At 41.5% G+C, this 72089-nt stretch overlaps 1 protein-coding gene across 1 annotated transcript; it reads right to left on the reverse strand.

The window, feature by feature from the left end:
• Positions 1-6249: 6249 nt before the first annotated feature.
• il16 (interleukin 16) lies at positions 6250-38920 on the reverse strand. The gene is made up of 15 exons (XM_028586257.1): positions 38853-38920; positions 37784-37901; positions 35740-35872; positions 33974-34061; positions 32478-32701; positions 32145-32282; positions 28819-28968; positions 25166-25259; positions 21933-23077; positions 19345-19481; positions 18302-18467; positions 15296-15397; positions 12591-12816; positions 11041-11169; positions 6250-9406 (listed from the first exon to the last, which is right to left on the reverse strand). Exons 1-15 carry the CDS (start codon positions 38875-38877, stop codon positions 9240-9242), a joined length of 3042 nt encoding a protein of 1013 aa, XP_028442058.1. The 5' UTR covers positions 38878-38920; the 3' UTR covers positions 6250-9239.
• Positions 38921-72089: the final 33169 nt, after the last annotated feature.

The raw sequence follows: 72089 nt of genomic DNA on the forward strand, positions 1-72089 counted from the left end.
GTGGCAGAGGGGCCATAAGTGAGTGCAAAGAAGCCATGAGTGAGTGCAGAGGGACCTGGCATTGTGGCAGAGGGGCCATGAGTGAGTGAAGTAGAGGTTGGATTTGGCCTGTCAGTGACATATGCCGCAGAAAAGTCCTCTTCACAAAAAACTTCAGGTCTGTAGGGCCAGATGCCAGTGCATCTGAACCCTGATGTGATGTTCTCCGGTGTTACCGCCTGCGGCAACGCTTTAGCAACGATGCCAGGAAGATCATAGATGTTGGCGTTTCTCCCTGCCTGGGTTGGCCTTCATCCATTGATCCAAGTGGGTTTTGAAAGACTGAAAAGGGGACACAGTTTGTGTGTGCAGTGCGGAGGAAAGGTAAGCAGGACTATGCCCTGTTCTTTGCAATACGGATATATGTGAGGCGTGATTGTCCAATAACAGTAGCACTTTGGACTTAAGGGATGGTTTTGCATGGTTCGCGAAGTGACGAAGGTACTCCACAAACTCCTCCGTCTGCATCAACCCTGAGCCGTTTGCCACGCCAAGTGAAGCAGGTGGTCCCCCGTGGATGAAGTGTGCATGAACACTTAAACAAAAAAGGGTGGAATTGAATTTCCCAAGGCCTTAATGGCTACAGCAACAGTCACCAGCTTACCCCGCTCCCCTGATGTCAATGCCCCTATCTGCCGCTGTCCTTTGGGGCCGATGATCACCTCCTGTGCTTGGACTGTAGTTACGCCTGTTTCATCCATATTCCAAACCTCTCTTCCTGAGAAAGAATGGCGCTCATATACAGGCTGTAAGTTCTGAAAGAAATGCCCCACTGTGTGAATGTTAAAACTGGTGGCCCTTGCTACACTGGTGGACTGGGGTTTCCGGTTTGAAAGAGACCTATTCCTTTTTAGGAAACTGGTAAACCAGTACCTGCCTGCCATTTGGGACTTTTGCCACGACTCTGGGAACTTGCAATTGAAGTGAACTGCACATTGGAATGCAAGTTTCCTGACCTGAGAAAAAAACATAAAAAAACAGTAAATAGATTAATTGCTTTTGCATTTCTCGAATCTCTGTGACAGCGAGCCAGGACGTTCGATGCCTGTTGTGCAGCAGCAGAACATCTCCCAGCTGCCCGGAATTATCTCCCCTTCACTTTTCCGTAATCTTAACTTTTCGTTTTGGTGTTTAACCCACCTTTTGTCGGGTTAATTTAGCTAACCATATTTAGCTAACTAACCGTAAAGACAGCTAAACGCGAAGGGGGGAAATATTTGGCAGGGAGGAGATTTTTGGCACATACACCGGTAGCGCTACGGAGATGTAGCAACTGCTATGGATGGCCGCTGTTGTGACTCGGTGCTGAGTCTGATATAGTCTGTTTCCCGACGTTTAATTAAACTGCCGTTAGCGTTGTAAGCACTAGGCACTGGAGATAAGTTCTGGCCGGGGGTTGCTGTAATGAAAGTGGCTGGCTGATAGCTGACTGGGGGCAAACGGTAACTTGCTAGCTATATGTCCTGGGGCTGTTGTCAGCTGTCATCCCGACTGAGTCTCTCTGCGCCGGGGGAGTGAGGAAGTTATTTGTGGCTTAGCTCAGTCCTGTTAGCTGTGGTCGAAACAGTCATACTAACAATAACTGTATTAGCGTGTTGAACGATGTTGTAACCTCATAATGTTACCCACAAAGAATTAGCATCAACATTAGCACATTGTAGTAACGTTTAGCTGGTATTGATATTGAACTTTCAAAATAGATAAGGTCTCTGTTGTATTACTGTGATAAAAAGTGGGATGTAATTAATCACTGTATGGCAAAAAAAAGCAGTATTACGGTTACAAGTATTTTTTTTCTGTGACATTGTAGGATTTACAATTACTCCTGAACGTATCATCTTGGTGCCACTGTTCTGACGGAAGTTAGAGTAACTACACAGTGAAAGGTTATATGACGCCACTGACGGGCGACTAAAGGAAACATGCCGTGTCTGAAAATAAAATAACAGATTTCTCTGGGTTTGACATTTGGAGGAAACATTTGGGATAGTGTAAGAACACAACTCATAAAAATATATAACATAGGTATGGTTGTTTTTAGACATTTTAAAGCAGAAATGTTACATATTGTACCTTTAAATCATTCAAACTAACTTTTTATAACTGGGAAATAATATGAACCTGAATTTAAGGCCTACCTCTCTTGGGCTCAGCCCGTAGCACATTCCTGACGCTTTAATTTAATTAAGTAGTCTCTCAACTTCTCCTCATCCTCTGTTGAAAAAAAACGTCCTGTGGCTTGAATAACCCATGGTTGGCAATGGTGGGTTGCCACCATGCAGCTCCTGCATCTTTTTATTTATTTTTTGCTAACAAATCGTTGTAGGGTGACATGGCAGATGCCATAGAAACCCGCTGCACCCCTAACTGAATTTCCTCTCTTTCCACCTCACTGGCTGCCAGACAGAGCACCTCCCTAAAAATCCCCCTAGCTGTGCTTGTCCTGCGATTTCTCATTCTGTGGACAAAAGAAATGCAATACATAGTTGTTCACGCTGTACTTCAATACTTTCAAAATATTGGTTTTGAAACATTAATGCAAATAAAAGACTCTGAGTTAAAGTTAAGTTAGTCTAATTATTGGTGCGGCTTAGTTCTAACACCACGTCACAACTAGCCCCGCTGTGTTGCGTTTACCTCAGGACTGGCTAGCATTTGCTAAGCGATGGTCACATCTTTTAAAATGGTAAGATGTTTTAGCCAAGAGGACGGTGATCAAGGCAATATAAGATTAGATACACTGACTTTCACACACTCTTTAGAAATCGAAAAAATACTTCTGACCAAAAAAAAAATACTTACATGATGCCAAAACACAATTTCTTCTCTCTCTCTGAGACAGCGGAAGTCAACAGTATTCCAAGTTGGCGGGAACACGTCTAATGGCAATGTCCTTACATGCCCTGAAGCACATTCGGTTCTACCCTGTGCAACCATCTAAAAAACCTGTGTTACATTCAACCCCGCGTTAATTTGTGCCCCGCGCTCCCCTAGTGAGAGAGACTTAAGATTCACCGTATTTTCGTTTTTCAGTCAAATGGCCTTTTGAATGGGAGAGCTAGGGGCACTTCTATGATCTCATCAAAATCGCTATTTTTAAAACACTAAGAAGGCTCGACACAACATGAAACTTTGCTCAAAGTATCACCAGGGTCTCTACACATGAACTCAAGCATTGAGAACATTGTTTGTGTACACAGAGTTTACTAAAAAGAAAGGTTTTGAGCAACTCACGTTAGCAGTTGTTGTTTACGCTATCCACCATTTTCTCAGTCAAAAAGAGTCGATCTCCCAATGCAAATGAACGGACTCCATAGCAGGAAATGTCATTCTTATATGAGGCTCCTTTTTCAACTACAAGGTCAATATTGTTTTTTACTAACAATAAAACAATAAATTATCCGTGCATTTATATGGAACTAAGCTTTAGGAGCTTTCCATCTTTGCTCTGCCCCCTCGACTATTTTTGACTTGCGAGATGGACAGCGACCGGAAAAACAACAGCTACAGTGAGTTGTTCAAAACCTTTTTTTTTTTAGTAAACTCTGTGTACACATGTTGTCAATGCTCGAGTTCATGTGTAGAGCCCCTGGTGATACTTTGAGCAAAGTTTCATGTTGTGCCGAGCTTTCTTAGTGTTGTAAAAATAGCGATTTTCATGCTATCATAGAAGTAGCATGAAAGCACTTCTATAGCACTCCCATTCAAAAGGCCATTTGACCGAAAAACAAAAATACGGTGAATCTTAAAAGTGGCGTTTGCATCCTAATTATGCTTTTAAACGAAAGTTTGACTCAGGTACATTCACAAAAAGACCCTAGGTTTCATTTTGGTGAGAGTTACGCTTTAACAGGCGAGGCGCAGTTCTTGATCCTGTTCGAATGAATTACACTCAAATATTCGTCAATTTAAAAGATAATTTTAAAAGTGAATAAAATCTCAGTTATTTCCTAAAACTGTTGAAGTACGAGACTGTCGAAATTCATAATTAAAAAGACTACTCACTCACCCCAAAATCGCATAAGTGACGTCTAGCTGAAGCTACGATGTCTGGGAGTTTCTTACTAGGATCATGTAACGTTAACGTAACTCACACGGGCAGCAGACATCTTGCTCGTTCTTTCACTTCTTGGCCGATAAAACATTGCTGGATAAAACACGTAAGATAATGTTACATGTATTGTGGAACATAGCTAAGCTAGCTAGCGAGGAAACCGAGCATTAAGCAAGGTAATGTTTTATATATACTCAGCAAAAAAAAAACTGGGCCATGACGATGACTGGCTAATATGCCGATTTAAATTCCCTAAAGCTGTGCTCATGGACTGATGTCCTGAATTGGGTCCAGTAGAGAGGGCAACACGCCGGAACCATGCCATCCCGGTCCAAATACAGGTCCTCGCCACTCAGGGGGCAACCAGCTGTTTCCAGAGGGAAATGGCAGACAGCTAAGTGTTTTTTATATAAATATTATCTCTAATCTTCAACTTTATTGCTCAGGCTTGTTTGGATATAATATATAGTTCTGTTAAATCTTATCATATAGGTCTGGTATATCGAAGCTGTCCCAGAGTGCCAAAATTCCTGCCGTTTTGGACAGTATTATTACTATACCGGTAGGTAGTCTATAGATCAGGTTTCCCTACACTGCAAGAACAGGCCGAAGTTATAATTCAATTTGCAGCAATTCCGAGCGTCTGAGAATTTTTTTGTTTTTTCCCCGCCCGCCAGATGTCATGATTCAGTGTAACGAAAGAACAACTGCCAGGGTCATCAACATACTGATCAGCATTCATGAGTTGCTTTGCATTGACTATTTATGGTTAAAAATGGGCAGGGATAAGAGGCAGATTCACGTACGCACACTTGTGGGTAATCTGTGATTTATAAAGGGAACATTGCTTACAGGTGTGCGTACGCACATCTACATCTACACACAGTTTTATAAATTTGACCCCAGGCCTGTACTGTAACAGAAACATTTCTCATAACTATTTTCAAGCCACCTGCAAACTTGAAAGAAACATCACACAGACTGGCTCAGTTTTTATACAAGTATTTTTTTTTTTATTCTTACACCAGATGTAAGTTACTATCTGTTTTGTAAATTCATATATTTTAGGCTACCGTAATAGAAAACTTTTTTTTTTGTGGTTGCATACAAAGACATTCTATGGTATTATATTTGGGTCTTAATCCTGAGTGCACAATGGGACTTTGAGCACAAAAAGATTTTGTAGAGAATGTATTACCACACAAACTATTATATCTGTTCTGTGCTTGTTTAAAAATGTAAGTGAACAAAATGCACATTTTCCCTGCATCAAAGTCCTTGCTAACAGTTATGGTGGTGCATGTTTGTGGATAATATAAATATGACATTTATTAGGACGGACATTTATTACAAAACTGAATGTACTTGTACTTTTTTTCTATGCTCAAGATGTCCCATTGCAGGCTCAGAATTGAAACACAACACAACTCCATAACATTCCAGTTAAAATACAGACTGAGGTTGCAGGAGGGTCAAACTCAAAGCTAGCAAGTCAACAAAAGTGCTTAACACTGTTTGATCTTTTGATTCCTCTACATACAGTACCACTGCTGAGAAAAAAATAGATGTTTACTCTTATATATATACTTCTGTTCTTGGACACGTGACTGCATATTTAGTTTTTCATACCATACAGACTAAACACACAGGAGCATTACAAACCGACACCTATTGAACACCTGTACCTCAAACGTTTCACAATGTGGCTCAATCCAGTACAACGGCAGCACAGATGTATTACTGGGCTGTTTTATTGGGTTGCATTGTTCTGTACAGATGTTGCATTATTGTGACTAAGCTCCTTTAGGCCTTCCCTTCTCCTTCAGATTTGTTTAATTTTTATTTTTATTTTTGAGGCCTTTATTTGTATAGGACAGCTGAAGACATGAAAGGGGAGAGAGAGGGGAGTTGACATGCAGCAAAGGGTCAAAGTCAAACCCCGGACCACTGCTTTGAGGAATGGGCCTCTATATATGGGCACGCGCTCTACCAGGTGAGCTACCCCTGGCGCCCCTTTGTGCAAATGTCTGAACCGAGTCAGACTTAGGGCTGGGTATCGTTAAAAAATATTTTCAATACCGATACCAATTCCGTGACTTCGATACCGGTTCCTAAACAATACTTTTTTCAATACCAACATTATAAAATCTATTTTAACAAAAACAAATTACAACATTAGGTCCCAAATCTTTTTTCATTTTTTTCAACTCCTACTACGTGAGCCCAGTCTCTTTGCGTAAAGTAGAGTTTTGTAACGTTAGACAGCCAATCAGCAGCATTAGTAGATCCTGGTAGATGCATGCTGCATGCTTATTGGCTCACTCTCACTGATAAGACTTACTCCTTAGATTTTGAAATTGGGTATCGAATGACGAGGCATTTTTATCAATACTCGACACTAAGGAGGCAATTCGGTTTGTGCCTAAAAAAGTATTGAATTCAGTACCCAGCCCTAGTCAGACTGAGCCATTTTACAGACTTGGAGACTGATTAGTAAGGCAGCCGTTGTAGCGAGGGGAGAGAAAACTGACCACCTGACTCACATTAGCTAAAATCAGATTTTCATGATATGTCATGGGACTCACGTGGCCTGATTTGTTGCTTGCTATTTTCATACTGTGACGGATAGAGCGGATAAAACTGCTTGGTACACATTTTTCTGGCCTTTTAAATGAAAAGCCTCTTATTTAGCCAAAGTGTTGGCAAATATAAACTTTTAAGGAAATATTTTAGGAAACTTATGGAGCTCAGCGTAAATTTAGTCAGGGAGACTTCTATTTGTGGTCTCACCCCCTTTTACTGTCAGCGGGCGGTGGGTGTTACGGTGTAAACCACTTAGAGTCTGGCACTTATGTTCCAACCAATCACAGCTGACTACCGTGTTTTAAAGCTGTCTTCTCTCCTGCTTCTGTCAGTTGTTTTCAGACTCAGTGCGTCCCGCCTCCTCCCCTTTCTCCTCCCGGCCTTTGGACGGCGTTCTCGGTCTTCTCCTGGCTGTCGGCTCTAGTTCGTCTCCGGCTTCCCTTGCCGCCACCAGTGTCTGGTTTCCATTGGGGGATGTGTTTGGTTTTCCTAAACCAAAGAATTGGAGAGATACCCTTCCAATGGAGACTAATCTCCAAAACTACTATGTTCCATATACTATGTCTATGTACCTGGTTTCTTCTATTAAACGTTTGCATATCTGCAACGGAGTCTCTCCTGATTGAAATGTATTCACCACCTCATTCTAGACATAGTGAACAAAGAACAGCTTTCCAGTGAGGCCAAAAGAGGTGGCGGTTGTCATGCAGAAAAAGAAAACTTAATAGTTTGCCCAATTAGGCTATTTAAATTACAAATACACAACACACAAATTAATATTTCATGCTCTCAAATTAGTTAATTCATGTGCACAAATTAGATAGTGCGTGATTATTTTATATTGATGAGCATCCGTTATATTCAAGCCATTGGCTAATTAAGACTATCAGCTCCACACAGCTCTCTTTGTATTTCTCAGTATGGCTATGTTCAGAAGATAGTGTCATCTGGCAAATTTTGCGCGCAGAAGCTCGAGTGATGCATTTGACGTCACCGCTAAGAAAGACCGTTCAGCGTTGGAGACTAAGATGACATAAAAACTACAATTACCTCTTCTGAAGAGTCCATCAGGTTTTTTTAATCCTCCGTGTTCTCCTTGATTTGACGGGATTAATGCTACTCTGAAGCATCATGTGGACGCACAGACAGTTTTGTTGTCATTACTCATGGGGACGACAGAAACTACGCACTACAGCTTTAACAGAACATAGCATTAAACATATTAGCAGGGGAGGTCAGAGATTACATAGCCTTTAACAAAACTGCATTAAATCTAAGCAGATAAATTTCCCATGACCTGACAATCTAATCTGCCAATAATAAGACATGTAGCAGTGGGAAGTGAAGTTACAGTGTGTTGTGTGTACTCCAATCAGTTACTGACGAGCATCCAGAGTGCTAACAGCCTGGCTAGCAGCTGTGAATATATTACTTTACATTAATGTCTTTTTGGTCACCACATTCGTTACATTCCCTGTCCCCTCAACACTTTTTGTACTGTTGTGATGCTAGTACATTGGATGTTGTTTCAGTAATATTGGTCACATACACCACTGTGTAGCCTAATGCTGGCAGAATTAACAGGGGCGGTTCCATGCTGCCAGTCCGACATGCCGCCACTCCGACATGCTTCTATTCAGACATGCCGCTATTCCGACATATATCCAGCTAATTTAAATAGCTCACGTTGCAAATGTTCCACCAAAAAAACTTCCTTTACAAGACTATTTTGCAGAGCAACCGTCTCTGCTTACTCCACAACGCTGTGGAGACTAGTTTGCCTGTTGAACACCATTGTGTTATCTTTGATATCCCTTAATACGAGAGTACAAATTCAGTAATTTGAGGACAACATTTAGTCATTTCGACGCGCAATTTATTAATTTGAGAGCATGACTCATTTATTTGTGTGCATACATTCGTTTTAATTTTCCCCCATGACAGTGGCCGGGCTCTGTATTCAACAACTCTAGAAATCTAATTTCAATGTAAACAAAACAGCAGCACGCAGGATAACCCATAGACCTGAGACTTATTCACAGGAATTGGGACACATGGCGAGTTACCGGTATAAGTGGGTTATAGGTGAACTGACCATTTAATAAACTTCAATATCTAATCAGAAATGTGATATAAAAATACTAGAAATGTATTCAAGACCACCATGGCTGGCTGTTACCTGATTTCTATGAGACTGGTCATCTTTTTTTGAAGAAACAACTCGCACATCCAAAAATTCTTCTGTGCAGGTGCGTTGGAAAATAACATCAACTTGGAAATAAAGGAACAAATCCCGCACTCTGCTCGTGGTTTAGCATCACAGTTTATTTAGAAAATACTAATAAAATAGTCCCTCTGGACTATTTTATGTAAAGGAGCCGTGGGACTGAAACGCATTTTTTTTTAAATTGAGTGCAGGATTTGTTTCCATGTTTATGAGACTGGTAATAAAAGGCCAACATCTGTGTGCTGTTGTTTTTTCTCTTTTTTTTTCTCTTTTTCTTTGGCCTCTTCATTCATTCATCCGTAAGAGGCTCCAAACAGCTGTGTGTGTGTGTGTGTGTCATTCGGCCCCCCCCTGCCTCCTCCGGATCACCGCGGTGATGGCTCCTTCAGGTAAAGCCTTGATCATGTTCCAGGCCTCGAAGCGAGTCATTTCCTGCAGGCTGACTCCCTGGACCTGCAGCAGCTCGTCTCCACGCTGCAGACCAATCTGCTCTGCTGCTCCGCCTGAAACACACACACACACACACACACACACACACACACACACACACACGGGAAATGACAAAGACTCATTTTAAAACATTTTACTGAGCAAAAGAAATTTCAGACGAAATCACTTTGTCACTGTTAAAGTATTTGACATAAAGGGTGACCAATAGCATTTATTTTGGAAACAAAGTCAATGAAATATGGAGATGCAAGGTTTGTGGCCGACAATGACCAAGTGAAGATTTTTTAAGTGCTTTGTGGGCCTTATGTAAGTTATTTCGGGTTACAAAGAGTTTGAATAGTAAAATATTTAATATTTGCTACCCTACCTTTCACCGATACAATATATTCAATAATTAAAATAAATGTTTTAATGAGTAATTCTCATTCTACACCATTTCAGATCCAAACTGTTGTATAAATTGCAAATGTTTGTGTATTTCACCGGTGTTTCTGACCGTGAGTAGCCGCGACTTGGGTGTGTGACGCAACCCTACGTCACTAAGTGATGGCAGGTGTGTTGCTCAGGACCAAAGGAAGCGCAGTGTCGAGTGTGAAAGCTGTTTGGATGAGCGGGCCCTGCACTACTTACACAAAGAGCCAAATAAACCAGAGAGAAGACTGCGACCAAGCATTTATTTCAGTAGTTACAGCTTCCATTCCCCAGGTTTGAAAATGATTACACCACAGGAATGAATCCCATCCTCTCCTGCTTTTTGAAAACCGAGATATCTGAATTGTCTCTCCTTTTTATGCCATTGATTCATTCACAGTACTCTGAGAAATTAACTCTCCCTGATGGTTCATTAGTGCTGGTTACTTTTAAATTATTGGAAACTGTTTCATTGTAACTGTAAATCAAATGCTATAATGTCAGCATCATGAGGTACGTGACGGGTCCCTGGCCTGGCCCAGGCTGGAAAAAAATCCCCTGCGATCACGTAGTGTAGGCGTGGGCCCGACTGGTAATGCCTAGAGTTGGGTAGCGAAACCCGGTGCTAATATGGAACCGGTATCTACCGAACCGAATAGCAACGTGGATTTCAGTACCTCATAAATGTCTGCGCTTCTCTCTGATGCTCCGAAACAGACATTAGAGACAACAGAAGCATCTCTGCATGTCCCACTAGTTAACACTACACTTGACAGCAGGTAATGTTAGCCTACCGTTAGCTAGTAGCTGGATTAAACACGGTTAAAAATTCAGATAGCTGACGGTTAAACGGTGTGAAGTGTAACTGTATTTCACTGTAGAGGATTCCAACACCAGGACATTAAAAATCTGCTGCTGCCGTTGTCGGAAAAACAACACAGACGGTTGGAACCTGACATCGGTTCAGGCGCCGTTTAGGTACCGGCAACCTTTTAAAAGTATCACTTTAGCCCTGGTATCGGGAAAAATCCAAACGATACCCAACCCTAGAAACGCCCCCAAGCGCTGTGTGTGGAAAACCAGTTGCAATGGTTTTATCTATCCACCAGGGGGAGCAGTGATTATCGACGCTGAAGCCGTTTACAGGTCTGGAATCAGCTGTTCTTATCCGATATGATGTGTAGCCTACTGTGTGGAGGAGTGTGCCCTTCTACACAGGGGCATACGTTCATTCGTACGGATTCCATTTCATAGTACGCACAAGAACCCCCCGTACCTGTAAAGATCCTGTTGATGACCAAAGGTCTGTCTCCATGGATGGAGCCTTTTCCTCCCTCCAGAGTGAAGCCAACTCCTCCAGCTGTTTTTTCCAGCTCCACACTCACCGGAGCTCCCTGCTCCTCCTCTGCCACACAACAACACAAAAACCAAACAGGTTACACAGCCAATGTAGCACGCCATACCTTCATTGTACAGGTGAAACTTTCAATCAACAGGTGTACAGTAATTTATCTCATACTGTAGTAGAGCTGCAAGTAAGGGTTATTTTCCCAGTCGATTAATCTGTCCATTATTTTCTGGATGAGTGGATTAGTTGTTTGGTCTCCAAAATGTCAGAAAATGGTGAAAAATGTGGATCAGTGTTACCCAACGCCCAAGATGACGTCCTCAAATGTCTTGTTCTGCCCACAACTCAAAGATATTGAGTTTACTGTCACAGAAAAGGGAGAGACTAGAAAGTATTAACATTTAACAAGCTGGAGCCGCTTTTATGCTTTTATGGAATTTTCCTGTACAAAAAAACACCTTTCACCTGTTTGAAACGCCTCGCCCACATTCCTGTTTGAAATTCCCCAATTAATGATGTCACTGATTGAGAAAGCCAGCCCAGTTTTTCATATGTGCTGCCCAATAGGTGCTGCTTGAGCATGCACAGCCTGCCCAGTGGCAACAGAGTGGGCCAGCTGACCAATCAGAGCAGACTGGACTTTTCACGAAGGGCTCAGACAGAGTAGCCCTTTCTCAAAGTCAAGGAAGGATCCTTCAACGGCTGAATTTCGAGGATGCTAAGTCATCGAAGTCCGTCAAAGGACTGTTCTGTTGTCGAGGATCCTCCGAATGGAAAGGATGCATGTGTATATACTCCGTGCTTCCAAAGCACCCACAATCCTATGCGCGCAGCTTTGCCGGCTCGTTAAAAAAATAAACAATGGCGGACGTAAGCGGACTCAAAAATATTTGAAATGTAAGCATCTTTAGCGTTGGCTGTACATTTGTTATCAACATAAATGTGTTGCATCAAAGTAAAGTTAAGCGCAATAATGCCAGTCCATATTGCTATAAATAATTAGGTAGATACCTACCTACCGTTAGGCTAACCTACCGAACATATCATTTAACGTTAGGCTGGGTTGCTGCCATTTGTTATTTAAAAAGTTAAATGTCCGGTGGCATTTTCATCTCTTTGTATATGGCGTTACTGTATATGTGTAACGATAGCAGAGATTTTTGAAATTGGTTGGTGTTTCCAGCAGAAGAGCTGCAACAATGGGCAGTATGAGAAACGTGTTTTGAACATCAAAGCATGTTAACCCTTTCTAGTAGACCCGAGTAGAGTACAAATATGACACTGATAAGGAGTATAATAGGGGCTCTTTAATAGTTAACTAATCGATTAATCTTTGCAGCTCTATACTGTAGTACAGAATGTGAAAACAGGCCTATGTTCTGCATACATTGATACCCCTGTTGTTAGAAAAGTATTGGGAATCAGTCGGAACACTCAATGTGTTCCGACTACACCCATGTGTGTATTGCATGAATCACCTGCAGGGTGGGGCTCTTCGCTCCGGCAGCCTTCTTCTCTTCCTTCCTCGGCCCTCTTGCAGACGACCACCACGGCCAACTTGAGACTGCGGGCCTGCCGCAGGGCGGCGGTGGCGTCGGTGTGTGTCAAGCCGCGCAGCGTTTGTCCGTTTATAGACAACACCTCATCTCCTTTCTGGATGGTGCCCTCCTGAGCTGCCAGGCCACTGGGAAACACTCTGTGCACCTGGGCGGAAGACAGACACACACACACACACACACATTCAGAGAGTGTGTGTGCCATTGGCTGACAGTAGGGCTAAGTTAAAATAATCGATTATCCAATTAAAATCAAACTTTAGAAAAAAGAAAATTCTCTGCGCTTCTGCAAACCACAACAATCCGGTGCAACCAGGGCAGGACAGGTCTCTGATGACATCGAAACGTTAGTCACTGTTATGCACCTTATTAAATAAAAAAACTAAGAAGACATACACTACTGTTCAAAAGTTTTAGAACACCCCAGTTTTTCCAGGTTTTTATTGAAATTCATGCAGTTCAATGTCTTATTGTACTCTGAAATGAAAGAATAGAACAAATGAACAATTTAAGTTAAAAAAGAAATCATGGAATCAATTTATATACCAAAATGTATTCTAACTACTACTCAACGACGTACAAAAATCCTGCGTGATGAACCAAAGATTTCAAATTTAGATTCATCAGTCCGTAATACCTTCTTCCAGTCTTCAGTAGTCCATTGACGATGTTTCTTGGCCCAGGCAAACCTCTTTTTCTTATTCTGACGTCTTAGCAATGGCTTTCTTGCTGCAACTCGACCTATCAGACCTGCAGCTCAAAGTCTTCTCTTTACAGCTGAAACTGAGACTTGCTTATTACGACCACTATTAAGCTGTGCTTGAAGCTGTTGTCCTGTGAGCCGCCTATCACGCAAGCTGTTGACTCTCAGAAACTTGTTTTCTGATTGTGTTGTGGCTTTGGGTCTGCCAGACCTCTTCCTGTCAGAGTTTCCCCCAGTTTCTAAGTGCCTTTTGATGGTGAAGAATACTGTACTCACTGACACCTTGACTTTCTTCGCAATTTCTCTGTAGGAAAGACCAACATTCTTAAGTGTTATGGTGATCTGTCTCTCTTCCATTGTTAATTGCCTTTTCCCGCCATTTTTATAGCAACACGCTACTTTCTGCAGTACAATACTGTTCAAATAATGCTCACGAGGGTACGGTACCACAGTGTGTTCCAACAATACTTTTATACAAACAGAGGGGGTTGTAAGTAATCCAGACAAGTTGGAACACCTGTGGGAATTGGTAGCACCAACTTTCAAAGCTTGATCAACCTCCATTGCTGCAGAACAGCTTTACGTTGTTTACCCATTTCTTGTTCCCTGAAAAAGGCCTTTTTGTAAAATACTGAAATGTACATTATTTTTAAGTTTTGGGTAACCTTACTTTTTTTTTTAACCTCAGACAGTTCACCACTTACCTTTGTACCATTTCAAGCTATTCATTGGACTTGAACTGCTAACATTTCAATAAAAAATTTGAAAAATTGGGGTGTTCTAAAACTTTTGACCAGTAGTGTCTGCACCGGCGATCTTTTTTTCTCTACAAAATCAATCTTTGTTTGAGTTATCTGATATTGATTAATACAATCCCGCAATCTTAATATGTGCCTTTTCGTTGGATCTGTAAAAAGGACAGGTAAAGGGGGGCATTTGATCAGAATACAGCATAGAAAATCTCCCTTGTTTTCATTTTAAACAAATTGTATATCTGAATCCAATACACATTTTCTCTAGGCTCAGTCTGCCTCAGTTTAAAAAAAAAAGAAAAAATTCCAGAACAGGCAGCAAAGTGACAATACTCTAAAAAAGGGATCTTCTTGTTGGTGCTCCCTCCCAGTATTAATCAGAAATGCTGTAATATGCTTCAGTAGGCCTTTCTCATCTGCCATTTTTAGAGAGAGTAACTCTAAGTGTACACAATTAAAAGTAATTCCGGTACTACATCCTCACTATTCATGTACAGGACAGCTACAGATATAGAAATACAACCGTGCTAGTCAACCCTGTCTTCTGCATTTGGCTACAAGTTTTCCTCCACGTTGCACCTTATGTTCTCTCTTGCAACACACTGGGACAGACATTTTTTTTTTTCATTTGCAATCTTCTGCATTGTTTCCAAGAGATACATCGGATCATGTGGCTGATGATCATACATTTTCACTTTCACAAAATAATTCCTCCTGGGTTAAGGAATGGAGAGTAAAGGCTGATTTATGCTTCTGCATTAAATCCATGTCGTAGATATGTGCGTAGGTATGTGGAGACAGCGACCCTATGCCGCACCCGACGCCGTAGCCTGACGTGCACCTCCTGAAGAATGTAACTACACGTCGCCGCGACACACGTCGCTTGGCCGTGGCTTGGTAGCGTTGCATTTCCCCCCCGACTCATTTCCTGGTTCTCTTTCTCCATAAACAACATGAAATCAAGGAGAGGGTTACACACACACACACACACACACACACACACACATGCAAACCCTGCTATTCTCTTACAGAGATTGACGCACACACCAATGCACAATGCAGACTACATGTAGGCTACGGCGAAAGCTCTACGCAGAGCCTCCGCAGAACCATAAATCACGCTTTACCCTTGTTCTCCTGTGCTCACTGTGAGTGTGTAGAGCGCTGCTTACTGTCGGAGCTTTGCTCTCCAGATCCGAGCCTCCAGCGATGCTGAATCCCAGCCCAGCTCCCTCCTCTTTATGTAGACTCACAACATGGATGTCCACCAGTTGCTGTGGACAAAGAGGCAGAGTTACTACTTCAGCTTGTTTCTTCTTTATGTGATTAGCTCAGATTAACTGGCTCATTACCAGCAGGCATTGTTCACATCACCAAGGCCATACTGCGTTCACTACACTACATCTAAATCTAAAAGGTAAAGGTGATGGTCATGAGTTTATTATATATACATGGAACACAATGTAGATCCATGATGGCTCCCAGATGGCCGAGTATGTCGATGAATTACATTTGCCAGGTAATTTTTAATTAGCATAGGGAAACCCATATAAGACCTACGCACTGACAACTTGACAAGTAATTTTGATTATTGGTAGCAGTGCAAAAAGCAATTCAAATTGAATTTAGTTTAAAAACAAAAGAAAAATGTTATTTATTTATCATTCATCAAAATTATTTATTCATTTAATAATTTGAATTGTTGCAGTGCAAAAAGCAATTCAAATTTAATTCAGTTCAAAAAACATTTATCATTCATCAGAATTATTTATTAATTTAATCATTTTAAATGTTTACACTTATGAAAGATGAATAGGTCTTGCCTAAATGACAACACAATTTGACCAATATGTCAAAACACACACATGCATACACATCCACACATCCACACACGCACATACTCACTAACCCACGCACGCATCTATCATAAAGTCACATTGGCCTCTTTGGTTATCAGTAATCAGACAGTAGCAGTATGGCCTATACAGTCTACATGTTTACAGTAACTACATTAGCATTTCATTATATAAAGATATGGTTCAGCAGGGTTCACAGTGTGCTGCATCAAACCAATGTGCTGACTGTTATCCATCAATCATCTGACCATGAACTGATGAAAACATTTCAGCATTTCAACCCATAATATGTACTCTTAAAAATAGGAACTGAAACTAGGAAACGTTACTGCCACTTTGCTTGTTTTCAAGCCATGATGTCTCTCTCTCTCATGGGTGGGCCAAATTCTCTGGGTGGGCAAAGCAGAGAAAGGGGAGGTAACGCTGCTCCTTATGACCTCATAAGGAGGATATTCCAGATCGGCCCATCTGAGCTTTCATTTTCTCAAAGGCAGAGCAGGATACCCAGGGCTCGGTTTACTATTGCCATTTCTAGCCACTGGGGGACCATAGGCAGGCTGGGGGAACTCATATTAATGTTGAAAAACCTCATAAAGTGAAATTTTCATCCCATGGGACGTTTAATCTTAGAAATATCTTTCTCGGAGTATACCCCTCTCTCACGGGTCTGTAACATTATTTTTTCTCCTACAATGGCCTTAAAACACTGTCGTAGCAGAAGCAACTTGCGTTTGCCAACATCAAGCTGTGAAGAAACTCTGTGGCAGATAAAGTTTCTGATCTTTCTGGAGTGGTTTGCTGGCACTTGAGATCAAATTAGGGGTATGTGGCCCATGAACTAAAATGAGTCTGACACCCCTGGTTAGACTCATGGCCTGAGTATTTATGAAATCCTGACTGTTTAGCTGAATTAAATATGATATACTGTATGTGCTGTGTGTGTGATGTAAATGATGTTGAATGTTCAAAACTTTGTCTTTTGTTTTTAACTATTTTTTCTATGCATGTAAGGCAGCAATATTCAACAGGGGGTATGTGACCCCTATGGGTCCTCAGAGTAAGTGCAGGAGGGCCGCCAAAAACATGTTAACATTTTTTCAAAAAATAAAATATTTCTGAAAATATACAATATATGAATCCAACATATGAATAATAGCAAAGATGAAATGGCCCATTTGTGAAAAAAAACATTTAATTTACACATTGAAGATAAGCTTACTATAGGTAAGGTAGCCAATATTAGCCTAGAAATCTAAACGCACCCTAGCGGCATCTAGCAACTCTCCGTTGGCTTGCGAGCCGGAAAAAACAAATTCTGGTTAGGCAAAAAGACTTTGTGTATAGAGTCGGTGGGCGGACGGCAGAGTTGCGACACCGCGTGAATTCCCGGCTACTTGAAAACAAAGAAGATGGCTGCTGCTGCTGGCGAACAGCAGTCTTTCAAATCGGCTTTGGCCGCAACTCTGGAAGACTTGGAGTTAAGCACTGAAGTCATTCTTAAAAAAGGAAGATGTGTTCGGAGTTTTGCCGACCGGATACGGCAAAAGTTCAATTTATCAACTAGCGTTGCTCTGGTTGGCTAAGAGTGCAGAGGGAATTTGAAAGACAACCGTTTATCCGGCCCCTTGGATTGAGCCCCACCAATGGTGAGTTCCCAGACCCAACATCTTGAAGTGGGTCTGGCTTGTCAGGCTAAGCCACTATGGTAGCTATAGAGTTAAACTTAAGGAGTCACTGTGCCCTCCACATGTATGTTAAACATTAAAACATGATGTATTAATAATATATTAATATCCATTTACTTTCTTCAATCGGGCCAAGTTTAACATGCAACTTAATTTTATACAATATATGTACAATAGTAGGGGGTCCCTGCTCCGTCTCTCTTTCAGCTGAAGGGGTACTTGGCCTAAAAATGTTGAACACCCCTGATGTAAGGGATTTGTAGTCTGTTTGCAGTACATCACAATGTAAGAAAGTTAGTTAATAGTTTTTACAGTTTTATAACTTGTCTAGAGTCTTCTGTGTTCTTGGACTCTGATGTGAATTTTAGGTGATGTAGCTAACTATGTGGTCCATAATAAGAAGGGTAAAATAGTCATAAACCTTGATGTGAAGTTAAGTATTGAGTATTGCAATTGCATACGTGTAAAAACAGTAGCTTCATTCAGCTTCTGTGTGTTATATAGATACATGTAAGTGATGTGATGCCAGTAGCTCTTGGCCGCTTTTGTTTTTTAAAGTAGCCCTCAGATAAAGAAAGGTTGAAGACCCCTGGTCTAGACAATCACTGAAACTGGGTTATACCAAGTGAAAGTCTACCTTCAGCGTCTCCTCATCCAGATCTTGGACTTCCTGTATCATCCTCTGTATTTCCTCTGAGGGGATGGCTGAGATGAGCGAGTGAGCACAAGCAGAAGTGAGTGCTGCCTGGTCTTGAGACCCCCCCTCCCCACGCTCAATGGTACACTCCCTCAGCGTGGCCAGGCTGTGTGTAAAAAGACATAAACACATTTGAGATGAGGATGTAATCTCACTTACACACCTCTGAGCATTGTGTATGCCAGCAGCATAGAACTCTGCTGTATTTAACATCTGCTCTCACTAATTAAAAACTTGCCACAGCTTCTCTGCTAAAACAGGAAGTGAATTTCTTTTCCGACCTAAACCACTTCCTCATGAATATAAAACAGACACAGCATGCTTTCTAAAGGGTGAGCCTCTGTTAACATAATAAAGTCATGTTTAGTTAGGTTTGGTTTATTATAGGGTCCCCATTAGCTGTGCCCTGTAGCACAGCTACTCTATCCCGGGGTCTGCATTTAAAAACATACATGAAACGTGACTCAACACTTAAAACATGCATTACACATTACAGTTGACATAAAAAGAAAAACTAAAAATTATTAAATAATAATTAAAGGGGCAAGGGCCGAGGCATGTCTAGTGAAAAGGTGCAATTTTGTATTTTTGTGTATTTACTGTATGTGTTTCATGACTTTGCTGGAGGAGCCATTGTTCTGTACATGTGATACTGTCCTATTATTTGCTTGATGTTGAGAAAGAAACATCAAGCAGATGTTGAGAAAGACAAATGTTGAGAAAGAAACATCAAGCAGATGTTGAGAAAGAAACTTTGTTGTGGGTTGGGTCAGGGGGAGGGGGGCTTGTTAAACTAAAGTTGTAAGTGAGTGCAAAAAAAGTCAATAAAGAAATTGTAAAAAACGTCAACAAATCGACAAAACTGTTGAAAAAAGTGACCCCAAAAATGTCAAAAACAACAACAAAAGCCTAGCTTTAGCTTAGCTTTTTTTTAACATTGATCTCTTTGTTAATTTATTAACAATAAGACCCAAACCTCCTACCTGACAGAGAAGCCTCTATCGCTGCTGTCCGGGCCGGGGTTGATGGAATCCTCCGCGGAGGGGTCCTGCAGGTCTGGGGTGCGAGGGTTACCATGGCAGGGGTACATGGGCTCCCTGCGCATCAACGCTTGGGAAACCTGGAACAAAAAACAACATATTAAAATAGAATAGACCTGCAACTAACCATTATTTTCATTATGGATTAATGTGTCAATTATTTTCTGGATGAATGGATTGGTTTTCTGGTCTCTAAAAAGTCAGAAAATGTGGATCAGTGTTTCCCAAAGCCCAAGATGACATCCTCAAAATGTCTTGGGTTGTCCACAACTCAATGATTTTTAGTTGACTGTCACAGAAGAGAGAAGAAACTAGAACATATTCACATTTAACAAGCTGACATCACAGAATTCTGACCTTTTTGTCTATTAAAATGACTCAACCCAATTAATCGAATATCAAAATAGTTAGCGATAAATTTCATAGTTGACAACTAATCGATTTGTCTTTGCTGCTCTAAAATAGATTAAGATACAATTAAAATCTGGTTATTCTTGTGACAGATTAGAAATACAAATATAACAAATTAAGAACACATTAGCATTTCGAATCTCAGTGTTTTGAAAATAAAGAGAGAAACAAATAATCATATAGATGTACGAATACCAGGAAAACATACTGAGAGAAAGAATAAAAATTGAAATATAAATGTATCAAGGGAAATGTGTTGAATGAATTGCAAAGAATTTGGTAAAACAGAAAAAAAAAATTGAAGTCATTCATGCCATGTGATAAATGTGCGTTGACAATTCAAGCTATATGGGAGAAAGCATTAAGGCACATGGAGCGTGAGTTGTGAAAACTATTCACCTTATTAAAGGATGATTCTGGATTCTGGTTTATTATAGCTTCAAGTCTCATTTTTGTAGTTTGAGTTATCATTTCCAACAGCAATGTTAACATTGTACTCACCATGTTAATTAAAATAAGGGTAAACTGTCCGCTGCAAACATCTATCACAGTTAACAGAGCGACTTCCTGCTTCCACTTCAAACTGTACCTAAATGTTAGAAACCCTGCTACGCCCTACTACGCCCTGCTTGGCCGTGCTAGGCCCTGTTACACCTTGCTACGCCCCGCAATGTTACTGTACAACTACTATTTCAAGTCATAGTTCTATTATCTTTATTGTTAATGCCACTACGCATCATGCTAACTGCTATAATTATTATGAAATCATATTTCTGTATCTGTGTCTCTATGTCCAAACAGCCAGAGCCAGATGGCCGCCCACCAAGAGCCAGGGTCAGTCAGGTTTCTGTCTGTCTCAAAGAAAGTTCAGTGTTTCCTCTAGGATATTTTTTAGCAGTGGGGGCAGAATGAATTTCCCCCAATATGTTTCATGAATGTATGAAATAATCACGGTTTAGCCTACTATGCCATGATATGATATCAATATTGAATCAACAGCCACGTGCAATTTAGCTAGCAGGTGAAGGTGAAACTAAAAATGTGCCAGAACTATAGACTAATAATACAGGCTTAAATTAACTGACAATATAAGTTATACGACTTACAGTTGTCAATAATGCACACATGCCATCTCAACCGTGTCCTCCGGACAGCCTGTCTCTTTTTTCTTTGTCCCTTTTCTCCCTTGTGGCACGCGTGCCCACTCGCGTTGTGACACACGTGTCTGCGCTATTCTCCGTCGACGTGCTCTTTACAATCACTGCTTTTTGTATATATATTTCTGATACCATGGCGGGAGAAATCTAACCGTGGCGGACCGCCACTTGCCCATCAACATAGAGGAAACACTGAAGTTTTTTCTGTAAAACGTGTCCTGAGATAACTTCTGTTATGATATGACACTACAAATTAAGTTGAATTGAATTTAATTAAATGCCCAATACACTGTGTGATAAAATGGATTTTGCAGGTTCATTTATGAGATGGGGCTATTCAAATTCAGATCAAAATCTGTAGGGCTGGATCAGAATATTCGAATATTCGTGCTATGTCGTCCATCTCAGCCAAGAACGGAGAAATGCTGAGTTACAACGAGCAGTCTGATGTTAGTCAAGGTCTGTATGATTAAATAAATAAATGCTTTAATAAAGGTAAAGATAGTACAGCTGTTCATAACGCTAATGCTCTAGTGAGGAGATGGCTGGCTGAACATTCATTCACACACTGCGTTGGTTGTCACTCGTCAGACAGTCTGGCAAAAACGCTGGTCTTTCCGTTTGTTTTTAATGCCCGCAGCAAAAAAAAGTTGAGCTCAAAATCACACAGTGTATGAGGAATTTCCCTTTAAATAATGCTCATGTGACAAATACAGTACACTAAAAAAAATTAACTTTGACTGGGGGCTGGATCGTTGATGTGAATAATAATATGCAATAGGCAATTTGGACAGTGCTCCGATTAATACCTGAGATTGCCTAAAAACACACTGAGATTGTCTGAGAAACGCTGAAGAAGGGCTTGTTGTTCGAAACGTCTATGTGACAATAAAATTATTAATTGGAGTGCTGTCCTTATTGCATTACAAATACACTGCCATAGTTCCTCATGGGACAGATTACCTGTTTACTGAAGGCGAGGATTCTCTCTAAACTCTCTCCCTCCAGGCCTCTCGGGGCGTTACTGTCTGTGGCTGGAGTCGGCAGCTTTCCTTGGCTCTGCGCTCCATCTTCCTCCGTCCCCTCTGGAGGACTTTCCCCTTCAGCTTCACGGGAACTCACAGCTGTCACAGGGGGCAAGACTTCACACTCTGTGGACGTGGTAATATGCTCTCTCTCTAGCTCACACTCCTGTTTAGATGGAAAGAAATTCCTGTCATCATAGACTGGAGCTGAATGAGAATCATGTATCCCTGAGTCCAGTTCCTCACTGATGGTTTCAGAAAGTGGGAGATCTGTGGGGGATTGGATAGACGGGGGTTCATCTTCAGTTTCCTTGGCTTCATCTTCAGTTTCCTTGGCTGTTGTTTGACTAGAAGCTTCAGAAGCGGAGGAGGTGATAGCAGAGACATGTGTGCTGTCTGTCTCCCTAACAGATGCCTGGATCTCTTCTGGGATTTTATGTTCACCCTTCCCACAATCTCCAAGTGAGAAAGGGGGACTCCCGGACTCCTTCTCCAGAGGGAGAGCGGTGGAAGGGGCCACAGGCCTCCTGCTCCCCCCCTTCTCTGGACCATCTGGACTGGAAAAAGTCTCAAACGAGTGGATCTTCTGCTTGATGGACAGGTTGGCTGCAGATGAGGCCGATCTGACTCCGGAGCTTCTGTTGAAGACCACAGCGGGCCTCTGCTCGGCGGCTTTAGCTTGCTTCTTCTGGCCCTGCTCGTCACGAAGTTTCCTCAGACTCTGGCGGAACCAGACAGGCTTGGGTGCCACCGGTGGTGCCATCTTTGCTCCCGGAGGAGTTTCAAATGGGTTTTCGGGAGTGGTGTCGGATGGAGGATCTGTAGTCCTGTTTGTGCCGTTGAGCTCGGGCATGTTGTCTTGGTCAGTCATGGCGGCGGGCTTGACGTGGACGTTAGTCGGCTGTGTTCTGTCTGCCGTGTCGGGGCGGGGGTGGCGGTGGATCTTGGGCAGCTCTTCAGGCGAGCTGTCTGACAGGCGAACCCAAGGATCCTCCTGAAGCAGTTCTCGGGTTTGTTGGTCAACGCGAGCCTGTCTCCTCAGGGCTCTCTTCGGCTGGGAGCAGAGCACAGTGGATCGATCACCTGTCAACACAACACACAGGGAAGCAGAACAGTCTGAGAGGGGGCCCTGTGTTTCAAACCATGGATGTATAATAAGACCTGGATGCAGCGTTCGAGGCGGAGCCCCGTTCATTTCTGTGAGAGTTGCTCAGTGGCGCATGATGCCATCATGGGGCCAAAAATTCCCCCGGATGATTGGTACTTTGTGACCAATGGAGCAGGTGCACTCCGACCAAGCCGGCTACTTCCTGTTTAGTGCTCCGCAAACTTGAATGGGGATTATATTATTTAATCGTGCAGCTCTTCTAGACTTCTAGACCAAATGTTATCGGACCGAATGGATCAAATTATGATAGTTATTATGGATCTAACTGCAGTTTTGGGCAAGACCCGCCCTTTAATAGCATTTGTGCGCTACGATTGGCCAGGTCTCCATGCTTGCATGAGGTAACGGAACCCGATTTGATCAGGTCCTATCCCCTGACTAATTGGGTATCCTTACCTTAACTACTCGAGGTCAGTGCCTAACCCCAACCAATTGGGCTGCTTCGTAGGTAGGGGTCTTGCCTAGTAATGCAGTTGGATACATAATAACGCTGAAACAAGCCATTTCACATTCACAAATGTATCCACTGATTTACAGACATGTCTTTCATGTAAGTTGGCATGTAAGTCTGAGGGAAAAAGTATTTTTGGGCCAGAGGGAGATGTAATTCTACTGTTTGGCCGCAACGTTCAATTTGGCTTAAAGCCGGACGCACTTCCTGGGGGCCTGTTTCAAACATGTTCATGTCAAATATCGCAGATAAAGGCTTCTGAACCAAACACTACCAAATCAAAAATGTTTCAGCAGTAATGCAACCCAGAATTTGGGAGAAATTAACAACATTTGCAGCCAAGATTACATCTTTTACTGCTGTTAGCATGCAGCTACATGCGACAATGTAAACAGACATGTTAATTTTAATGTTAATAGTTTTAAAAATAAAAAAACACTCCAGTAGTTCCTGCCTGGAGCAGATGACCAATCATAGAAGGCCGGCTTGGAGTTGCGTAACATTTACGTCAGATTTCCACCAACTGCCGAATGGCTGCGGACCGGCTCCGCTGCGTGTTGGCTCCGTGCTCTGCTGTCCTTCAATCAGTAACCAGGTCCGTATTTGTTGCGGAACGACTGCGGCCATGACTAGGACCAACGAGATCTCGCAAATTCACGTATGATTGCACGAACAGGATGTTGTTTCTATAAACAGAACCACAAAACCAACAACAGTTTGTTTCCATGCCGACTTCAGGCCTGTCTCCACCCATTATGACAATTTTCAAGGTGTAGTGCAGGGAAATATGATCCGCCGTGAGAACAATGTATTTTATTTTGAAAATGAACCGAATGTTTTATTTTGCTTCTGTGCTCGACTTCCTGTCCCGCACTTGCCCTGTGCTGAATTGTTGCGGAGCTCTCCGGCGTCCGGCAAAAATAGAAGCTCTGCGTATCTGCTCCGGAGGGCTGCGGATCGCCGGAGCTGGGACGGAGTCGGAACGCAGCTGTTCCGCAGTCAGTGGAAATACACACATTGACTTTAATAGAAACCTATTGACTCTGCCGCGGTTCCGGAGCGGATCTGCAGCCGTTCCGCAGGTGGTGGAAATTGATTGTTAGCCAAGAGTAGAAAAAACAGTAGTGTTCGGAACAGATGGAAATCTGAACGTTTTAGCTCACAGGGATTTCTCTGAAATACATTTACCTCATTGTTTTGGCCACGTTTAACATGAAAATCCAACATTATGACATAGATATGACAGGAAATACGGAAAAGCATAATAGTTCCACTTTAAGCCCTGATAACCTTGGTGTAACTAAAGCAGGTGGCCATCCACGTTGCTGCAGCCCCAGTTGGACTCCATCATCTGACTGAACTCTATTCACTGACACATAAAAACCCTGCCTCAAACAGGAAATAGAACTTCAGTTACTTTCCACTGAATTACTGATACACAGCACCGGCATCAGCCTGCTGTCACATTGCTGAATCAACTGCCTGATTAACCAACTGGTTCTGAAGTTGCATTCAGGTGCTTGACTGTAAGATAATAGTACTTGTGTCTTACCTGTGTGTAGTCTGTCACTCGTGCAGGCTGCAGTGTCTGGATATGTCAAATCTTCTCTTGTCCCCTCTGACTGTTCTCTTATTCGTTCTCCTTCCTGTGACACAAACAGGAAGTATTGTGTCGACAGCTTCTATCGTACCAACCACAGAGAGGTGCAATAATGCACCCTGCTTCCGCTCAGACATTCAGTCAGTAACAGGCCCAGAAGCTAACCAGCAGCAAGCCAGATGCATACAGCACAGGCAGCGTGCAAACTGGATTAGTGATCAGAGGGAGTCCATGTATTTTTAAGAAATAGTTCATTTCTTTTTTTTAAAGATAATTTTTTGGGCACAGCTGAAGACATGAAAGGGCAGAGAGAGGGATATGACATGCAGCAAAAGGCCGCAGGTCAGAGTCAAACCCGGGCCCACTGCATCGAGGAGTAAACCTCTATAAATGGGCGCCCGCTCTACCAACTGAGCTATCCAGGCGCTCGGAATTGTTCTTTTTTTTATTTCTTTTTTTTATTGACATTTTGACAGGACAACAGATGTTATGGAACTTTATGAGATTCCAGTCAAAATTTATTCCCCAATTTACTTTTTGAACAACACAACAGACAACAACAGAGGGATTAATAATAGAAATCAAGTAATTGTTCATTTCCTACATTGCACTGTAACTTTTATTCTTTTATTTCATACCGGTTTTACTGTATTTAGGCCATTTTTTATATTCTCTTTAACAAATATTTTTAATTGTTTTTAACTGCTCTTTAATGTTTTATTTAAAGCATTTTGAATTACCGTGTTGCTGAAATGTGCTATACAAGCCTTGCCTTGTCGAATGAGATTTGGGTGTCGGGTAGGTGGGGTTTTGATAGGGACTATTTCTTCAGTAGAAAGTTAAAAACTGTAGCCATTGGGTGTGCTGGCCTGGGTTCGACTGCGACCCGTGGCTCTTTGCTGCATGTCATCCCCCCCTCTCTCTCTCTCTCTCTCTCTCTCTCATTTCCTGTCTCTATTCAGCTGCTCTAATAAAAAAAAAAGTCCTAAAAAATATCTTTAAAAAACAATTGCTATTGTGTTCTGTGGATTGTCCAGTGTAACAATGGCACTATTTCAGGAAAAGAGATGCTGCTGTAGAATTATTTTTTTTTAAACTGTACCACAAACTAAATTCCATTCACCTCCATTGTCTGTGTAAAATTTAGGAGACATATATCTCAAATGAAATCTTACTATCTAAATGCAGGATACCACTAGGGTGTAGCCAGAATATTTTCATTTTTATTGTATTTCATGTATTGGTAATTTTGATGAAGCAAGCCTTTCAGCCTCTGCATACGGGCACATGACATGCACTGCTTTCATGCTGACATGCACACAAACACACAGATATGTGTCAAAGCATGCAGAATAGGCACTATTGGAACATGGTATGGTAAGCACCATATTAGGCATTAGACTAATCATTCATTTTGAGGCCATCCACACACACACACACACACACACGCACGCACATGCATGCACAACACACACACACACACACACACACACACACTAACAATATATGGCCAAAAGTATGTGTACACCTGAACATTTCAAATGACATTCGTATTGCATGATTGTGCAGCAATGCAAAGCCAAGGTTCAGTGCAGTCATGTAGGGGTGTCATGATTCTCCAAATCCTCGATTTGATTACATTTTCGATTCTAAGGTCACGGATTGATTTGATTCTCCATTTTTACATTTTTTTTTTTTAAAGCACAGGTTGCTATGCCATTATTTGAATAATATTTGAAGATTTAATGCTCAAATGCAGCCTTTTATGTATTACACTACTCAGGCTTATGCATTGTCAATGCCACTATAAGCATGTGGTTGTTGTTACACATTCTGTCCACTAGAGGGACTTCCAACATTGGCCTGGCCTTGAAGGAGATCTACGTCACAACGCATTGCAGTTCCGACACGCCACTCTCTGTTTACGTTCCTTTTCCACCACGATCATATGGCGACAAACATAAATCAACAGAGAACTCTTTAATGAAACATTATCTAACAAGTGTATTGAGCAGCTCTGTTGTAAAGGCTAACAGTGCTTGGTTAGCACAATGACATCATGTTAGAAAGCACAGCTGAAACGATTTGTCAAAAAATAAAGTAACAAAAGTGTTAGCCACGATGCTAACGGCATTGATAACTAAGCAAAATGGTGCGGTCCCTGCTATTTTACCAGTGGAAGAATATGGTACACTCACATAGCAGAGCTTGCAAATTGTGGCTTTTTTGTCAACAACGTGAACGTTCTCAACATAACTACTGGAAATCCAAAATACTTCCATACGGTTCATCGGCCCATCCGAGCTTTCATTTTCTCAAAAGCAGAGCAGGATACCAGGGCTCGGTTTACACCTATCGCCATTTCTAGCCACTGGGGGACCATAGGCAGGCTGGGGGAACGCGTATTAATGTTAAAAAACCTCATAAAGTGACATTTTCATGCCATGGGACCTTTAATTACAACAATCACCCCATTCTCTGTAATGTCTATGACTAGGCTGACAGCAATTAATAAATCATAAAAAGCCAAAGGAGTTGAGCATGCTTTCACCAGCAAAACACTGCAAACCACATCACTTCACATACATTCCTGAAGAGTAACCTCAGGATCTTTTGCAAGGCCTTGTACATACTGCTGAAGAACTGCAACATTGGAAGGAGAGGAGGGTGTTACTCTTTTCAGAAGAAGCATGGTTCGTACATTAAGGGAAACATGATTAATGTAATCAGTGCATTGAGAAAGTAGCAGTCTCTCAGAGTGGAAGTGAAAAACACAGACTGTGATGCAGATAAAGTTGACAACTTCTATGATCTCAGACATACATGGCCACTGAATTTAGATACTGTTTGATAAACCAAATGAGCTGTCTGAGCAAGGTTGTTTTGGCTGCAGCTGGCGCCCTCATGTGTCTTTTTTATGTATGACACGTAGGACCATTTCCTAGTCGGCATACTAAGGTGCTCTCCAATCCAATAGATGCATTGCGCAATTTGATTGTGATGTGTATTTTCTTTTGTTTTTTCTGACACATCGTTGCACAGAAATGGCAAACTTCTAGAACACTTGTGCTAGCTGACAAAAACCTGACAGATCCTGACAAGGTATATGGTTCTGGGTTGGGTTTGGGCCATTTTGTTGTGTAAAATCTTAGGCTCGGTTTGCTTATTTTCAAATGTAATATTTAATTCCTTTATTTTCTGTCCCTATATTTGCCCGATGTCTGCGTCCATGCACGTGTTGCAATCCCCATTAATCAACAGTCTGTGGCAAGAAATTTAGCAATGCACCAGCAAAAAGGATAGTTGTTAGTTAGCAAACATGGATGAAAACAAAGCAGATGAAGATGTTTTATCAAATTACCAAAGGGTACCCTCAAAGTCATTGCCTGTGTGGCCACAGGACAATTAAAAAAAGGCCTCCTCTCTTGTGTGACATAGAAGATATTGTGTATTATCATAGAACAGTAAAAGCTTTATAAAATATATTCATCAAGAGCAAATACTAGCAAATGTGCAAAAGGTGCACAAAGTCAACAGAAGTGAACCCCTTTAACAGCTACTATAACTATAAGCATTCCCTGTGTTGTTCAGTGTGGTGGAGCTACCTGGCAGCTGGTGTGTGATGACGACTCCAGTCCATCTCTGACTGGGGATCCTCTGCTGGAGCCACTGGAGTCTCCATTATAACCCTCCTCACTGGTCACATCCTGAGGCCAGCAGTGTCGCCGTGGAGCAGCACGCACCCTGCAGGTAGACTACACACACACACACACACACACACACACACACACACACACACACACACACACACAGGGTTATAATTAAGACAGGATTATTGATTGTCTTAATGGAAGCCAGATGTCTGTTAGCTTGGTTGTTGTATCCATTAAAACTTGTGCGGGGGGAGAGATTGTTGGGTCTCTGTAAATTATTTGGACTAGACCTACTCAATCTGTAAAGTGTCGTGAGATAACTTCTATTGTGATTTGACACTTTAAATAAAATTGAATTGAAATTGAAATTGAAATTGAAATTGAAATTGAAATTGAAATTGGATGGATGGATGGATGATAGATAAATAGCTGGATGGAGGGATTGTTAGATGGATGGATGGATAAATCAAAGGACGGATGGATGGATGAATGGATGGATAAATGGATGAATGAACCAATAGATGTATGAATAGATTGATGAATGGATGGATAGTTTTAATATCCATGTGGACGTTGACAGAAATAGCCTTACTACTGCTTTCAACTCACTACTAGATTCTATTGGCTTCAGTCAGAGTGTGCATGAGGCCACGCACTGTTTTAACCACACCCTCGACCTCGTGCTGGCATATGGTATCAAAATTGAAGATGTATTAGTATTCCCGCAAAATCCTTTATTATCAGACCACTTCTTAATTACTTTCGAACTCTTAATACCCGATTATACGAAATTAGATAAAAGCTACTATACTAGATGCCTATCTGACAGTGCTATAGCTAAATTTAAGGAAGACATTCCAACAGCACTAAACTCATTACCTTGTTTTAATACAACAGAGGACCTTTATGTAAACTTTAGTCCCTCTCAAATCGACAATTGTGTAGATGGTGTTACGGCCTGCCTACGGACTACTTTAGACTCTGTTGCTCCACTCAAAAAGAAGAAGATGAAGCAAAGGAAACTAGCACCTTGGTATAACTCCCAAACTCGTAAATTAAAGCAAAACTCGCGAAAACTTGAAAGTAAATGGCGCTCCACCAAAATGGAAGAGTCTCGTTTGGACTGGCAAGAAGGTCTGAAAACCTATAGGACGGCCCTCAGACATGCCAGATCAGACTATTACTCATCATTAATAGAAGAAAACAAGAACAACCCAAGGTTTCTTTTCAGCACTGTAGCTAGGCTGACAGATAGTCACAGCTCTACTGAGCCATCTATTCCTCTAGCTCTGAGTAGTGATGACTTCATGAGCTTCTTTAATGATAAAATTATAACAATTAGAGATAAAATTCATCACCTTTTGCCCTCAACTTCTAATGGTTCACCTTTCAACGCAGGACTGCTAGAAAGAACGACTAGACCTGACATATACTTAGACTGTTTTTATCCTATAGACCTTCAACAACTAATGGTAAAGGTATCTTTAGCAAAGCCATCCACCTGTCTCTTAGACCCCATCCCAACGAGGCTACTCAAAGAAGCATTACCCGTGGTTAACACCTCTCTACTAGATATGATCAATATGTCTCCATTAACAGGTCATGTACCGCAGTCATTTAAAGTAGCTGTGATAAAACCTCTTCTGAAAAAAACCACCCTCGATCGTGAGGTCTTAGCAAACTATAGACCTATATCTAACCTTCCCTTTCTCTCCAATATCCTTGAGAAAATAGTTGTTAATCAGTTATGTGATTTTCTCCATAGCAACAGCTTATTTGAAGACTTTCAATCAGGATTTAGAATGCATCATAGCACAGAGACGGCACTGGTGAAAATTACTAACGACGTTCTAACTGCTGCAGACAAAGGACTTGTCTCCATATTTGTTTTATTAGATCTTAGTGCTGCTTTTGACACTATTGACCATACAATCCTGTTACAGAGATTAGAACACTTAGTCGGAATTAAAGGAATTGCACTAAGCTGGTTTAAGTCTTATTTCTCTGATCGATCTCAATTTGTTAATGTTAATGATAAATCCTCTAAGTACGCGAAAGTTAAACATGGCGTTCCACAAGGCTCAGTGCTTTTATTTTATTCTCCTTATATATGCTTCCTCTTGGTAATATCATTAGGAAACACTCAATTAACTATCACTGCTATGCGGACGACACCCAATTATACTTATCAATCAAACCAGACGAAACAAGTCAGTTAGCTAAACTTCAAGCATGTATTAAAGATATAAAATCCTGGATGACCTATAATTTTCTGATGTTAAACTGTAACAAAACTGAAGTTATTGTGCTGGGCCCTAAACACCTCCGAACTTCATTATCTAAAGATATACATTAGCTACTCTGGATGGTGTTGTCCTGGCCTCCAGCACTACTGTCAGAAATCTAGGAGTTATTTTTGATCAGGATATATGCTTTAACGCCCATTTAAAACAATCATCGAGAACAGCCTTTTTTCATCTTCGTAACATTGCCAAAATTAGGAATATCCTGTCTCAAAACGATGCTGAATAACTAGTCCATGCTTTCGTTACTTCCAGGCTGGACTATTGTAATTCCCTACTGTCAGGTTGCTCAAATAAGTCCCTTAAGACTTTCCAGCTGATCCAGAATGCTGCAGCACGTGTTCTGACGAGAACTAAGAAAAGAGATCATATTTCTCCTGTTTTAGCTACTCTGCATTGGCTTCCTGTGAAATTCAGGATTGAATTTAAAGTCCTTCTCCTGACCTACAAAGCCCTAAATGGTCAAGCACCATCCTATCTAGAACAGCTCTTAGTAACTTATTGTCCCACTAGAGCACTGCGCTCCCAGAATGCAGAGTTACTAGTGGTTCCTAGAGTCTCCAAAAGTAGAATGGGAGCAAGAGCCTTCAGCTACCAGGCTCCTTTCCTGTGGAACCAGCTCCCAGTCTGGGTTATGGGGGCAGACACCATCACCTCATTTAAGAATAAACTGAAAACCACTATCTTTAATGCGACTATTATCGCCATCAAACCCCCAACCGGCCCCGTCAGACACCACCTACCAAGATTCTGGGTCTGCCGAGGTTTCTTCCTAAAAGGGAGTTTTTCCTTGCCACTGTCGCAATAGCCACTGCTAATGCTTGCTCTTGAGGGAATTACTGTAATTGTTGGGGCTTTGTAAATTATAGAATGTGGTCTAGACCTACTCTATCTGTAAAGTGTCTCGCGATAACTCTGTTATGATTTGATACTATAAATAAAATTGAATTGAATTGAATTGAATAGTTATGGTACCTTTTCGCCCCTGAGGGCCAGATCAAGGGCCTGCTGACCGGACAGGTTGGCAGCAGCAGAGTTGTACGGGACGTTATAGTCTTCATCAGGATAAACTGGCACCGACAGTCTGTTGTCAGACCATGTCTCTCTCATTGACTACACAACAGGAACGGGATGAGATAAGATAAGACAGACTAATACACATCAAAAGAGGACATTACTTGGACTTGGATATATTTTCAATAATGAAATCCCAGAAACAAAAGTCTCCCATCTTATCCCAGAAACCGTATTTGAACCTTGCATGAACGTTTTACCCCATCTCATACAACCTGCCGCATGTTTGCTTACCTTTGGAGTGTCCAAGCTGTGGACGCGGGCGGATGGGTTGTGGTGTGCAGTGTGGAGGTTGTGTATGGTGAGGCAATGGTTGTGCTGGTGGCTGGTGGTGTTGTCGCTGCAGGAGCGCGTCATTGCCTTCTGTGCTCGTCGAACCGTCAGCTGACTAAAACTCCTCTCCAGACAGCGTTCACATCTCTGCCGGCTGTGTGAGCTGGGGTCCAGTCTGCGCAGCCCTGGGGCCAAAAAAAACCCAAATCAAAACAATTTTAAAAATATATGGTAAAATTACAATATAATAATGAAATAATGATAAAAAGACGCATTTCCTGAGGAAAATGTATGTGATTGCTCTGCGCATTGATGTTGATTAATGTGATTAGTGTTAGTGTGATTTTTGGATGACTTTATAATCACACGAAAACTCACTGACCTTAACGCAGTGGCTGAAATAGAGATTTAATGGGAGTGAATGGAGGCTTTAAAACACCTCTGCATTAGGTATGCATCACATACACTGTACATGTCATCCTAATATGATAATTCACACTTGATCAATGTGCAACAGTGAGCATTTGGAATTTAAATGGTGTTTACACTCTATACTGCCGCCTAGTTTTAAATTCATGCGCCTCAAATTTTATGTTTTTTGCAACTCTAAATAACTCGTAAAAATGTATATACCTTGTCGTTTGAAATATGAATGGAATGTGTACTGCGCATTCACTGAGAAATATGTACAATTGATGCCTATGGGAATATTTTTAAAACTTAAAGGGGCACTGCACTGATTTTACACATGAAGATTACACGAGCAGTAGTACTTTGTCTTTTGTTGCACTTTTGGAGGGAGTCTAAGAAACTAACTTTGATGATGCCATCAAGGTAACATTGGATTGGTCCTGGAGAGAGATTTATAAATGTATTAAAGGAAGGTCTTAGTTACAAATTGAGGTGTTTTAAAAGACATGGGCATTAACAAGGCATGGTCTTATTAAAAAGACATTATGAGAAGGGAAGGACCTATTTTGGAGCGTAGACGCTACTTGGAACTAAAATTCACCATATCTTGGCCTCTGCTGGATCTATTTTGACCATATATAATCTGTCTATTGTGAGTCCCCCAACATTATGGAAGTGCAACCCAAAATCCAGTGCAACTTTAATAACTCGAAAAGTTATTACTAATAAACGCACCCATCTACAAAGAAGCACTGCATGTACATATGAATCATCTTGGTAGCATTTAAGCTGTAGGAGATACATTATCAAAAAACATTTTGGTGAATCGTTTAAAAATGTTGTACAAATGCAAAAATTTACATAACATTCAGCATGTATTGGTTTGTGAACGGTACATAGCATAAACTATTTTTAATCACAGTTAAGCAAAAAAATGACATAGATGAAAGCTGTGTATGACAGCTTGAGTTTAGACAAACAACCATGACCCTGAACAGTAATATGTGACTGTAGAAAATATAATAATGAACAAATACATATTTCACCATCGATACTCCACTGGCTCTTATCCTTTCTCAGTTTGCTGTTTTCCACTGCCTGAGCGATAGCCTCATTCAGCTGCTGCTCTGATACCTGAGACACAGAGTGCAGAGGATGGGACTGTCAATAGGAATGCATAGGTCAGGATGATTAAAAGAATTGGTGTGCAGGGCAATTAACAAATATTGTCTAATGTCAAAAAATAATTCTATACGTTTCTTATTACCAATAATTGCCACGAAAATACCTATAACTCAACAATGACTTGATCCTTTGAACTAGGATAGTTTGTGTATCCAAAGTCAAAATAAAAACAAAAAAACCATATCAATGACCAGATTGTTGCAGTGGATGGCATGTTCCTTGATGGGCACACACATTGAAGTTTATTTGGACTCGCGCATGCTGCCCAGAACACTCACTACAGAGCCAAATGTGCATTCATCTGCTGCTAAAAAAACTTTCCCCAGCAAATCCACTATGTAATTTTGTTTGAGTAAAGTTTGCTAAAATCTTTTGGTAAAAATAGTTTTTAAGATGAAACTACATATTTGTGACTCATTTTTAAAGATTTTGCATCTTCTGTAGGAGCCACAGACAAGGTAGGGGCGAGACATTCTCACTCCTAACTCGCCAAACACTGACGCTTGGTCAAGACCCCATTTTTCAACGCTCTTTTGGGTCGCATTACAGGGTAGGAACAATCAACCTATATGGTCGTATGCAGGGTGTGAATTGAAATCCCCTTTCCAATACCATGAATATAGAGCCACTTAGCCAGCCATGCCAAAACACTTCAATATTCTATGGAATATAATGAAATATATGAAAATAGCACAACGTGGTGTCAACATAAAACACAGCGCTTTCAAGCCGGAGAGCGGAGTTCACTTAATAAACTATATTTAATTTGTCGTTAGGTGCCTAGACTTGACCGTCATTGCCGCATGACGCTCACTTTTTCTGGCTAAACTCCACTACAACGACCCCTGAAAGGACCATCATCTGGCGGTGCCTGTAGCTGGCTCATAGTCACCTATTGGCGGCTAAATAACTGCCACTGGTAGCCGCCGCTCCGGAGCTCTGTGGCGGCTAAATACAACCAGCTACCGTCGCTCGGATTTGTTCACGTTACAGCGCTTAACTTATAGTAGTTAGTAGTTTAAAATACTTCTATTTTAGGTATATTATATATAGTCTATTGGTGAAGTAGCACTGATCAACAAATCACATCCTGGTCGTATGGTTTGGAGGACTTGGTTATCATTGTAAGCATGTTAGGATTTATCTTAAATCACAGCTGGGCCTCAGTACAGCTTTACAGAGCTGCTAGCATGGGCTTAGACTCAGTCTTTTTTTTTTTTTTTTTTTTTTACCTTTATTTAACCCTAAACCTCCAGGTATGGCCATTGAACAGCTGTAGGGGGAATGGGTGTTACATAACTTGCTCACAGGCATCATCATCAGCCAATGACTGCCTGTTATTGAGGCCCTACAGATTCAGTCATCATCATGTTCTGCTTAATACCTCTCAGCTTTACGAGGAGCATGTACTGGGAGGAAGTCCCAGAAACATTCTAAGGAAAACAGGTCACTGGTATCAAATAGCTAACAAACACACACTCACACACACACACAGAATCTCCATCCAACTTGTTGAAAACAGAACACCAAGTTGAAAGCCAGAGGGAGTCCGTGGCCCGCAGCATTAACACTGAGCCAGCCCGGGCTTTGGACTGGTTAAGGTAAGTGAGGGGGAGGCGTTGCATACTTTGGGGTCGTGGTGTCGACTGATGATGATGTGGACTGGACCTGGTGCACACTGGCTCAGCACTGTGTAGACGTCATTCAGCGCCATGTTGTAAACCACAGTGTCGTTGATCTCCATGATCTCATCCCCACACCTAAAGGTAGGGAGGGCAAGTTCAGGGTGATGGAAAGATAGAAAGAAAGAAAGAACACCGAGGAGAGAAACACAAGCCTGTGCCAGAGTATGAATAGTAATAACCTGAGGAACACTTCAGAATACTTGTTTATGTTTCTAGCTTTTCAGATTTGCAATTGATATGTGTCATGTTATGTATGTGTGTAGGCTATATATGAATGAGCTTATGTACATAAATGTACATTGTGAAGTTAACTTTGTCAGTTATATGTGGGATTATTGTGTTATATGTTATAAGTTACATTAGTCGTTTCTCAAACATTTTATATGTGATAGGGATGGGGGTAGGGATATTGAGAGCTGATGTGTGTGTAGTGTGGGCATGCGTGTTTTTTTATTATTATTATGTTTTTTTTTTGTTTTGTTCTTTTTTCTTCTCATTTCTGTTTGATTGTATCTACTCTGTTGTTCTTCTGTTCTGTTGTTTTGTACATGATCCTGAGGACCCCCATGAAAACGAGATGCTGCATCTCATGGGGTTGATCCTCTAATAAATGTTCATAAATAAATAAATAAACAAGGGTATGTTAAGCAAATTATATATATATATATATATATATATATATATATATATAGGCATATATAGGCATATATATGTAAGGGTTAATGCCCGACAAGGTGTCAAAGGGCATTAAAACACTTATACTATGATCCCAACTTTTTTGCAATCAAAATCTAAACCTTTTCCAAACAATAACTCTTTTAGTGTTAATTTCATCAGACAAGACGAGAAATATGTTTGTCAACGACCTTTTTTTCCATGACTAAGACGAGACGATGACGAGACTGCACCAATGTCCAAAAACGCTGACTGAACCTAAATAACTATATAATAATATATAATAATAATTATTGTTGACGAAAAAAGACGAGACTCTCTGATGCTCCTAAACATCGCCGCATGTCACTCTAGTTAACACTACGCTTTGCAGCAGGTAACGTTAGCCTATCGTTAGCTAGCAGCTGGAGTAAACACGGTTAAAATGCTGAGAGCTAAACGGTGTAGAAGTATATATATATATATACAGTACAGGCCAAAAGTTTGGACACACCTTCTCATTCAAATGCGTTTCCTTTTATTTTCATGACTATTTACATTGTAGATTCTCACTGAAGGCATCAAAACTACGAATGAACACATGTGGAATTATGTACTTAACAAAAAAGTGTGAAAGAACTGAAAACATGTCTTATATTTTAGATTCTTTAAAGTAGCCACCCTTTGCTTTTAAGGGAAAAAATTCCACTAATTAACCCTGACAAAGCACACCTGTGAAGTGAAACCATTTCAGGTGACTACCTCATGAAGCTCATTGAGAGAACACCAAGGGTTTTCAGAGTTATCAAAAAAAGCAAAGGGTGGCTACTTTGAGGAATCTAAAATATAAGACATGTTTTCAGTTATTTCACACTTTTTTGTGAAGTACATAATTCCATATGTGTTAATTCATAGTTTTGATGCCTTCAGTGAGAATCTACAATGTAAATAGTCATGAAAATAAAGAAACACATGAATGAATGAATGAGAAGGTGTGTCCAAACTTTTGGCCTGTACTGTATATATATATATATATATATATATATATATATATATATATTAGACTTTTTTTCTAAATCCCTCTTATACATAAGGATCATAACATAATATTGATTGTCATATATGCTACTCTGACCTTTTAACCTCTCATCCTGTTAAATGTGGAACCTAACACTATCTGCTGTGTTGGCAACTGACTAAATTGTATTTCTTCACAAAAACCTAGTCAAAAATCAATGCTAAATGCCTGCTATACCTTACTGTACTGTTGCATTTTAGTACAGTAGGCATCTTTCCAACCATGTATACAGCCCTGTAGTTAGTGATCCTCACCGCAGTCTGCCATCCATGTGTGCGACTGACCCAGGAGAGAGGGTGTGGATGTAGATCCCAGGGCAGCCGTCACCAGATGGAACACAGCACAGTCCAATACCCAGACCAACACCGGCCTCTGGGAAATCACACACGCATATAAAGGTTTATTAGGATAGGATTTATTATGATACTGTCTATCATTAAAGGTGGCTGTTTGATTTCTAAAGATTCCACACACAGACTACCTGTCAGTTTACTAGTGGTGGGGAGTGCGAGGCGAGGCCCCATAACCACCTTTGTGAAGACTGATTCATGGCTTTACAGCAGAAAGCCTGCATTATCGACTGTGAGTGAGGAGTTTGAAGATAAGGAATGTGGGTAACAGGTGAATAACCAATCAGATGTCCCAGTGACATAATGTTGTTATCTATCTATCTATCTAATAGAGCACGACAGTGACGGCCCCTTTTTACTTTTATTTTATTGTTTTTTTGGGCATTTTTGCTTTTAATCACAAAAGGGGATAGCGAAGGGGAAGACATGCAAACGTTAAATATCTCTGTTGACGTTTCATTATATAAAGATAAAGAGTTTTAAGCCTGGAACCAAGCATTTGATTTGGCGCAAAAGAACATTTTGAAAACAGCAAAAAAGGCAAAGGTACAAGAGTGTGTACAGAAACTATCATAGAAGCTCGCTCTAGCCGTTTGAGCGGGTACGGTAAACATTTTCACAGTAACAGCGAGTTAGACCAATCAGGGACGTAGCTGTTACGCTTAGGATTGTGGGTAGTATTTCTCCATAAGATAGCAAATAAAACATGTTTTTTTTAAAACCAGGTTGATTTCTGAATATATCCTAAACATGTTGGACATCCTGCACTAAACCATTCAGCCTCTTTTTTCTTAATGTTAAACAGCTATTTTGTATTTGTTTCTGTATTTATTGTTTATTTTATATTAATATTTAATATGTTTGTTTATGTATGCACCAACCACCAAGGCAAATTCCTTGTTAAGTGTTACTTGCTTGGCAATAAACCTGATTCAGATTCTGATTCTGAACCCTACTGTCCACCGTGGCTGACCTTTCTGCAGGATGATCTCCATCATGACGCGGTCTCTGGGCTTAGCAGGCCCAGGATGGCCCGGGACACTCGGCGTGTTGTTAAGGTAGTTGTAGTCTCCCATGTCGGCGCTGACCCGGGCCATGCCCGTGGTGGAGCTGAGGGAGCGGGACCTGCACAGCTGAGCGGCCTGTGCTGGGCCCCTCAGGGCACCCACACGCAGGCTGGTCCTCACCACCACCGTCAGCAGGCCCTTTCGGATCTGCTGCACAGAGACATTTCATATTTCAAATCAATGCTAAATGTATACTATACTGTCCTTGCAATGAGTTGCTTCTTCAAAGGTCGACAGTTAGCTAACAGTGTAAAGTTCTCCAAAAAACACAAGGCGTAACTTTTCTTGGGGTTTGACGAAGAAACTTTACTTTCCTTATTGTTATACTGTAAAACTGTAACAAAAAGCAAAAGACAAACAGAAATGAGATGAAACCAATACAGATATCCAAAGTATAGTGCAAACCCACACTTATAGCAACAGAAAATGCTGAGTCATAACTAAAAGCCATGCTAACTATCAATTTAGTGATTTGACATTAGAAAACTCCAATAAACAACAGATATACCAAGAACAATTCCTTTTTAAAAAAAATGTAGTAATATATACAGTACTTAGGGACAAATAGTGTCCAAGGCAACAATGTGGGAATGAAAAATGCAGCAGGAGAAAACAGCACTGGCACTCTGCTCTGCAGCACAATCAATTGACTTCTGATGGAAATTTACAACTAAAAGTGAAACTTAAGCTAAAGCTGCTGCTGCTGGTTAGTAACAAGGGGGCACTGCTACACACACAATTATGTTAAAAAGCCAAACTCTTTCTTAATTTACTTCAGAGAGGTCAGAACACCTGCAGAAAAATGTTGGCTGGCTGCTTGTTTTTGTTGTTAATGGGGTTGATCCTTTGTTGAAGATGTGATGCACAAATGAGCTTTGGAAAAGAGTCTTGAGATAACTTCTGTTATGATTTGACACTTTATGGCGCTTTATTTTGATTATAAAAAACCCTGCACTGAGAGGAACACTGTTAGTAGGATCATAGTCTATATCAACTATGTTTCATTTCCAGGATTGCTCCGTTGCCGCCGGAAATTCCGCCAGATTTCCCTCATTTAGTTACCTTCCGCTTTCTTTGTGTTGGTGTTCTAAATTTGGTGGATTTATGAGGACTATGGTTGACTGCTCCTCATATCTCTGCAGGGTAAATCTGTCCAATCTGAGTTTTCTGTTGCACGACTAAAACAACTTTTGAACGTACATGTTCCACCAAAACAAGTTCCTTCTCGAGGCTATTTTGGAGAGGCACCGTGTCTCCGTCCGGCACTAAGCACCGCCCAAGACGATTGTGATTGGTTTAAAGAAATGCCAATCAACCAGAACATGTTTTTCTCCCATGCCAGAATGCTGTGTGGACTAGCCAGACTTTCCTCTGCAGCGCTGTGGAGGAAGGTCTGGCAATGTGAGACTAGTAGGATCATAATGTAGTTGCCATACTTTGAACTTGTGCAGGGCTTCATCATGAGTCAGACCATGTAATGACTCTCCATTCAGCTCCAGGATCTCATCACCTATGCAGACAAAGAAACAGAAGATCTGAGAGCATTAAAGGCTGCATCTATACTCTGTGACATATCAGCTGACACAATGTAGAAATCTGATATGGATAAGACTGATGGTAAAGTGTTTCCATCATTTTTATCACATTTAAATATGTGAATATATTCACTGTTTTTATCATGACTGTGGAGCTTGGATGCAATAAAACTCAAGAGGAGTGTCTCCTATTGCCTTACCCTGAATGAAGTAAAGACCTTTCCAAATGTGTCTGTACTATGACTATTAATATCCCTGTTTTATTTCATCTGAAAAGTAAAAGTAGTTATTTTAGGGTAAATGTCTTTATCTCAATATGATAATATTGAGGGAAAATACTGTCCGTTAACACTGCATTCAAACATGGGACGATTGACTTTAAAGTTAATATATGTAACTTTTAAATGTTTTCATCTGATGATAATAAATGACCTGTTACAGCAAGCGAGACTAACAGTGAAAAGAACACTATTTTTACAGTATATAGTTTTTATTAATGTCCCTGCCCAAAAGGTAGTGCAGGTAGCGCTACAGAGCACACATTCTGATGGGTCACAGATTTCGGTATAACACGGGAAAAGCCTGCATTATTGTATTCAGCCAGGTAAAAGGTAGCAGTAGATTTCTTTATATAGGCCTTATTGTATTTTAATTTCATTTTAGAAGTTATCTGTTGTAGTGGAGAGTGCGGACGGTTGCAACGTGTGGCAGTTGCAACATTGCTGATTTCTCCAATCAGGAATGAGCTAGAGTCATGAAACTCCTAATGCACATGCTCAGTAGGACCCTCCATCTGTCTGGTCAAGTTGAAAAAGTAACTTTTTTTTTACGACCAGATTTTTTGTTATACTGTCTAAACTGTTTTAAGTATTGATCTTTATCGTTATATAGCTTGAATGTGCAGTCTCTTAACAGACTTAAGTACCATATGTTAAAGGTAATGTGTTAGGCTAGCATCACTAGTTTTAAGATGGCTTTTTGGGGGGGGACGATGTGTTGCAACTGTCCCCCTATGCAACTGTCCACACATGGTGTTGCAACTGTCCCTCATGACAACAATAATGACAATTAGATAAAATTGACATAAAATGCAATTCAGTGGTTTAATAACTCTGGTCTCAAATAAATAAAAAATAAATAAATATTTTTCAGGGTCCATTTAAGTACAAATTACTTCCATATTATCATATGTACACATGTTGCAGCAGTATGGGCAGGTAGGTGACATATATGGGTTTAAAATATATATTTTTTGTTTTTCTAATACAAACGGTTGCTGAGAAATGTAAAAAGTGTTGCAACTGCCCCCACTCTCCCCTAGTTGTGGCAGATACTGGGGCAGGGCCATCACAGGAAAGAAGGAAAATAAAGGAAGAACAACTAAAAGCTGAAAGGGAAAGTGAAAGACTATGGCAAAACCAAGTCAATCTTGGTCGGGTTTTCAACAGATGGAGACAATTATGGGATTGTAAATGATTCAAAACCCACCCCGAATTGGCCCTCAGGTATGTAATAAGTCTATTTGACTCATAAAGTACTTTTAAAATGCATGATGTGGTTGTCAGTAACCTACATTAAATTACGCCCCCCTTCCATTTAGCGCGGAGGTTTTATTCCTTTTAGTCCGTGTTTGTATTGGTCTACTATTTTCTTTCCCCTTGTCCCCCTGTAACATTACTTGTGTAAAGCGTCCTTGTGTTTCATGAAATGCGCTATTAATCTAAATTATTATTACGTTGGTTGCTACAACAATTTCTTAATGCTTTGACTCGTGACACACTGACAATGATACCCGGTTTAGCTCACGATACATCCAAAGTAGGCTAAGTTACCCTGTGCAACACTTATTTATGTATTCTAACGTATTCTCGTATTGTAAATGAAGGATTTTCTGTCCGAGCAAAATATTCATCGCAACTGTATGACCTCCCGGTAACGCTAACTCAGTAATATAAGAAAATAAGAAAAGACCTTTACGACAGCAGGTGTGGTGAAAACACTTTTGTCCAATCAACACAAACTGAAAGCCACTTCATAGTGATCAGGACATCCTTGACTCAAACACTTGTCCTAAAGTGTGTGTATGAACTTTGTGTGCAGCATGTTGTCCCTCACCTTCCTGCAGCCGTCCATCAGCAGCTGCTGCTCCTCCAGGGAAGATGGTCTTCACATAGATCCCCATTGGTCCATACATGCTGTCCCTCCCGCCCACTATACTGAAGCCCAGACCCTGGGAACAGCAGAACAATTATTATTAATAGCATTATTACTGATTAACATCGACAACAATACAATCAAAACCTTTTTTGTGATTTTTCTAACAACATAAAAAACATACAATTTGCAACATGAACACCCCCCCTCCCCCCCGCCTCCCCCTTATTCATCATCACCACCCACCCAGACATAAATCAAGAAAGGATGACATTAGCTACAATATGACCATTCAACAAAATAGTAATATAATAGACAATAAACCAAATTAACATATGTAAATAACAACACCATAAGCCTATCATACACATCTCTCCCCAGCACAAAGCTTCTTAAGAGCCCTCCAGAAAGTTCAAATACTTTCGCCATTTTCTAGTATAGACATCCTACCTGGCCAATCATTTACCTAGTCATCTCACAAGCCCACTCCTGGATTGACGGCACCCCTTCATTCTTCCATCCTCTTAAAAGAATCTGTCTGGCTATCATTAAACTAGTCTGGACCCAGCTTCTTATATGCTTATCCATCCCGCTTAGAAATGACCCATCTCCCAGAACAAATAATCTCGGTCTGAATGGGACCTGGGTCCCTGCAATCCGACATAGGTTATCATGTATCCCGGTCCAACATTCCTGGATCTTATCTATCATAATCATAATTAAAGGAACAGTTTTACATTTTGGCTAACACTGGTATGTACATAATTGGTACAGAGAGGAGAAGTAAATCAATACTAGCACTAGTTTAGTGTCAAAGTTAATTCTTGACCTCGGAAAGAGTAGTTAATGTAAAGAGCAGAAGCTAATGGAGTTTGCTCACACACAGTGTAAAGATATTGAAGTTGTTCCTGCTGACACTGAGCAAACTCCATTTGCTGATGAAGAACTTGAAATGCAGTTGAAAGCTCTGGAAAAAGCTAACAAGTGGACCAATGACCAGTGTGTCAAGATCATTCTTTGAACTAGAATGTTATGCATTATGAGCAGCTACTATATAAACTATGAAAAACTAAAGGCACTATTTACACCCCATTTATCATAATATCAACAAAAGTGTATTGTTGAATAGCTGTTGAGCTGTGGGTGAGAGGATCACTGTGATTGGCCGTTCAACTTAAGAAAATTAGTCATGGATGTATACTAGAGAGGCAAAATCCCTTCCCTTCCAGTGGACTGCCATGGGACCTTAATTTGGAAAAAACATGAATGGTGGTAAATGGGGAAAGACAAATTATTTTTTGATCCCTTTAAAATTAAACCATGGATTACACATATGATGTTCTTCATTTTCAAAGATAATTTTGCAAGTCAAGAAGGTCTTGTTTTATCGTTAAACTGTTGAAGTATAAGACTGTGAAAATACGTCATTAGAAAGACTAAACACTTCAAAGTCGCACGGATGACGTCTCGCTGAAGCTACGATGTCTGTGTGCATCGTACCGGAATGTAACGTTACTCACACTAGATAACTAGCCGGCCAGCTGACCACTAAATTAGTCAAATTTAACAAAAATGTATGTTTCTTTCACACACTCTTGTCACGGCATAGAAAAGCACATTGCAGTTGAGTGACAACTTTGTTTGGCTCATTTCCTGTAACCAGTGTAGCATGAAAATACATGTCAACGTCAAAGGACGTGCTTCGTGCGCCACTGTATTCTGCCTCTGATTAGCTTATCCTGACCAATCCCCACTCCTCACGCCTAAACCTAACTATGTCGACACGTGGCTGATTCAGTCAAATGCTGTCTTGTTGTATCATAGAGGACTGTATATCTGGTATCCCTTTTCTGATTGACAAGTACATTACTGCCGCCTGCTGGTATGAAGAGTTATTTCCTCTAAAAAAAAGTGAGTTTTGGTGGTGGTGTGTGGTTCCTACCTTGCCGTGGCCCTTCATCAGCACAACATTACAGATGATGAAGGCTTGCACGTTGTTGCAGGAGTGTAGCAGCTGGGCAGAGCTGAGAGAGCGGGAGGGACGGGGAACAGGCTGGGGAGGAGCAACATGTGACACACATTCATTATTAATTATATCATGATTGAATTATTTACGACCAGTCAGTAATAACATCTTGACCTTTGTTTTACCTAAACTAACTGTAAGAACCACAGATTGAACTTAATAATTTAGAGAACTGCCAGGCTGCCGACTGTTCTCTGTAATAGATCAGACTGACTCCTGTGAGCTTCCTGCTCCAATTATGGCCGGATTCATCTGCTGGGGGGCCCCATAACAAAACATATGCTGCTGGGCCCCTATTAACCCCCTGAGGTCTGAGAGCATTTTTGTAGACAGATGATTTTGACTGCACTAATTGCAACAATGTTGTCAATCTGAACAAATGTAAGCAGTATAGTGCCATGACTTTTTTTTTGTATTCAGCACAAAATCAGCTACAATAATATCTAAGTAGTATGTATTTCATGATTGTACTTTTTCTTTTTTTAATAATGGAGACTGTGGTTCAGTGCCATGTTTGACCACTTTATCATTTCAAATACGTTAATTTCACTGTTTACCACAAGTTAGTTAACAGTCCCCAGTCAGTTACTGGCCTGCAGTCATTTGATTAAATATCAAGTCATTTAAAAACATTCAATAATTAAGCAAAATAAAGCAGGGCCCACTTCAATGACCTGATTGTGTAATTGATTGGGCTCTAGTGGTGGCACTAGAGCAGTTGCTCACTTTGGCAAGTTGGTAGTCCTGTGAAGAATCAACTTTACTGAAGTCAAGTCTGTGAACATCAAGTCTGTTGAACTTTTCAGACTACATCAAATATCCCAGTTGGGTCACCAGGGGTGTCAGACATGTCTGGTGGAGACATGATGTTACACTATTGACTTCCAGCAGAGAATAAATCAGCTCCAACACTCAAATGGACCTACAGATAAAACTGGTGTCAGTTTATGTATTGGTTTATTGTATTTGCCTATTCAGCCTCCATTTTTCTTAGGAGGAACACAATGAATTACTTCAACGATTAATGAATGATGTGTGGCACCAGGTGTGATCTTTAATGTATTCTGTTTGTAATATCAGAAAAATCAAGTACTTGTGTAGCGGTGTGAGGAAACTCCAGCTGTTGGGACAGAGACTTCCTGTTTCCATAGAAACCACCATTCCCTTGAGGATGACTGCTATACAGCTCTGGGGTCTTCATGATGATGCTGTCCAGATCCCCAATCCAGTAAGGATGGACACCTGCTGATACACACAGTGTCATCACAATGAGCCGTTCAACCATTACATGGTAGAAGACAGACCCAGAGCCAGCATTCAGACCATCAGGGGGAAGCAAAACCCATGAAATACAGTTTAATAAACTGATTCTATATTTGATCATGCACAGAGGGACGAGCAAAATAGAAACATGTTTTGTGTGTTGGCATACATTTTTGTATTATTATGCTCAAAGGAGTTTTCCTTTCATTTGTAATATTATTGTATTTAATTTCTGATAAAAAAAAAATTGTCTGGTACAGCAGCTCGCATGCAGGCTCCCCCATCAGTTGGATCAATGGTCAGCAAATTCATGACCAAAAGGGCAAAGATTATTTGTTATTGTTATAATTATATATATTATATTTTAAAAAATTCTAAGTTGGAACCAGTTCTCGATGCCCAATCCTAGCTGTGACCTACTGTGTACCGAATGCTTTTCTCCATGCTGTGATGAAAACTAATTCTACTGACTGCAGGCCATTGTGTGGCCAATCAAAGTGAAGCGATGTATTGGCTTGGATAACAATGTACAGGAGTTATTTTCCTGATCACTGTGAGTATCTCTCTCAGTCAAGCTAGCTGCCATTCTTTGCATCATTATAAATATACTCTACCATTCACAATCTGTTCAGTTCAATCTCACACCATTGAAACTGTAAGCGCAGCATTTCTCACAATTAGGACCTCATTTCCCATAAGCGGTGTGGCTTCCCGCTGCTGAAAGGATATTACCCCCTGGCCTCACACCTCCCTGAAGACAATAAACATATTACAACCAATATTCCCATCCCTGCTTCTCTCCTTCTACCATCTGTCATTACTATACACTCTAAAAGCTATCCCGTCGGAGCAGAACCGACACTAGCCTGCTTCTGTCTGTGCAGCTTTCTACACACATCTGACCCACTGGCATGCAAGGTGAAAGGCAGCAGAGTTAATAGATGTAGATGATAGATGATTGGTAATTTTACTATTGAGTGAAACCTGTATGATACACACTGGTTGAATTGGAGCGCGTTCTATTGCTGCCCATCTGTCCTGGTGGGCTCTGCTCGAACTTCTCCGTGTCCCAGCAACTCTCCTCATTCACCTCTGGAATGGGTAACTACACACACACACACACACACACACACACACACACACACACACACTTTGACTTGACTTATGTCAAAGAGACACAGAAAGACAGTTTTGTTCTTCCCCAGTGTGAGATTGCCATAACCATGACCATGGGTGTAGTGCTGCTTGAGCCCTTTTTTTTCCAAATGAGGAAATAAAATATTCTCAGTTTGCATAATCCCATTGAAATTCATATTTTTTTAAGAGCTTCAATCATTACAATCATTACAAAAGCATATTTCACCCCTGATGATGACATCATTATAAATTGAATAGTGGATCAGAATACACTTTGATGAAAGATTAGTTTACCTTGAGGTGGTTGATGTTGGCTAGAAGTTTTTCATCTGTGTATCCAGGCAATGACAGAGAGTCAGCTGGGGAAATAACGGCCGGGTGCTGTGGGTTTGTAGTCAGATTGACTGAATGGAGGGTGTCTTCACATGTGGAAATGTCCTAAAAAACACAAAACACCAGTGAATAGAAACATTTCAACTGTTGCCCAACGCACAGGCTAGCCAATGGCGGAATGTATCCTTAAAGTCCCCTTCAACCATTTATCAGTTCACATGGTCTTTGTATCTTGTATCTTCATTTTTCGTCATTTTCACTGCTGCCTGAGGGGATGCACTACCAACAATGTAAATAACTCAGAACTAGATATACAAGCTGCCGATCCGGAAAATTGTGGTACCGATCATGCGGTGGGCGGGGCTTTCATAGCTCAACAGTGTGGTTCCACAAGTAAAAATCCCATTAATTTTCTTCATAAGGATTTTGATTATCACCCATAATGTCTAAACCAGAGATCTTCAACAGGGGGTCCGGAGCCCCTAGGGGGTCCTCAGAGTTACTGCAGGGGGGCCGCCAAATTATTGTTAATTTTTCTATCTATAACGTGAGACAGGTGTGTCGGAGGCGGATTAGTAAGTCAAAAGTTGCAAAGAAACTCCTGCACACTGCCTTACTTGTTTCTTTGCAACAGAGATCTTTAACTAAATTTAAATGTCTTAACATGAAGCCAACAAGTTATTAGCATATAAAAAAAATAATTGATTATAGGCTTACTGGCGAGGTAAGGTAGTCACTAAGGTAGCCATCCACAGATACTTTTCATCCTAAGGATTCACTGTCCAACATAAAAACATGATTTATAAAATCATACCAACAATTAATTGAATAGCTTAGTATTCTATGCACTTGTATACACTAAAAAGGTATGTGTAAAGGCTTTAGGCTGCCCGCAGGTTATTGTAGGCCGAGTTTAACATGCAATTTCATTTTATACAATATGTAGTAGGGGGCGAGCGCCTGGTGGCCGGGTTTGCCACGGAGCCCGGCCGGGCACAGCCTGAAAAAGCTACGTGGCTCCCATCTCTCCAGCCCATGGGCCCACCACCTGTGGGAGGAACCGCTGGGGTCGGGTGCGCTGTCACATGGGTGGCAGTGAAGGTCAGGGGCCTCGACGGACCAGACCCGGGCAGCAGACGCTGGCTCTGGGGACGTGGAACGTCACCTCTCTGTGGGGGAAGGAGCTGGAACTGTTGCGGGAGGTGGAGCGCTACCGGTTAGATCTGGTGGGGCTTACCTCTACACACAGTCACGGTTCAGGAACCATACTCCTGGATAGGGGTTGGACTCTTTTCTTCTCCGGAGTTGCCCAGGGTGTAAGGCGCCGGGCGGGTGTGGGGATACTCACAAGCCCCCGGCTGAGCGCCGCTACGTTGGAGTTTATCCCGGTGGATGAGAGGGTTGCCTCCCTACGCCTGCGGGTTGTGGGGGGGAAAACTCTGACTGTTGTTTATGCATATGCACCAAACAGGAGTTCGGAGTATTCGGCCTTCTTGGAGACCTTGACTGGAGTCCTGCATGGGGCTCCAGTGGGGGACTCCATTGTTCTGCTGGGGGACTTCAACGCGCACGTGGGCAATGATGGAGACACATGGAGAGGCGTGATTGGGAGGAACGGCTTCCCTGATCTAAACCAGAGTGGTTGTTTGTTGTTGGACTTCTGTGCTAGTCATGGATTGTCTATAACAAACACCATGTTCGAACATAGGGATGCTCATAAGTGTACTTGGTACCAGAGCGCCCTAGGCCAAAAGTCAATGATCAATTTTATAATCGTTTCATCTGATCTGAGGCCGTATGTTTTGGACACTCGGGTGAAGAGAGGGGCGGAGCTGTCAACTGATCACCATCTGGTGGTGAGTTGGGTCAGGGGGTGGGGGAAGACTCTGGACAGACCTGGTAAGCCCAAACGGGTAGTGCGGGTAAATTGGGAACGTCTGGAGGAGGCACCTGTCTGACAGACTTTCAACTCCCACCTCCGGCGGAGCTTTTCGTGCATCCCTGTGGAGGCTGGGGGCATTGAACCCGAGTGGACAATGTTCAAAGTTTCCATTGCTGAAGCTGCGGCGAGGAGCTGTGGTCTTAGGGTCTTATGTGCCTCAAGGGGCGTTAGACACCGGTGGTCAGGGAAGCCGTCTGACTGAAGAAGGAGTCTTTCCGGGATATGTTATCCCAGAGGACTCCAGAGGCGGTTGCAGGGTACCGAAGGGCCCGAATGGCTGCAGCCTCTGCCGTGAAAGAGGCAAAGCAGCGGTTGTGGGAGAAGTTTGGAGAAGACATGGAGAAGGACTTTCGGTGCTTCTGGAAAACTGTTCGCCACCTCAGGAGGGGGAAGCAGGGAACCATCCAAGCTGTGTACAGTAAGGATGGGACACTGTTGACCTCAACTGAGGAGGTACTAGGGCGGTGGAAGGAGCACTTTGAGGAACTCCTGAATCTGACTAATACGCCCTCTATGTTAGAGGCAGAGCTGGAGGATGATGGGGGATCATTGTCAATTTCCCAGGCAGAGGTCACTGATGTAGTCAAACAACTCCACAGTGGCAAAGCCCCTGGGATTGATGAGATCCGTCCAGAAATGCTCAAGGCTCTGGATGTGGAGGGGCTGTCCTGGTTGACACACCTCTTCAACATTGCGTGGAAGTCTGGGACAGTGCCAAAGGAGTGGCAGACCGGGGTGGTGGTTCCCCTTTTTAAAAAGGGGGACCAGAGGGTGTGTGCCAATTACAGGAGTATCACACTTCTCAGCCTCCCTGGTAAAGTCTACTCCAAGGTGCTGGAAAGGAGGGTTCGGCCGATAGTCGAACCTCGGGTCTACATGTGTTTTGTGGATTTGGAAAAGGCGTATGACCGGGTCCCCCGGGAGATACTGTGGGAGGTGCTACAGGAGTATGGGGTGAGGGGGTCTCTTCTCAGGGCCATCCAATCTCTGTACGACCAAAGTGAGAGCTGTGCCCGGGTTCTCGGCAGTAAGTCGGACTCGTTTCAGGTGAGGGTTGGCCTCCGACAGGGCTGCGCTTTGTCACCAATCCTGTTTGTAACATTTATGGACAGGATATCAAGGCGTAGTCGTGGTGGGGAGGGGTTGCGGTTCGGTGGGCTGGGGATCTCATCGCTGCTCTTTGCAGATGATGTGGTCCTGATGGCATCATTGGCCTGCGACCTTCAGCACTCACTGGATCGGTTCGCAGCCGAGTGTGAAGCGGTTGGGATGAGGATCAGCACCTCTAAATCTGAGGCCATGGTTCTCAGCAGGAAACCGATGGAGTGCCTACTCCAGATAGGGAATGAGTCCTTACCCCAAGTGAAGGAGTTTAAGTACCTTGGGGTTTTGTTCGCGAGTGAGGGGACAATGGAGCGGGAGATTGGTCGGAGAATCGGCGCAGCGGGTGCGGTATTACATTCAATTTATCGCACCGCTAGACGAAAAAGAGAGCTGAGCCAGAAGGCAAAGCTCTCGATCTACCAGTCAGTTTTCGTTCCTACCCTCACATATGGTCATGAAGGCTGGGTCATGACCGAAAGAATGAGATCCAGGGTACAAGCGGCCGAAATGGGTTTCCTCAGGAAGGTGGCTGGCGTCTCCCTTAGAGATAGGGTGAGAAGCTCAGTCATCCGTGAGGAGCTCGGAGTAGAGCCGCTGCTCCTTCGCGTCGAAAGGAGCCTGTTGAGGTGATTCGGGCATCTGGTAAGGATGCCCCCTGGGCGCCTCCCTAGGGAGGTGTTCCAGGCACGTCCAGCTGGGAGGAGGCCTCGGGGAAGACCCAGGACTAGGTGGAGGGATTATATCTCTAACCTGGCCTGGGAAGGCCTCGGGATCCCCCAGTCGGAGCTGGTTAATGTTGCTCGGGAAAGGGAAGTTTGGGGTCCCCTGCTGGAGCTGCTCCCCCCGCGACCCGATACCGGATAAGCAGACGAAGATGGATGGATGGATGGATGTATCGTGAGGCCTCTGGTGATTCCCACCCCTAATAATTTCTTTACCTCATTGCCTTTTTGCGGTTTACGAATTTTTTTTTTGCGCCAGATCAAATGTTTTATGGTTCTGACTCCTCTCATAGCTAGTTGGCTAGGTTCCAGACTTCAACATCTTTATATAAGCAATTGTTGAAATGTCAATGGAACAATTACATGAGGAAAAACATTTCCAGAACCAGAGCCGTTAAAAAAGTGGGCGGTCACTGTTGAGCTCTATGGTTTGAATCGATATAATATATTACAGGTAGTAGAGTACAGTATAGTGTAGAAGTATGGTATACATACTTACTTGGCCTGGTATAACTAGTAGCTTACTGCACGGTAGCAAATTTTGTCTAGATGTTGCTTTATAACTGACAATTTGAAGTCAATTCTAATTCTCTAATCCTCTGTAGAATAGAAGAATTAGTCTTTGAAACCACGTGTTATTGCTGAAGGGAGCCCTTATGGGAGAAACAACAATCAAACAGAGACAGTATTGAAAACAATCAGCTGAGCCCAGTCGTCACATATTAGACATTCTTTCCTCCTGCTCCTTTTCTCCATTTCTCCTTCATTCTGTTGTTCAGGTTTCCACAGCCTCTAAAAAATGACTCAAATAGACTTGGCAGCCAGACAAGCGTTATGCTACCCAGCAGGAAAGCTCCCATAGCGACAAAAATACTAAAACCTGGAAGAAATAAAACTTTTATACTGCCTCTATGGCTGCTCAGGAGCAATGAAACACACCCTGTTGGCTTCGGTTCTAACACCTCTGCTCCAAAATGACACACCCATACATGAGTATACACTGCTCATTCTGGTGAATGCAGGTCCTTGTGTAACGGTAACACACTCACTATATATAATTTAAGTTATTACTTAACTAAATTTGTTTTCTCACATTTTTTAGATTTTACAGAGGACCAGATTACAAATTACATAACATTTCCTTGACTTTCTATGACTAGCTGGAGAGATTCCCAAACTGTGCTCTTCCTGCTTTGTCATTATGTCACAATGTATCAAATTCCTTGACTGTGCCTGTCTGGAATAGACCTTGTCTAGACTCAGTGTTTTCCAGAAATTCCACCATCACCGTGAAGCCTACAAATCATATAAATGTAATCTTCTTCTCACATTACTCTTTTTGTTGACCAAATTCTTTAAATTCCTCTGTGTGTGTTTCTGACTGAACTCTATAGAGTCTTGTCTCTGCAAGTGTGGGAAGATTGCAGCACGAGAAACATGCCATGCCCACACAGAAATAATTGGTTGTCAGTCACTTTCAACCCATCCACAGTGCTGGGATGCTCTGTCTTTCCATGTGGAGCATGTATCTGATCATTTAGAATTGTATTTTGTTATGTGTATCTATATATTCAAATTCAATTTAAATTCCAATGAGCTCATCACATGAACGAGTAGACTTTTACATATTTGCGCTCATCATATGTAAATAAATAAATATTTCTAAAATTGTATGTTATTATTACACAATACTTTTTCTGACCTTTTTGAATCTTGCCCTTGACCAATAACCCATATTACAAAAAAATACTAAAACTAATAAAAACTAAACTAAAACTAAGCATTAAAAAAAATAAAATAAACTAAACTAACATACCTTTACAACTTTTTTTTTTTTAAGTTATAAGTAAAGTGTAGTCTCGCATTGCCAGAACTTCCTCCATAGTGCTGCTAAGGAAGGTCTGGCTAGTCCACACAGCCTTCCAGCATGGGAGAAAAACGTGCTCTGGTTTATTGGCATTTCTTTAAACCAATCACAATTGTCTTTGGTGGCGCTAATTGCCGGATGGAGCCACGGTGCCTCTGCAAAATAGCCTCGGGAAGGAACTTGTTTTGGTGGAATGTGTACATTCAAAGGTTGTTTTAGTCGTGCAACAGAAAACTCAGATTGGACAGATAGTCTAGCTAGCTGTCTGGATTTACCCTGCAGAGATCTGAGGAGCAGTTCACCATAGTCCTCATTAATCCACCGGAGTTTAGAATGCCAACACAAAGAAAGCAGAAGGTGATTTACAGCTGGCCAAAATGAGGGACAACCGGCAGAATTTCCGGGGGCACCTGAACAAGTGGAACGTCCTGGATATAGACTATGTAAAGAGTAACATATTACACTTCCTGAGTAACTTGCCAAACACTGGGTTACAGTAGGATTTTCATTAGGAACACATGTCACACTAGAGTCCATTTAATGTGTCGGCAGCTCTTACCTCACTGAAGGCCTTAATGTGAATGCTCCTCATCCCCTCCCCTGCAATCCAAGTGCTGCCATTTACAAATTGTCCGTTAAAGGGTGCCAGCTTGTCTGGGCTCGGGAAGCTGCAGCCTCTGAAGAGAAACACAGAGACAGCTGAAAATCAAGTCTTCAAGCACAAACCTTAATGCATGACATCATATTATTAGTTAGGCTGATATGGGATTTAGAAGTCCCTCTTTATGCCATAGCTATCTAAAAGTCAACTATATTTTGTATTTCACATTTAATGTTGGAGAAACATGAAAGGTTCTTTCACTGAGATATTAAATTAAAGGTACCCTGTGAAGTTTTTTGCCACTAGTAATGCTATGGAGCAATGCTTTTACAAGTGGGTGTGTTTACAACGCTTCTTGTTTTTCCACCAATCAACAGTTGGTGGCGGTAATGTGCAAAGAAATACATTAAATGCAAGAATGCAAGCTAGTAAAGATACATTTAAATAATGTGCAAAATTAAATATTTCTGAAAATCGGCTTTAGAAGAGCTTTATGAGAAAGGAAATGCACTCAAAACAGTTGTTAGACCTCACTGATACACTCATTGTGCTTTGATGGAACCCTAAAAGTAGGCATTTTTAAAGGAGAATTCCGGTCGATTTCAACACGTAGCTCTGTTGTTTGCCGTCAGTAGCGAGAAAAACGAAAACAATCGGTGTTGCCTACACCGTGTTATCCTCCTGCCAGCATTAGCACCCAGGAGGCTGAAACCGGGCAAGTTTTAAATGTGCTTTTAGCCTCTTAACATGCTCGAAATGTCATTACAAGTGCCTACCCATGTGAAGTGATTCCTTCTGAGTGAACACAGTGAATCTGACTGCAGTAGATGTGAAAGAAATGCATGAAAGTTGTGCTAATTCAGCTCTGTTTAGTTCCGGTAGTGGTAGATACTAGCTTAATAAACACGTGATTGTTCTGTAAAGCACAAAGTAGAGGCAATATAATATGCGAGTCAAGCAGGCAAGACGCTCCGCTTCTGAGACACTCCCGGTGTGGTATGGCGCAACAAAACCGGAACGCGGCACAGATGTGCCCAGTGGAAAATGGGAGTAATGCCCACATTGTGAACAGATCAACAACTCCTCCAGACCATACTCCTTTAAACCATGCAACTATATCAGTCGTTTATTCCTACCCTCTAATATAACCCATAGGAGCATTTCATAAATTAGTGCCCCTAGAGGTGGCAGATCATACAACCCACAGTAGCGGTTTCTGTCCTCAATCTAAAAAGAACGGTCGCAGTTTGCTTAGGTCTAATCCTTTTAAACCTAAACCTTATAGATGAGGTCTGGCCATTTGGATTGCAGACCATACTATGTGCATTTTCAACTGCAATACCAGGTGAAAATTGGGTCAAACATGTCAAACACCAGTATTTCTTCATCTATATAGTATAAGTCAATGCTTTTAGTGATGCTTTTCTTCATACCACACGTTCTCATTTAGCCTGATAAGTGCAGCTTCACCATTTTTTTTTTAACACATTCCTGAGAAATAAAGCGCTTAGAGTTGTGATGTGTACTGTGTCTATTACCTGTTTAGGTTCCCTCCATTCCTCCCTGGCTCCACATTAGTGCCTTTGTCCTCTGTCTGGACGCTGTTATCAGCCATTTGTGGTCCATACAGCTCCTCAGTGGGCCCTGTGGCTACACACATCCTCCAGATACTACTCTCCTACAGCGACACACACACACACACACACACACACACACACACAGTGAACAGGTATAAGGGAACCTCTATACTGGGAGGTAGAAAGCAAGCTTTATGAGCATATCAACCATCTGGCTGAGTGAGGTGACAGTCAAACATTACTGCTGTGTTCTTTTTCTTTAATAGTGAATGAAATGGGCCATAGTGTTTGGAATTTCAGTTTATGCCCATGTCAACACACATGATTCAAACAACATGCTAGCTTTGTCCGTTTGTTTAGCTGCAGATCGAGTCATAAAAATGAACATTCTGATTAATAGTGGATAGGTTGTTGGTTAAATAACGTATAATTATTATTATAAATTAATACTGTGAACAGAGCAGCGAGCAGAACGGAGCTGCTGTATGCTGATGCCTTGCATGTCTCACAGAACAAAATGTACGCACAGTGTGTACAGGATTATGGCTGCCGGGGCCACTGTACTGCTGGGTAGCTTAAAGGCAGGGTTGGTAATGTTGAAAAGCTAACAAGATTTAAAAGAAGCATCTCCTCGGGACTCCGTCTAATCTCTCCCCCTGCCCTCAGGGCTCTGCCCACACACTCTCAGAGCAAAGCGGGGAAAGGACCGTAATTTCACTCATCAAAACGACGTTACTAAGTAACCGCGGCGGCGGCTGGCAGAGTTTTCTCCTCCAATCTGCAGTAGACTTGCACTAACTCTGGTAGTGACGATGCGCTTTGAGCTCAGGCTCTCACGCGGGAGGGGTAAAGTACGCAGAGCGGGGCAAGGAGGCATTTCATTGGCTCTTTCCAAGCGGACCGCGAGGCAGTGATTGGTGAGCGTTTTTACGGGATTACAGCAGTTTCAGATCTTTTTCCACTTCTTTTTCAGAGCACAGAAGTTATTTATTGCTGTCGGGGTTAAAAGACCATTTAAAATAAAATACAAAAAGGTGTATATTGGATATAGTTACCAACCCTGCCTTGAGTACTAAAGTAAAAGTAGTTTATCCTACCACTGCATGTATATTATAAAATTACTCTTAAGGGGACAGTATGTGACGGGATTATTGAATGATATAATACAGACAGAATGGTTGTGTTCTTTTAATGGCTACTTAGGTATTTCCTTTACGTCAATTTCCTTAAATATGGAGCAATTACCCAGGTGAACATGTTATCATGTGGAACAAAGAAATTCAATAACTGATGAGACAAAACAGGGCTCTATTCATTGATACACTTCTGTTGGACTGTAAAAGATTTAGTATCAACATAAAAGCCAAGTGATATGGCTACTGTTGGACATGGTTTCTGTCTGCTAGGTGATTAAGAATGAGTGATGTTCAATGTGGCATGAATTATCCCCAGAGGGAAACACGGCTCCATTAAATGACTGAGCTCAGCGAGGGTCAGGGTTGTTCCGCGGCTGTAAAGTCTTCGCTATGACTGGCATGCATTTTCTGTTGATAGTTACCAGCAGTGGAAGAAGTATTCACATCATTAAAGGTCCAATGTGTAGGAATTTCTCCCATCAACTCTCTCGCGCCACGCAGTTCAAAGTATGTATTTCAGCTACGGTAGCCTTCACGCTTCAAAAAGATGGTCTCTTGCTCTTTTATTATTATTATCCTTTTTCTTTTTGTGGGCGAAGAAGAAGACTCCTGTTCCTGAAATTTGGATTTTGAATACGTGTGGTCCTCAATGTTTCCTTTTTCAAACTTGCCGGGGCCGGGAAGCTACGATACCCATTAGCAGCATTAGCAGCACCTGTGAGTTTATCATGTGACAGCAAAAACACGAAAGGAAGAGCAGTATGTCTTTTATGTCCAGTAAGGGACATACAAGACATACTGCTCCGGCTAAAGTATTTCAAGATGGTGCATGATTATGGAGTGTCTACCCCAGTTCATGCAAATGAAAATGTAAAATTTCAAGCCAAAAGGAATACTTGGAACTGATGTGAAGTTTGTGAACGGCAACACATATTTTGAACACTGAACACACTGGACCTTTAACTTAGGTAAAAGTACTAATACCATCCATCCATCCATCTTCGTCCGCTTATCCGGTGTCGGGTCGCGGGGGGAGCAGCTCCAGCAGGGGACCCCAAACTTCCCTTTCCCGAGCTAATACCACACTTTAAAAATACTCTGTTACAAGTAAACGTCCTGCATTGAAAATGTTACTTAAGTAAAAGTATATAAGTATCATCAGGAAAATGTACTCAAAGTATTAAAAGTAAAAGTACTCAATGCAGAAACATCCTCCCATTTTAGAAACGGGAAAGGATCCAAACAGTTGTGTGTTTAATGGTCAAATCATTTCAGCTGGACTTGTAGGCTGTTATATTGTTGGCCAGTTTCATTTATAGTAATTTTATAAACTACATGTGTTTTATGTGCAGACATCTTAATGTGTAAAGTAACTAGTAACTAAAGCTGTCAGATGAATGTAGTGGAGTTAAAAAGTACAATATTTCTCTCTGAAATGTAGCGGAGTAGAAGTAGAAAGTGGCATGAAAAGGAAAGACTAGAGTAAGTACAGGTACCTCAATATTTGTACTTAAGTACAGTACTGGAGATAATGTACTTAGTTACATTCCACCACTGAAGGTTAATATTCCCATAGGGCTATAGAGTAGCTTTTTTCAGTAACTTTTAACTTAGCATTTCATTCTAACAATTTAATTATTGTTATATGTTGCACCTTTAATTATGATGATGATGATAATAATAATAATAATAATAATAATAATAATTATGTTTATTATTTTTTAGTTATTGCAAGCAAACCACAAAACAATGTCTGGAACCCACAGCTTTGTAGGAACCCAACGTGCAGAAAAATAATGAAATGAAATCAGAGGCTGCTTGATATGAACACAAATGTCTTATGAATTGAATTAACTTAATTACTATCTGGAGACTGACTAACCAAATGTATTCAACACTATGTTTTACAAATATACAATATGCATATGGAAAATGCCTAACGTTTAGCTACTTTATTTAAAGATTGCAGGCAACAACAGTACAGTATGTGTTCTCGGTAATAAAAATAGAAAACACACATCACTATGACATTGTTCCAAGGTTCCTTTGGAGTGCATTAGCTTTAGATTACAAATTTACAGTTCGAATTCCAGTGCCCTCATACTAAAGTGTGACCGATACCAATAAAGTACCTCTTTTTTCTTCTTCAATGGATACCCATCATGTGAATGAAAGCATTCAGCTGTGTAAAATGCCATCACCACTCCTCCACTAGCTGCTGCGGTAGTGGGCCAATCACACATCCATTAAATCGAAGTACGATTGCGGTGATTATAGATTATACTGTAGATTACTAGAATATGCTTTGATTATTTTATATGCAAACTCCTGTGGCAGGGGTGATTCATCAAAATACAGCATAGAAAATATGATTAGAAATATAAGAAATATTGGATAGGATGGAACAATACGCTGTAATTCTGCTAAATAAAACATGACATTTACTATTAATTTTACTTGTTTTCAATTTTAACAAATTGTATATCTGAATACAATACATGTTTTCTATAGGCTCAGTCTGTCACAATTCCAGAAAGCCAGAAAACAACTTTTCAAGATTACGAAATCCAGATTACCAGGGTTATAAAGTAGCCTAAATATCACAATGTCAGCTATTAGCTATGTAAAGAACAACAGGTAGAATAGCCAGCATGGGGCCACCTTAAGTTATTTTAATTTGAAGAGACATTGTTAATAATCATGACAGTTAGAATAAAACAACCCACCCTGTGCCCCCCTTCTAGCCCCTTCCCTGCCCTGCAAGCGTACCTTGATGCTGAAGGACCTCCGTATGCTCCGTTTGTTCTCCCGGAGTGTGTTGGGATGATCCGGCTCAGCGCCTCCTCTTCTCTCCAAGGCTGAGTGCTGGGTTGTCCTCCAGTGTCCGTTCTCTGTATCTTTGTACCGGGTTTGATCCCCAGCGGGCCCGTCTGTCCTGCAGCCAGGGCCCCAGGTCCTGCACCCATCTGACACTTCCCCAGCATGCCTCGCTTCTGGACAGTCATCATTAGTCTTAGAGTGACACAGGATCAGGGACCTGGACAGTCAGGGAAGAAGTCAGTTCCAGACATTAAATGACATAAATAGCAAGACTGGAGAATTGCAGCCATAAATTGAAGCAATTACATGCGTTCTGATACCGATACCAATATCGGAAAAGCCTCTAATACCGCCTAGAATACTGGTATCGGTATCGGCGAGTATGCGAGTCTATGCAATGATCCAATACCATATAATTTAGCCGTTGTGACTGACTGTCAAACTAGACAATGAGAGAAAGTTCTATGGCATTCATTCTCTGTATGTATTTGTCTATGTTTCACAAAGGGTTTAGTTTCGCTTTGCCAGACCTTCCTCCACAGTGCTGCTGCGGAGGGTCTGGCTAGTCCACACAGCATTCTAGGACGGGAGAAAAACGTGGTCTGGTTTATTGGCATTTCTTTAAACCGATTACAATCGTCTTGTGCCAGATAGAGCAACAGTGCCTCTGCAAAATAGCCTCTGGAAGGAACTTGTTTTGGTGGAACATGTATACGTTCAAAAGTTGTTTTAGTCGTGCAACAGAAAACTCAGATTGGGCAGCTAGTCTAGCTAGCTTTCTGGATTTACCCTGCAGAGATCTGAGGAGCAGTTAACCATAGTCCTCATTAGTCCACCAGAGTTTATAACGCCCAACACAAAGAAAGCGGAAAGTAACGGACATCTGGCCAAAAAGAGCAACATTCAGCGGAATTTCCGGCAACACCGGAGCAATCTTGGAAGTGGAACGTTGATATAGACTACAAAGGGTTTATATTTTTCTTTTTCTTTTCTAAAAGCACTGGTATCGGATCTGTACTCAATATTGGCTGATACTCAAGTTCAGGTATCAGAATCGGCAAGAAAAAATTGGATCAGAAAATCTCTAATCAGAACTGAAAACTGAAATAAAAAAGTACTCAAACTATTATCTTTGGTCATCATAAGGCAAAACTAAATGAAATTACATTACAATAATTAGCCATCACTCGCATAGCTATCAACACAGCACATGAGCCTGACCAAACCCACACACACACACACACACACACACACACACACACAAACTTCTCTTCGGGGATAATAAAAATCTGTCTCTTTACATGGTGAAGATTTACATCAGCCTGTGCAAAAGGTTACTCTGCCAATACAAAGGTGAGTAACCTAAGTGAAGTGTCTGGAGCTTCCCGTCGAGCCCTAGTTGTAAGCCTTTGAGTGGTGCAGGTACCTGGAGAGCATGGCCAGCTTCTTGGAGCGGTGGCTGTGGCTGCTGGTTGGGTTGTTGTTATTGTTGCTGGTTTTCCCCTGCTCCCTGCGTCTCCTTTCCATCCTCCGAGCAGCTGCTGTGCTGGCTTTCCTCCTCTGGTGGGAGTATCTCTGAGGCATGGCTGTCAGTGGGTGTGTGTGTGTGTGTGCGTGCACCGGGAGCTCGGGAACCATCACACTCCTCCCAGCCGGCCCGAAGCCTAATGGAGAGGGACGCTCTGGAAGGCAATTAGAAAACTCAGTTAGTACAGTCTGACTGCATCCGTGTGAGTAAGTGTTCTGAGAAACTGCTGCTGCAAATGTGGAGGACAGTGGAGATAAAAGCGCTTTTCTTTGGCCTGCTTTGAAAAAAAAAATAGGCCAACTTTTTCTCAGTCCTCATGACTCCAGACCGCTGACACGAACACACACAAACACAAAAACAGCAACATCGTCGATTAATCTGTCAATTATTTTCTGGATGAATGGATTAGTTGTTTGGTCTCTAAAATGTCAGAAAATGGTGAAAAATGTGGATCAGAGTTTCCCAAAGCCCAAGATGATGTCCTCAAATGTCTTGTTTTGTCCACAACTCAAATACTGTATATTCAGTTTACTGTCACAGAGGAGAGAAGAAACTAGAAAATATTCACATTTAACAAGCTGCGATCAGAGAAGTTTTACTTTTTTCATTAAAAATTGACTCAAACGGATTAATCGATTATCAAAGTAGTTGGCAATTAATTGAATAGTAACTAATCAATTATTTGATTAATCTTTGCACCTCTAGTGAAAACAGATATAAACAGTATAAACAGATAATGGTGTCCTGGTCCCATTAATGAGTGGGAGTGAATGATGGTCTGCACGCTGTTAGTGCAGATGGCCTCTCACATTTGCCATGAACACTTAGTAAACAATGTGTACAGGCTCTTTAAGGAAACCCATAATGCCTTTGGTCTGATGACATCATCATCCTGCTAATTTCTCTCCCAGCCCCCTCACAGCCAGAGCCTGACTGGCTCAGAGGGTTGGAGGAGTTCTCCAGCTGCATACTAAATAATCTTTGAGTCAACCGTAAACACACATGCACACAGGATCCTGAAAGATCCTTCACACATTCTCTTCAAGGAATATGAACTCCTTCCATCTGGCAGATGCTATAGAGCAGGGGTGTCAAACTCAATTTCGCTAAGGGCCACACTGGAGAAAGAGAATCGCATCAAGGGCCAGACATGTAGGGTTTATTTACATGCTTTTATTTCATTGAAAAAGTAAAATATCTTTGACTCAATTATTGCATGTCCCATATAGTCTTTTCACTTACAGTTTGGTCCAGCAAAAATGTTCCAAAGCCATCCTAGAATTGAGCAAATCATGCAAAACAATGATTACATTTTCTAAGTAGGCTACCACACAGCTGACTCACAACAAGCTCTTTCACAGCCTAAATATGCAAACTCTCTGGTTCTGGGGGAAGTCTCAAAGTCGGCAAATTTGCCAAATTCTGCTTCGAGTGTCAGGTTTCACATGTTTTTAGTTTTGCGCACAACTAGGTGGGCCAAAATATATTGTGAACTTAGATGGATATGCGGGCCGGATCAGACTTTGTGAGGGGCCGGATTCGGCCTGCGGGCCTTGAGTTTGACACGTGCTATAGAGCCAGTAGGTGCAAAAGCAACCGCCTCAAGCTTTTAATTGTCCCTACATCGATAGCACTACAGAACAAACAACCAGTCCTTTTCTCATAACTATAATAATTTATTGGCCTTAACCAGTGTATGTTTACTCACTATGTGCAATTCCTACATCCACACTTTGCATCCTTTGTTTGAAAATATCCTGTATTACACGTAACTAACTTTTTTATGGGCCTGTGCAATATGATCCTATTTATTTTTTGCTTGTCCTAGGGCACATTGTTGTCTTGTTATATATTGTTTTGTACTTAATGTCTGGTGTATTTGTATGCAGCTGTTGCCAGCGCTTCTCTTTGCCCAAGACTAATTTCCTTCGGGACAATAAAGTTTATCTTATCTTCTCTTATGCTGCGTGTGGATGCTTCCATTTCCCTAGACCAGGGGTCTTCAATGTTTTTTAAACCAAGGACCCCTAAACTGAAAGAGAGACAGAGCATGGACCCGCATATATTGCATAAAATGAAGTATAATATTAAACTGGGCCTACAATACTGTATAGGGCGATCTAAAGCCTTTATACATACTTTTTTAGTGCACAGAATACTAAGCTAATAAAATATTTTTTGTTGTGATGTATAAATCATGTTTTAATGTTAAAAATACATGTGGCACAGTAAACCCTTAGGATGTACTGTATCTGTGGATGGCTACCTTACTGACTACCTTACAGAGATGTTCACAAGTAATTATTTGGAAGTCCAAGTCGAGTCTCAAGTCTTTGAGGGTCAAGTTCAAGTGAAGTCTCAAGTCTTTTGCCATGAGTCCAAGTCAGGTCTCAAGTCTGATTTGTCCCTAACACTGTATTGTTAAATCTTATGAATTCAAATCATGGTCTGTAGCTACCATCTATAAAGTACAGTATAAAAATCAGTTGTAGGATAACTTTATGGGGTTTACTGCAATGCAATCTGAAGAAACACAAATCAAGAACTCAGTGTTCAAAGTTTGAGGGAAACATCTGTATTGAAAGTTAATACAGCAACCATGGTGCAAACATGTGAAAACTGATACTTTCCGTATTGCTATATAAAACAACAACCTGGTGTTGCCATGTTGCTCTCTCTACTTGACCCAATTCAGGACATAGAGCCAAAAGCACAGCTTCAGGGAATTTAAATCGGCATCGTCATGGTCCGTTAAGTCACAACATGCTAACCGGCAATATAGGATTCCATTCACTACGCTAAGCTAACTAATGGCGTTTTTCCATTACATGGTACCTGCTCGACTCGCCTCGACTCTACTCGCCTCAACTCTACTCGACATTTCTCTCTTGATTCTTCCATTGGCGTAGTCCTCCTGCAGAACAGCATTGAAGTTCGGACCGATAACGAGGACATAGAGTGTAATGAGGACATAGAGTGTAACGAGGACATAGAGGGTAATGATTGCGCGAGAGCTTAATGGCTGTATTTCCAGACTTTGACATTTGATGATATATGCACAATATTAAAGACACATATTTAGTTATTTAGGCTACACTGTGTTCTGTCTTTATCTAATGCTAGGGTATTTCATGCTGTCCTGTATTCCATACAGTCGGGCCATCTCCTCCGCCTGCGCTCCGTAACGGACAATGTGATACAATACATTTTAAGAACAAATTTTATTTAAGATTTGAGTTGGATTTTAGAAGGTGTTTATGGAACAATTATCCCTCAGTACAAGCACAAATAACACTGCTGGATTTAATCTTCATGATAATGTGGATGATATGGAGGGAAAAAATGTGTGTGAGGCCTCAATACTTGAAAATATTATGAGTAATTGTTATTCCCACATTTACTTTCTGCAGTCTGAGTTCAGTTCACCTCTAAATCTCAGCCAGTTTAGTAGTAGAAGAGACTCATGTTTTTGGTTGGAGCTCTTGGTGAATGAATGTTTGTATGCATGTAAAGGACCTGAGAACTCCTATCAGTGCAGCTATCTTTTGTTGCTCTGTGACAGACAGTATGCTGACAAATGCCTCTCTGTGCTGTGAATATTACAGCATGCAGGTGGAATATAACAGAGCTCTTCAAACAGTCAGTAAGTGACTATACATAATGTGCTGATCACGAGGCAGCGACTTGGAGTCTCACTTTTATCTTCAACTTACCTACCATACACTAGAAGACTGTGAAAAGACTAAAGTCTGACACCATCGCACATCTAACGTCAAAACGGGTAAAAGACTGATTGAGACGACGGGAGCGCCCCAACTCTAGCAGAACTCTCAGGATTTCATTCCAATATTGGAAAATTGTCTGCGATTGTGGAATCGCTTAAAAAGTCATTTCTCAGTCCGAGTCAGTCTTTTCCCCGTCTTGGTGTTCTGACAAAATCAAACGTGTTTGATATTATCTTAAGTTTTAAGTCCTGGTAGTGAAGTTAAATCATGTGAACATTGTCAACAACCAATCGGTGCGCTCCCTCCAGCACCAAACAGGAAGCAGCAAACGGCTAGAGCAAGCCCCCAGGAGGAGCGCTATGTCTATATGCCAACATGGGCTTAGCGGATAACGGTGGTACTGCACCCCATGGCCCAGAAAGACTTTTCACATAGACAATGCATGGCGAAAGAAACGTCTATATTTCAGCGGATCATTTGTTTCGGGGTATATAACTTACCAGCTTGAACAATGAAAGGGTCCTTGTTTAAAACATTTTTAACATTGACTAGAAACGAATCCAGAATTATTAAATTTGAAATGATGAACGCGCATAATTTACGCGAGCAGACCCACGGGACTGCGCACGGCCGCTCACATGACTGTTCTGCCAAGCTCATGTTGCTAGCTGTAATAATGGATATAGCTAGTGGTTATAATTCATCATGAGTTCTATTAATACGTCCATGGTATTATCTTATAAAGTTATTGTTGCTAACATCAGGTTTAGCTAGCATGGCTGTATTAAGATCATGCCTACATAACGTTACTACAGACATAGTGATTACATGGCCCTGGTTCTCTCTTATGATACATCCGAGGGCTGTATGCTGTAAAGCTTGTAACGTGGATGAGAGATGAGCATGGATGAGCTCTGTTCACGAAACTTCAGGCTAACTGCTAGCTAGCTAGTAGCATGACATAAGTATTAAATGTCCTTGGTTGTCTAAATACATCTATCGTTTATTTAGCTAAGCATGTAAACGACCGGGAACAACGAACACACAGTGTTTAACGTTAGTGAATATTATATACAATCAAAACGGCGAGTTCCTGAGTTCGCCACTTGTAAGAGAGACGAGAGAGACGCTCATGAACGAGCATGTTGCTACCGGTTGCTAAGACAACACAAACAAATTGATGCTAGTGCGCGTGTCCATCATGAGGTCATGGGCCAAGAATGCGGAAGAGCCGAGCTCCATGTTGTCTTAATGCGCTTTTGAGCACTCTCATTGGAACGTACGGGGCTTCCCGCCGATCACTGTATCCAGTTCTCTTAATACATCCATGGGCTAGAGCCAGTGTTGTTTATGGTTGCTATGGCTATGCTAAGCTAAACGCTAAAGAGGGAAAGTTGCCGATTTTCAATCATTCTGAAGTGCATCATCCAACGGGAGTTTTACCGGCAGATAAACCCGGACCTCTGGGTTCTGCCGCTATTCATCTGCATGTACAGAACAGAAACTCTTCAAACTTTCCCTTAAGTTACCAGCTAGCGCTAGTAGTAGCTAGCTAGCTTGGTTAAATTTTTCATAACAAATCTAGTTGTAGTCCTGTAATGTGTGACCCTGCAAGATCTCCAGTCTTTACACATTATGACAGTCTTTAACGTTAGATAGGAGATGACTGTCTTGAAGTGTGAGATGGTGTCAGACTTTAATCTTTTCAAAGTCTGTTCAAAGTCTTCTAGTGTATGGTAGGCATAACACTAAAATAAGTAGGCCTAAGGAAATTAAAGTAGCCTATTGTATTATAATACATAACAGATATTAGATTAAAAAGTTAATTCCAGACTTTACTAAACAAAGGAATGCATTGAAATGATTTACTCATTCAAATAGTTAATCATCTGAATACTAAAATAAATAAATCAGGAATATCCCCCAGGTCCCAGTGAATGAGTATGGAAGAAAGGCTTCCTTTTCTGGTGAATCAGTGGCTCTGATCCTGGAAGTGTGTTAGCAATTAAGGAGCATTAGTGTGCTTGTTGTGTTGGCCAGATAGACAGGAAACAGAGACATGGATCTCTATGCTGGAGGCCTTTAAGCCTCGTAGTCTCCATCTCTCCCTCTTCCTTCTCTTTTTATTGGCTCATACACACACTCCTGGATGGATGCCAGCACAGTGGGAACACTTAGAGCAGTAGGACGGAAATCAATCTCAGCTACTGTCTCTAAACCAACCATTCAAACATCATATTCGTATTTCAATTTGGATAAAGCCAGGTCAGACAGCAACTAATCTCACATTTCCCAACCTTCCTCCACAGTGCTGTGGAGGAAGGTCTAGCTAGTCCACACAGCATTCTGGGATTGGAGAAAAATGTGCTCTGGTTTATTGGCATTTCTTTAAACCAATCACAATCGCCTTGGGCGGTGCTAAGCGCCGGACAGAGCCACAGTGCTGCTGCTAAATAGCCTCAGGAAGGAACTTGGTGAACGTTCAAAAGTTGTTTTAGTCGTGCAACAGAAAACTCAGATTGGACAGATAGTTTAGCTAGCTGTCTGGATTTACCCTGCAGAGATCTGAGGAGCAGTTAACCATAAATCCATCAGAGTTTAGAACGCTAACACAAACAAAGCAAAAGGTGACAGACATCTGGCTGAAAAAGAGGGACATCTGGCAGAATTTCTGGCCGCGCAATCCCGGAAGTCGAATGTCAAGGATATAGACTAGACATCTCTGTTCTTGGTTCTAGTCCTTGAATTTGGAGAAAAACGCTGGAGCTGGAACTGTGTACTGAATGTCTAGCACACATTTTATGTCTATATTGGAGAAGCTAACTAGAAGAACTGCATTGTAGTTTGGGAGCTACATTTTTAAAATCACAAAACGCATAGTTTCTCTTTACTTGAGAATTACTATTTTGGGAGACTTTATACTTTTACACCACTATATTTCAGTGCATCCATGTTGATCACATCAACATTGTTTCTTAAATGGCGGTACGCGTACTGCTAGGGCACTTTGGAGGACTGATATTTTTTTTTAAATGTTCTTTTAAAAAACATAAGTCATGCAGAATTCCTAAAATAATTACACTTTATAATTATAAATGAATTTAGTGATTGTAAACATTTAAGAATTTACTTCATGGGTTCCATCCAATCCAGTGGGACAGCCTTTGTTTTACACGAAGTAGGAGTTTTTCTCAGGGTCTTAAAAAGAACTTCAATGTAGGCTTTGTGTTGGTTCTGTAGGTATGTATATTTAAAGCGTAGCTTCATCAGAAGCACTGGTTTCAGAGATGTGAAGATGTTGATTGCCTTCTGATGTCAGCAGAAGTACAGAGAGAGTCAAAGTTTCCTCAGACACACTGCCTCTATTCTGCTGATGTAATGGCACACAGCAGTAACACTGTTTAGTGTGAAAACTTGGACCAAGAGGAAAAATCGGGAAAGAGGAGAGTGAGTAGTGCGGGTCACGTTGAAAGGTTGAATAAACTGTGTTTGCATATTCATATATACTGTATGTGTGTGTGTGTGTGTGTGTAAGTGTACATGTCCTCACAGAAAGCATACTTTTTGCCTGTAGCATTAGCAGGGCAGAGGCTTCAGCCTAACAGAACCCGATTGAGGGAAAGCAGAGGGCGGGACGGCTGTGCAGCTGAACAACGTGTGTGTTGTTTGGACTTTTCACTGGGGATTTTTTTCCAGCCTGTGAGACGGAGCAAGGCCGACAGAGGACGGCCAAGAGAGCCACCTGAAGGGACTCATGCTATGAATCATCTCCCACTGTCTACAATCCAGTGGTGGAGTGTAACTAAGTACATTTACAAATTTGAAGTACTTGTACTTTACTACCTCTTTTCTTCTCAGGCCACTTTCTACTTCTACTACGTTACATTTCAGAGAGAAATATTGTACTTTTTACTCCACTACATTTATCTGACAGATTTAGTTACTAGATACTTTACACATTAAGATTTGTGCACACAAAACACATGTTGTTTATAAATATCTGATGTTTTGTTATGAAATTAAATTAGCCAACTTTTAATCCTTTGAATACATGTTCCTGATGATACTTACAGACTTTTACTTATGTATTTTCATTTGTGTGGGATTAGTACTTTTACTTAAAGGTAGAGTAGGTAAGACTTACAAAACTAACCTTTTGTCATATTTGCTGAAACTGACCATATGTTCGAGTAGAACTACATGAATCAGGTAATATAAAAAAAATCCGGCTCCTCTGGCACCACCTACAGCCTGTAGTGCGATTTGCAAAAATCCACAGCTCCCAGGGGGGGTGTCTAACTGCGTGTTAATCACTGCTCATGCACACGCATTCATTCTCCCTTGTGGGGGGAGGGGCTTAGGAGACCGTTTTTGGCTAAGTCCTGGATCTTCACAATCCTACCTACAGCACCTTTAAGTAAAGGATCTGAATCTTCCACCACTGCTACAATCCCTGAGATTATTTACGGGTTTATAAGGGGACACGACTGATCTTGAATTCTTGATACGCAGATGATCTCACGCTCTCCAGGGAAGCTCGGCTACACTGGCCTCTGTTGTGACAGTGTGGAATGACAACGATATGCTGTGCGAAGCCATGTGGTCGTATCTTAGCCTGGCCCCGTGTGCTTCTGCGTGGCTGTGGAGAGGAAGCCCTGCCCATCCCTTGCTGGCCTCACTCAGCTATTTGTGCTTTAAAAGGTCGCCTTGGAATGGACATACGCAATGTTATGTAATTTGTGTTTTCATAAAGGACCTCTGTGTGCAACTGAGACACACACACACACACACACACACACACACACACACACACACACACACACAAACACAGATGCACGCACACACCCACCCACACACACACACACATTCAAGTCCTTAGGCCAATAAATGCACTATTTAACTTCCCTGTTCTGCAACTAATTTTGATAGTTACACAATACTCAGAGACGGATCTCAGAAACATCATTTTCTCTCTTACTTTCCTGTCATATAATATGATACCAGTCTGAGAGACACACACTGTTCCAGTACTGATGAACTTGCACAGATTAACCTCCCTGTTAAAAAGCCTTCAGCGTTTGGAGTGTAAGTCCTACTCACCGTAGCCGATCATGTTGTCCTTCAGCCAGTAGGCTATCTACAGCTTCTACCGAAGATGCCAACAGAGTATTCAATGGATGGATTCCCTCCAGACAGACAGGCAGAAGTCCAGACTGAGCATCAGGTCAAAAACCAGACACTCAGAGCACGGCTTCCTCACTGGGATTCATAGGCTAATGTGCCTGTACCTCTTCTCCTCCTTCGTCCTCCTCCTCCCTCCTTTTCCTCCCCCTCTGTCTGGAGAACACAACAGTGTGTCTCAGTAAGGCACGGCTCCCCAAAATCACTGCCCCTTTCCTGTGAGCCAGCTCCAGAGAGGGAAACACTCCATACTTAGCTGGGTCTGACCTCACACCTACACGGCCTTTTACAAGGTTCTGTGTGTGTGTGTGTGTGTGTGTGTGTGTGTGTGTGTGTGTGTGTGTGGGTACATACTAGGATGAATACTTTCTCTGTGGCCCACTACAGTTTATATATAAACACACACTCCTCATTTGAGTGAGCGTGTGTTTATGTATAAACTGTAGTGGGCCACAGAGTGCTGTGTGTGCGTGCGTGTGTCTGTGTGTGAGCGCGCGTGTGTATGTATGTGTGTGTGTGTGTGTGTGTGTGTGTGTGTATATGAACTTAGTTTTCAGTCTGGATCAGTGTTGTTTGAACTGCAGCACTGGCCAGTAAAAATACAGATGTGGGTTGGTTTTGGTGGAGGCTGTGGATGGAGAGAACCCCTCTTGGTGAAACACTGTCACCACTCTCTGAATGTGTAAATGTGAATGTCAATGTCCACAAAATGTGGACACATTTGTCATATTTTTATTGAATTCCAAAGGCAACCACAACTTGTGGATTGACGGGCTACTCCAACAATTTTGTACTTACAGTTTGGGGACTTGTGAGAGACAGATGAATGAAAATAATGGTCAAAAGCAAAAGTAGCAGAGCATGAGATACCCCGACTTTTAGTCCTTAGTATGGTTTAAACCAGGGATCTTCAACAGGGGGTCCGGGACCCCTAGGGGGTCCTCAGAGTCATGGCCTCTAAATTATTATCAATTTTTGAAAGTTTTTTCAAAATTTAAACATCTTAACATGATTCCAAAAATATTATTAGCAAATATAAATCCCCACTGATGATAGGTTTACTGGCCAATAATGTAGTCACTAATTAAAACATGATTTATAAAATCATGGCAACAATTTTAAGGCTATTGGAATAGCTTAGTATTCTATGCAAAAAAGCTATCTATAAATGCTTTAAGCTGCCCTAAAAGTTATTGTAGGACCAGATTAATATGCAACTTCATTTTATACAATATATGTAGTAAGGGGTCCCTGATCCGTCTCTATTTCAGTTAAGGGGTCCTTGGCTTAAAAAACGTTGAAGACCTCTGGTTTAAACACTAGATCCTACACTACCCATAATGCAACCATAATAGTTATGTTAGCTTCTCCCTGCCTGGTGAACATCCATGTCTTACAAACTCCACACCTCCAGTGTATAAACGCAGGTTTCTGCAGGAGCAGTGCGGCAAGCTGTAAAAACATTTTACATAAACTGATCTTGTTACCTGGTGGTGGCTAAGAAAAATGCTAGTCTATATCGACGACGTGTCATTTCTGGGATTGCTCCGGTGCTGCTGGAAATCCTGCCGGATGTCCCTCAATTCGGCCGGATGTCTGTTACCTTCCTCTTTCTTTGTGTTGATAAGATAAGATAGACTTTATTAATCCCACACAGGGGAAATTCCTTGGCGTTCTAAACTCCGGTGGATTTCTGAGGACTATGGTTAACTGCTCCTCAGATCTCTGTGGGGTAAATCCAGACAGCTAGCTAGACTACCTGTCCAATCTGAGTTTTCTGTTGCACGACTAAAACAACTTTTGAACGTACACAAGTTCCACCAAAACAAGTTCCTTCCCGAGGCTATTTTGCAGAGGTTGGGCGGCAATTAGCGCCGCCCAAGACGATTGTGATTGGTTTAAAGAAATGCCAATAAACCAGAGCACGTTTTTCTCCCATCCCGTCTGGTGCTCCAGCCCCAAATGTTTTCTCAAAAGCCCAACATCTTTTAGGGTTTTAAAAGAACTTCAACTTTGGGTCATTTCCCCCCAGTCTCTCTGACTGGACCAGCAAATCAATGGATGAAAAGTTTTACTGGGGACATAAACATTCATTCTGTGAACCTTACTAATAATAGGGTTCAAGATTAGTAATGCTGGTTATGACAAATTCCTTAAAAAAAGTAACATCAGACATTTTGTGCCCCTTTTTTGGTGGCAGGAGTGAAAATGACTCATTCATGTCATTCAATATTTATTGTGTTATGGTTTCAGAATGATGACAGTTGGAGAACAGTTAGATACAAAACAGGATGTTGGCTCTACAGGATGATTCTTTTCCTTGGCAACTATCATATTTTTCCGGGGGGTGGAAGGAGTATTCAGATCCTTTACTTAAGCAAAAATACTAATACCACACTGTAAAAATGTAATAATTACTGTTACAAGTAAAAGTCCGGCATTGAAAATTTTACATAAGTAGCAGTATGTAAGTATCATCAGGAAAATGTACT

This window comes from Perca flavescens, chromosome 1 (genome assembly GCF_004354835.1).
Source record: "Perca flavescens isolate YP-PL-M2 chromosome 1, PFLA_1.0, whole genome shotgun sequence".
Classification (NCBI taxonomy): Eukaryota; Metazoa; Chordata; class Actinopteri; order Perciformes; family Percidae; genus Perca; species Perca flavescens.

Coding starts and splice junctions, on each gene's coding strand:
- il16 (XM_028586257.1), bottom strand. CDS start 38,877: ATGATGGAGATCATCCTGCAGAAAG. Junction 32,702..33,973: donor GAGCCAGTGGAGTATCGATG/GTGAAATATGTA, acceptor TTTTGGCCCCAG/GGCTGCGCAGACTGGACCCC. Junction 25,260..28,818: donor CATCACACACCAGCTGCCAG/GTAGCTCCACCA, acceptor TTTGTGTCACAG/GAAGGAGAACGAATAAGAGA.